Source organism: Daphnia pulicaria, chromosome 2, assembly GCF_021234035.1.
Source record: "Daphnia pulicaria isolate SC F1-1A chromosome 2, SC_F0-13Bv2, whole genome shotgun sequence".
In the NCBI taxonomy this organism is placed as follows: domain Eukaryota; kingdom Metazoa; phylum Arthropoda; class Branchiopoda; order Diplostraca; family Daphniidae; genus Daphnia; species Daphnia pulicaria.
Window position 1 is genome coordinate 4,691,686 of NC_060914.1, and position 69,016 is coordinate 4,760,701.

Consider the following 69,016-nt stretch of genomic DNA (forward strand, 5'->3'; position numbering starts at 1 on the left):
AAGTTTTGGGAAGATCAGTGAAAAATGTGGGAGAAAACTGACACACCTGACGAAAACATTTTTGTCCAGCTTAGGGTATAGACCCAGAAGGTAGTGGGGAACGCCAGTCTAAGGGATAAAAAGAGAAAGAGGATTTGAATGAAGAAACTATACAAACAATTACACCACAGACATCAAAGATTTTTGTGGCGAAAAAATCATTTGGGAAAAGAAAGTGTGACATTCTAAAAAGCGAAAAGACTGCGAAAAAAATGTGGAGTAGAGTTTGTTTTTCTTGAAGGCAATTTTATGCTATATTTTTGTTTTTTCGTCAATGTATTTCAGACTCATTTCAACAGCCGTCAAATTAATGACAAGCCTGGTGACCAGACATTCGGCAGCAAAGTAATTGAAAATGAAAGCCAATCATTCAATAAGGAAGAGAACTCGGGATCACTCGGTAGAATCGACCACAACGGAATTATAAATTGCTGTTTTCAGTTCAACACTAAGTCTATTAGAATAATCTTTTATGTTATTGTAATTGTGTAGTCACCTGCAAATATTTTGATTTCTAGGGAAGTGAGGACAACCAAATCAATAAAATAATATCGTCTCCCAAAGTCCAAACATTGTTCTCGTCTTCTTCTGACTTTTTTTCTCCTAGTAACGAAGACGGCAATGATGGCCCTCTCCATCTTTCGTATGGAAATGCTGCTGTTTAAACATTATTGGAATCGGATCTTTGGCGGCTCTGAAAGCCGAAATGAATAAAAAAAGTCATCTGACGAAGTAAAAGACCTCAAAGACAAGGTCTGAGCTTTGAAAGAGGAAAACAGCTGACTTCAATGCAAACGTAGAACAACGTGCATTTCTTTTTTTAATTGTTGATTTTTCCTGATTTCAATAAGTTTTTTTTTTATTTTCAGAGTTCAGTGAGGTAAGACATGGGTTGACGAGCTCATAGTCAATCATAAAGCCAATAAGTAGCTATTTTCGTGATCTGTCGTTAGTTGCAATGTCAACGTGTTAACAAGCTCAGATAGAGCCAGATAGAGCAAAATTCCAGAGAAAAATATTTATGAGCCACTTGGCGATTGCAGTGTCAACAACGAGCTCTGGCCTAGATAGAACTAGATTCCAGAGTAAAATCGATGAGCCACTTGGCGATTGTAGTGAAGCGGAAGTATACATCTTATCTTCACGAACATCCTATGTTAACTGTCTGATACTTCTCTCTGGGATCCAAAGTTATTTAAAGTTTTGCAATGTACAACCGATGGATGTATCCACTTTGAGCGGCTATAAAGAGATGGTCCATCGAATACCCAAAGCTGACTAAAAATGGACGGACTAAGTTTAGATGGCCGGACGTTCCATGCACGTTTTATGGAATCGGCGTGCGGCAATCATCAATGTCGACAGACACTGAATCGTCAGAAAAACTAGGATATGAGACAATAATTTTCTGCTGAATAACCGAGTTGGAAACGACAGCGTCAGTCCTAGTGCTGAATTCAATAAAAAGCCTGGGATATAAAGTCTTAATGCGGCCTTAATAAAGACATTTTGCATCTCAAACTTGTGTCTCCTTCTAAAAACAAATAGAAATTTCAAGAAAAACCGCCAACACCAATCGTGGCAGAGGCCGCATGCCGACGACAACGGCTAATAAAAGGCACCGGCCAACAACCACCGGGAGACGAATCTGCAGAGCTACTACGCACACGGCTAATTGAGGCAAACAGAACCGGGCTTCCACCGAGCTCGAGCTCTAGCTCTAACTCACGTATCTCTAAGCAAGTAGGAGTCCGCCAAGTAACTCCTCAAGTCACCCTCCCAGGCCAGAAGTCATATAGGTGACTCCCAACTACTGCTCTCACAGAACGGCCAAGATTTGGGATCCCCGATACTTCCAACACCCAATATAGAGGGTATGGAAAGGCAGGTTAACCAGTCATTGGTGGACACGATTAAATAAAAAATAGTCTGAAAACTCAATCTTCGTATCACCCAGTGTTTTTAACACATGAACGACACAGAAAGGCAATTGAGAACCAGGAATGATATCGTGCGAGAGCAGTCGCTTTCATTAGTAATGCACACAAACACTTTACTACTCGTCTAATAAAGCTTAACTTATTTGCGGACGTCACACGCGTAAAAAAAGTGACCGAGTTTCTTATGTTTATCGGCCATCTTGTTGTCGTCACTAGCGTGGGAGTCCTTTCTTGTTTGGTCTTGACCAAGAATATTTCTTTCGTGAATGAATATCAAGAAAGATGATAGCTAACTTCACATTTTATTATTTTGCATTTGGTTCTCATTTTGAAACAGTTTTTTTTTTTAATTGCAGTTATCATTTGAGGAACGCCACTTTGGGCTCTTTCATTGGTCCCATTAGTATTCTACTTAAATAAAAGGACAGGAAAGTACCCCAAAACCAATCTGATCTAACGAAGACTACCTGGTGCCATCCACTGATGTGCTTATGCCAACATAACAACACTTCGTGCATTCGGCATACATATTCCATAAATAAATTGCTGAATCCTTACATATTTGTTAGGACTTATTTTCACACAAGACACTGGAGCGAGACCTAGAGAAAACAGACAAGCCAGGTCTCAGAGACTGGCGGACACACGACAGAACAATCACCGTATGACGGTCCACCACCATCATACGCTAGTGCCATGAATGATGATATGAATATAATTGAAAGGAAGATCTGTAGAACAGCATGAAGAGCTCTACGGCGGAGTCAAATCATTAAGGTACCTAATGCATCAATTTATATATTGGTATCCTTAAACTTGCACGAATTCCTTCAAAATATTATCGTTCCTGGATACAAATGAAGTTAAAGACCTCGAAGAAAGTATGCATCCAAATTACTGGTGTTATTCATTCACTCATTTTATTTTATGTATTTCATCTGACAGAAATGGCGATAAATGAAAAACTATATGCTTCGGTGGAAAATGCTGACAAGATGAATGGCTGGTTTGCACAATGGACCAGATGTATTCAACAAAAATGTAGGCCAATTTATACAAATTTCAGCTTTGTCCATGAATTAACTCCTTTTAATCGGTTTCCGGAACTAAACCGAAAACTAATACACCCCTCTTTTACTCTATCTCTTTCTTTAGTGGAGATCCTGGACTGTACCTACGACAATCCGGCCGCGCAGTGGGCTGCAGCCATTGAGCTCGTGAAAGAACCGTCCAAAGTGTTTGTGGAATCTCGAGACACAAAAGCGTGCTGGGATTTTCTAGCTAGATTGTTCGAACTCCCATTTTGGATCTACTCAAACTCACGGCCCCGTACTCTCTGCTAGTGTGACCGAGTAGAGAGACGGCAGCCGCCAAGAGTAAGCAAATCCAGGTTTTACCACCAGACCTCCAGGAGGAGCTGAGAAAGAACGAAGAGATCTTGCGACACCACGCAAATCTCGTGTAGTTGCATAAGGCGACTGCCAAGCAGGCAGCCAAACGGAAGCTGTTGGTATTCCAGCAGGCCTAGTTCGCTGTCAAAGAGGCTAAGCTTTTGAAACCTCCCAAAGGGCAGCAACTCGCAGCTCCGGTGGGCATAAGTTGCCTGTTGAAGGTTGCAGAAGAGAGTTGTCGACGATATCAGGCAACACAGTTGTGCCAGTGGAGAATTTCCCGTTCTCCCCGGACGTTTCAAGGCCACGCAGACGGTCGCTGAGCAGAGCCGTACCGCCGGCCCAAGACCTAGTCACCAGTCTTTGGGTGCCCGATCAAGGTACCATCCGTCAACGGCCGCCAACTGGAGGCACTGATCCGGATAAACCACCGTTCACTATAGACGGAAAATCCCTCCACCCAGTAGTGGAGAGGTGCAACTTAGGTAAAATAAAATTTCCGTCTAGCTCTTTTTTTCAGATCTAGCGATGCAGTTATACACTGCCTCGCCATCGTATAACACCTACCAAGCCACACCCGTTCTGGTAGTAGGCAAAGGTAATTAAAGAGTATACACCGTCTACCAGTAAAGATATTAACAAACTCTTATTTTTCTCAGGAAAAACTCAAAAAAATCAGTCAGCAGCCTAAACCCGCTGTAGAGAGCGAGACTGACACTGAGGATTTGATCTTTGAGATCATCAGGCTCAATACTCCAAGAAAGATCAAAAAGGAGAAAAGAGCAGCCTGGTCTCTCTTGACGTCAAAAACAGTCTTGACATCCATGGCAAAGCATACTGATTGGTTGTTGCATAGTCATGTGACCCGTTTACGATTTTATGTTTATACCGGCAGCCATTTCGTTTGCTCAAATAGGTCAGTTTTGTTTATGGTTTTCTCAAATATTTATTGATTTTTAGCTTTAGATATTATTTTGATTGAATTAAGCTTCTAAAATAACCCACAATTTGTCCAATTTAGAAACCATTTCTTTAATTTTCTCTAGATTGAATTCCAAGTGAGCTGACAAATTCAACAATTTTGTTTTGTTAAATTTACTGAAATAATTATATTGGTCCATATATTGTAGATTCTAGGTAAGTTTATTGAGGCCTACTTTTTTAATTAGTTAAGCTTTTAATTAATTATTGGCTTTTTATTTAAATAGGTTTATTTCGGCAACGGTTATTTTAGGCAACTGCTTCATGGGCTTTCGAAGAAAATCCTGACCGTCCCAACACCGGGCTGACTTTTCTTCAAGAGTGGACCACGTCACCTCATCTGCTGGATTTACTCGGCCAGGAATGAAGCGCCACAACTCTGGTTTCGTGAAGATTTGTGCCTCACCCACATGATGACTCATGAGTGTTTCATGATAATTTGCTATGTTGTTACGAATCCAATTCCTAGTTGTGCTACTACCCGTCCCTTCTCTGCCCCACGGACATCGACGCACCTCCCACTTCCCAGGCCGGTCTGTCGCCTGTAGTGTGGCATTTAGCTCCAGCTTCGGGACTGAAAGTGTTTGCTTTAGCGCGAGTTTAGTTACTGCATGTACTTGCCGGTAATGCCGGACCACAACACTTCCGTCCACTCCACGCTAATTTGTGAACATGACTTATCATCTAATAAAGCGCTAATTATTGTTGATTCAACACTTATTATCAGTTGATAAAAAAAAAATGTTTATTGGGGAACTAGTTATACTCATCAGCGGGTCGTCAATTCTATATCTATCATAGTTTTACTATTGTTGCTTGGGAATCTGTTGTACAAGAAGGCAATGTATTTTTCAATAAAAGATACAACACTAAAACTGATTAAGCATGGTCTAAAGCTACAGGATCAATGTAGAAGGTACTGTATTGACAGTAGCTGTTACTAGGAAATGTGAAGATACCTATATAATACTAACTGAAACGTAGAAATCATGGAAGAAACTGGTGCTGCATAGTGAAGAAACTACTGTCTTCGTTATGGCTAAAATTCAGGCTGATGGAGGATAGAAATTAGTAACGATGTGAGAGATTCATCTGTTTAAAAATATAAACAATTATTTTAACAACATTAACATTGATGAGGAGAAGTGTATTGAAATTGATATTATCTTTTAATACAATTCAATTGTATCCAATAACTCTAAAGCTTTTAATTTAATGAAGTTACATTTCTCACAACACTCCATAAATACATTTTTCTTGATAACAAAAACTAAATTGGACCACCAGGATGCAGTTCATAGTATGAGCTTCATTTTAAACTTTACGGTGAATTTAGCGCAAGCATTGGATTGGGCAACGAACGGCCATAAGTAATGTTCCATACGTGATGTTTTATTTGTATTGGTGACACAATGAACTCGTTGTGTCAACCTTTTCATGGGGAAATTTCATTGGGTTATTTCAGAAGTTCTTATACAGGACTATTAAGATACCATTCATAAGTAAAAACTCTGATACAACGGGGCACATTTAAAATTGTATTTAGAGTATAATAAGTCCCTAAAATTGGCCAGAATGTCAATAGCAATTCAGAAAGGGGGATAATGTGCAGTTTCTTGTGTTTTCATGTTTTTTATAGGAATAAAACATTGTAAAAAGTTCAAATTTTACCTCGATGAACTAATGACATTTACCCGAGTCCAAGGGTGAACAAAGGATGGGACACACTCTAAGTCTTGCTGGCAGGAGATTCAGAAAATTAAAATTTAAAATTTAAACTGTTTCAGGACACAGAAAAAGAAAGAAAACGTGTCTAAAGTAGTTAAACGCTTAGACAGTTTAAGCTACAGTTAAGATTTTCACGTGGACATTTCTTTTTAACTTTTTATTGGCTATGAAAAAAAATTTGTCTGTCTTCAATTTCTTACAAATATGCACGTGAAGAACAGAAGTGCGTAATAAGGTGTGATAAATTGATGTAGACAACCGATTACTTAATTTTTTGGTTTTTTGGTTCTCGACAATTATCATAATCTTGGGGATTCATCTTATACCGTAAGCATTCATCTACTGAAGCCTTTCACCGACAAAAGACATTTGAACGACGTAAATTGTACATATTGTGGGGTACCCATTCTGTGAGTTTAGCTCTAAATAATTTTTTTGTGTTCATTGTTATTCCATGTACAACTCAATTATAATAACCAACACAGCATAGATAGAAGCAAAAAAGAAAATATTTTCTCTCTTTAAAGGTAAATTGCGAAAAATTCACTATCTAGATGTAACCAATTTAAGCCTCATACCAGATTCTGTAGCTGCTCTAGTCATCTACACAATTTTTTATTGGACGTGGATGGGGACGACGACGAAGAGGAATATAATAACGACAACTACGACAAAACAATGAACGTAGAAACAACAATTCAAAAGAAGACATAGATAACGGTGATACCAGCCTTTGAAAAAAGAAAAAGAGGTTAGCTTATTCTTTATGGGATTTATAAATTAAATTTCATTGAACTTGAAACAGCAAGCTAAAAACCAAAGACGAGTTATGCATTTTCTTTGTTTAATGGTCTAGGAACAAATAAATAAGGAAACAAAACTTTTTTTCAAATGACAATTTGTCGTTAGAATTTTGAACAAGACATCACCATCATTTTAAGACATCAATTAAAATAATGTTGAAATCTAAATTCTAATGATTGTGATGACCTCTTATGTATCATCTTACACGTCCTGTTCTCCTATCGCTCTCCGGAGCGTTTGTTTCCCGCTAGGAATATATATTTCCCTTCAGTCCACTTCTCTATTGTACTGGTCGTCTCTTGACCAACTTCCGTAAATACATTTATTCAATCAGTCAACATCCTTACAATGATCTTAACATTCTTTATCGGCTACTAGTCTCTTCATCAAATTAAGTTTCATTTCACCTTTTTGATAAAATCCATTCAGTATATCCAGCATTTGGTTGTTCACCTGCGATTGCTCCGCTTCCGCCTCCATCATCATCCCTAAAATTCCTGCATTGAAAATTTGCTTTCGCTTCTAATTGAGGAACTAAGATCGGACTAAAATCGAAATAATAAGATAACACAAAAAGTTTATCAGAAATACGAGAAAATGGACATTTTTGTTGCACTTTCTCAACGACGTCTTATGCGATTGAAACCGGATAAACCTGCTTCGACAATATTCTCCAGATTAACTGCAACATCTTTTTGTAAAATTTCGAGCATAAACTGGAAATAGGGCCGACGGGAAGCTCCACCACTTCCAGATTGTTGTTGTCTCATCTTGATAGTCTTGTACGTTGTTGGGAACCACCCAACCACCTATAGTCCGGGGGCTTAACTCCTTGATAGTAGTATTCTGGCTTGTCTATTGACCTTGAGACCTCAAGTAGTTTCTCTTTTATAACGCAAGCAGTATGACGTAAATCTCGCTCAACTTCAGCAGATTTTATTATGTCATAACTCAGTAAGAATATTTACACAGGTTTCATAAAAAGCTAAAAACCTCTTACCCAGTTTCGTGGTCTATCATCGTCTCATGGGCATCAAAATTATTTAACCTGGGATTATAAAGAAAACAAAAGACACACAATTCCGTAAAAATCTTGAAAAATCTCTGGATGGCCTAACTAATGACGATTTTTTTAAGGAAGTAGGTTTTTGTATTTCTTTTTTTTTTTTAATTGTGTTTTAAGTTTTCGACAAACCGATCCCTCTCCGAAGATGTTGACCATTTCTTACAAATTGTTCTATTTGTCCGTGTGGCGCCACAAATTCAATAAAAAATCAGGGTAATAATCAATCATCAGACCAAATGTGACACTTCTTCTATAGTTCGGTAGTTCAACATTTTATTCGGCATATATTTAAATGCCAGGAGGGACTTATAGCACAAAAATACCCCGGTTGGGTGCTTTGGGATAAGCAATGAGAGTTTTTTTATGTTGAATATTCTCGCTTCAGCCAGCTTCCAATATTGTTGCTTGATGCCTTGTCACTGAAAATGGAAAAATAACGCCCACCATCCACCTCTAAGCGAATGATGACCGCTATGACCAAGCTATACAATTCATCACAAGACGCTGCGCCAGAAGAAGCAAATACTAAAAAAAATTTGATCCATTTGTCTAAACTTGGTCTAACCATGATAATTAGGCGTTTCATCTGACAAAATAGGGTTTTTGCCTATGTTAGCTTCGGTTCTTATTTTTAATGTAAGTCGTGAGGATCGATTTTCTCCCAGCTGTGAAGCGGATCCCCGCTTCAATTTACAAATTTATCAAAAACTAGCAACTCCGTGTTGGGAGGGAGATGTCTTCAAAAATGTATCTTCCGTCAAGATCTTTCTCTAAACGACTTTTTTTTATAACTGCTAATTCAGGAATATAGTACCCAAAACGGGGGCTATGCTAACGCTACGCTTACGCTAAAAAGACTTAAAAGGGTGATACCACTTTTAAGTGGAAAGAGTTGCAGTTTCCTGAGGTATTCATGGCTTTTGGCTTGCAACGCTTTTGACACGTCACAGCAGGAATTCCAGGATCCTCTCAGCTTCACATCTCTTCCCGACTGTATTTTTCAGTTGTCATTTTCTAACGATTGTTCTCAGGATAATCATGGTCTGTTAAGGGGGGAAATAAATTCCTAATTTAGTAAGCAAGTTACAATTTGCAAGAGAACAATTTTTATTAGAATATGTATATAAGAAGAAAACAAGTAATTTTTTCTGATAATTTTATTTGTAATTTGTAAATTAAAGTAAATTCATTCTGAATATTTTCACTTTGAAGGCATTGTAAAATTTTTACGAGCAATCCAGCAACGTAATTTCAAATCTCCGCCAAAAGGAAGAATATTTTGTGGCTTTGAAAACTTCTCTGGAATAAGAAAGGGTTAAAGTTTTTGTAACAAGTATTATTAAGTAACTTTAATTTTTGTATTTAAGATTTGAACAGCAAATCGAAGATGAGAATGAGAGAGCAGCGGGATGGAGTCCGTTACTTTAGGGTACGCTGTATTTCCTCATTTTTATTATTTCCATGGCTGCTTCAAGAAACGATGCTTGGTTTTTCTTCTTCAGTCTTACGAGCTTACTTGAAGAGGAAGGAAACAAATCTAAAGAAACTGAAAACAAACGACGGAGGACATTTTCTGTTGCCGCTGCAACTTTATCTCGACTAACAAATGTCTCCCTGGTGGAGGTATAAATCATTTGGGAAAACTGGAAAAGTGTATCTTTTTGTTATTAAAATAATTTTTTTGCTGTGTTACTTTTAATAAATGTAATTAAAACAAAGTAAAGAAGGATAAAGGGGCTTCAAAATAAGACTAAGTGGGGATTTTCGGGTTTTTTTGTTCTTATGTAGTATTAATGTTTAGTTTTTGAATTCCACCATCAGCGCCGTGTTAAACACGGCGAAACAATTTCGTAAAAAAATGTGTATTTCTAATAAATTCATAAAATATAGTAAATGTCAATCAAATAAATTCAAATTTAAAATACATATTTTTTGATAAATAAACTATGATTACATGTATTGAATATTAATAATCGTTATAATTAGACCCCTGAATCTCAATTACAAATTTTCATTTACATATTTTTAAATGATCCAACCGGCCGATTTTGTTTGCCTTCATTAGTAATAAAATAAAAAGTAATAAGAAATAGTGTTCATGAAAAAAATTTTTAATTACAATTTGTTCTAGATATACCCCCTTTTTTAGCTAAAATGACTGGACTATAGGTTTGGGAACGGGGTTTGGCAACTTCACTCCGCACCGGATACCATCTTTCTCGTTGGCAAATCGCCATTACTTTTCCTGCCAGCGTCTAGGCTCAGAATATTTCTCGTCACAGAGATTTCTGATATTTTCCCCTTCCCATTTTTTTTTTGTAATCGTTGTGTTTAACATTTTAATTATAAGAAAAATTTCTAGTTATTTCTGCTAGTCAAAGACAAACTTGTCTTTGACTTGATGGCAAGATATTCCACTGGACGTGGCCACGCACCCATCATCTGAACGTGAATCCGCCTCTCCTGTCGTCTACGTTCTAGACGATCCAGCAGTGTTTACTCAATCTTGTAATGGCTTTTCATCTGTGTGAAACGCGTCTGTCACGAACCAGTTCTCCCCTAAGCGATAGCCAAAAATTTGCTGTGTCACGCAATAAGTTTCTGCAATGTAAAGAGCAGCTTTCGACGTCTTTAAAAGCCATAATTTGGCATTAGTAGAAGTTCCGGCTAATGGGTACATGTCCATTAAGAACAATAACTGTTTTCTTGAGAATATTTGTTTTCCCTTTAGAAATTATTGTAAATTCAGTTCGCATCAACTACCTATGTGTTGACCTTGTATTCTAGCTAATTAAAAGCAAAAAAGTTAAGGTGGTGGGCGTATACCCTGGCAAGCTTCAGATCTTTTTTAGCTTTCAAGCAAGAATGTCGTCCGACAACTCGTCTTACTCTAGTTCATCCAGCTCTAGCTCATCTTCCTCTAGTGGCAAATCTAGTTCTAGTAGTTCTTCTCTTCTTAACTACTCTACTCATAAGTTCAATCTTTCCAAGGCTAAATCAACAGGATTGTTCCAATGGATCGTCACAGGCATCAACGAAGACAAAATCAAGAAGTGTAGAGAAATCTACAAACCAACACTGAAGAGTATCCTAGCGCCATAGCCAGTATCCTAACGAATCCTACGTTAGACGAATCAATCTACCTCCGCCTGAAGGCTTCCAAGGGTTCGAACGCCACCAAGGCCAACATTGATCCGACCAAAAAAGCTCACAAAAAGCAGTCGTTTAAAGTTTTGGACCTAGTCAAGCCGCTTCTATTTCTTTCCAATCGGTCAAAACTCAAGAGAAAATCTGAGAGCGACGTGGCCATCAAGTTGCTCTCAGACTCTGGTCTACACTCTTCCGTGACATCACAAAATCACGACGCCATAACATTCTTTCACAAGTTTATCCCGAGTACATAGGACTGCTGGAACGCGATGATATGTGGTCAGGCGTCGAGGACCTGTTTGGACGAAAATTCCTGAGACACCTCGTCGAAGAGGCGAAATCCCAGGCCACTTTGGAAGGAATTGCCAAGAAAAACAAGAAATCAAGTTCAACCAAAGACCAGCCAGCAGGTCCCTCAGGCCAGTTCAACAAGTCCAATAATCACTCCAACCCCGGATCACGCGATGGGTATGTCTCAATATCCCCTTATTCTTTTGGTGGACGCATCTCGCGTTTTGTTGATGTTTGGCGGACTATCACGGGTGATCCGTGGATTCTAGAGACTGTTCAAAATGGCCTTAGTTTGGATTTTATCTCGCCCGCAACGCAACGGCGAATTCCCCGTAACGCCGTAATGAATTCTGAACAAATTGGTATTTGTGCTGAAGAAATTACATCTCTACTAGAAAAGGGGGCGATAACGCAAGTGTACAATTACTTCTTTGTTAGCGGTTTCTTTTTGGTCCCAAAAGCGTCAGGGGGGTGGCGTCCTATCATCAACTTAAAGGCCTTAAATCTTTTCATTCAAAACCGGCATTTGAAAATGGAGAGCGTCAGCACCTTGCGATATACTATTAGAAAAGGGGACTGGTTAGCTAAAGTGGATTTGAAGGACGCGTATTTTTCCGTTGCACTTAATCAATCACAAAGAAACAAATTTTGTTTCAAATGGGGAGAAAAGATTTGTCAATATGTGTCAATGCCCTTTTGCCTCGGGCCAGCCCCCAGAGTTTTTACAAAACTTCTGAAACCGATTGTCGGTTTCCTTCTGCAGCGAGGACTTCGTTTAGTCGTGTATTTAGACGACATTTTGATAATAGGACACTCAAGGGAAGAGGCACAAGAAGCTGTCAAACAAGTTGTATGGTTGCTTGAATCACTAGGCTTCGTAATTCAAGAAGAAAAATCCGTAAGAGAGCCGTCGCAGTCACTCGAGTATATCGGTCTGATGATCGATACGATTTCTATGTCGTGTATCCTCCATCAAAAGAAAAAAGAAATACTTGTGGAACAATGCAGCAGAGCTTTAAAGTCCAAAACTATAACGCTCAGGGAGCTGGCGTCGATCCTGAGCATTTTTAACTGGGCAGCCCAGTCAGTCAACTATTCCCCAGCAAATTACCGAGACTTGCAAGCAATTTACATCCAACAATCAAAATTAGCGCATGGGGATCTCTCATTGGTCGTCACTCTCTCTTCAGAGGCGAAATCCAACTTGTCATGGTGGATAAAGCGTGCTAATTTCTCAGAAGGTCGGAAGATAACATTTCCCACCCCCTCATCCATCATTATTTTTTCCGATGCGTCGTTATCTGGCTGGGGAACAGTAAGCGACAGGATCAAGACAGGGGGACCATGGACTAAAACAGAAACTCAGCTTCATATTAATGAACTCGAGTTGATGGCTGCTTTTAACGGTCTGGAGTTTTTTGCAGCAACGGCACATCAAACTTCATTCGAGATCAACATCGATAACACCACGGCCGTCGCGTATATAAACAAGAAAGGGGTACGAAATCTAGCCCATTTTGCTCAGTCGCTTTAGAAATTAGCTCTTGGTGTGAGAAACGAGCGATCGATCTTCATGCAATTTATTTGCCTGGTGAATCCAATTTTATCGCCGACGCAGAATCACGCAATCCACTTTCGACGGGAGATTGGAAGATCTCGACCTCAGCGTTCGAAAAGATTCAACAACTATGGAACGTGAAAGTCGATCTGTTCGCCAGCTCATGGAACACACAACTCCCGATTTTTGTCAGTTGGTTTTCCCAGCCCGGCGCGTGGATGACAGACGCGTTCACACTGAACTGGAGGTTCATCCGGAGTTTCGCTTTCCCCCCCCCTTTCAACCTCATCTCGCAGTTTCTTTCGAAGCTGATCCAGGACCAAGCAACAACGGTAATGGTCACACCGCTCTGGCCCACGCAGTCATGGTTCCCGATCCTGTTGGAACTGTCGATAGACATACCCCGCTTGTTCCATCCGGAACAGGATTTGTTGACATCCTTGCTGGGGGAATTCCATCAACTAACGGCCAATCATTCCATCCGGTTAATCACCTGGAGGCTATCGGGAGTTGTCTCGATAGCCAAGGCTTTCCGCCAGAAGTTGTCCAGCTTCTCCTTCCGCAACGAGATAAAACACCAACGCTGCATACCAGTCGGCGTGGAATGGTTGGAGTAATTGGTGCCAAACAAAGACAACCGATCCCGTGTCTGGTGGTGTGAAATGGTGGTGTGAAATGGTGTGAAAAATCCCCTGGTCACTCAGTTGATGAAGGGAATATACAACGCGAAGCCCCCAACTCCTAAATATAGCAGCACATGGGACCCGAATACAGTTCTCTCCAACTTTGACGTGACAGCAGGACGGTCCCTTAAACTCTTGCAACTGGCCCGCAAGGTAGTCCCCTTTCTGGCCCTTACAATTTATTAGGATGTTCCGAAATCGCTTCCATACAAGCAGAAACGAGTTCAAGTTTTCAGGATGTTAAGTTTCTTTTAATCTCGGAACTCTCCGAAAATCCCAGCGTGGCGGCCCACTTACGCGTTTCTCCTTAGACGAATGGGAGCAGAATAGGGCAATTTGTCTGCTCACTTGCCTTTGGACGTACGTAGAAAAAACCAGCAGCCTGAGGTCTCCCCATAACGCACAACATCTTTTTATCGGGTCAACAAAGCCTCACAACCCAGTGACAGGGTCCGACAGTAGGGCGATGGATTAAAGACCAGTTAAAGGAGGCAGGCGTGGACACATCTGTTTTTTCTGCACACTTTACCAGAGGAGCGGCGGCATCCAAAGCCGCTTCGGCCGGAGTTTCGATCCAAACAATCTTGAAACAAGGCCACTGGGCCAACGAATCAACCTTTGTTAAATTCTACCGCCGTGATACAGCAATTGATCAGAATTATTGGGAATGAAGATGAGCATCAACTAACTATATTCCCTCCCACCCTGCCCTAAGTTGTCTCTGGAAAAGTGTTTTCATAAAATCACCAACTTCTCTTTTCTATCTTATAGATTTCGGTAACAGAAGTGGGCCTAACTGGAAAAACAATTGGGAGAAGAATAGCGGTGGGCGATTCAACAAAAATTTAAATGTTTTGATGTAACCTGTACCCTCTTTCAAAAGATCTGAGGCTTGCCAGAGTATACGCCCACCACCTTAACTTTTTTGCTTATAATTAGCTAGAATACAAGGTCAACACATAGTTAGTTGATGCTCATCTTCATTCCCAATAATTACAATTGTCCATCGCAAGCTTCGCTTGCTCGAACAATTTACAATTGTTTGTTCTATGCTCTGTCCCGCCAATTTTACGGAAATATGGAATATCACTTTTTCATAAGACAAACCGTGCCAGACCATTTGGAGTTCAACTCAAACTTCTTTTAAGAGTTTCACATTACCAAGCACTTCTTTACCAATTAAGGTATTTTGCCTTGCGTGTTTTTTTACAAACTAATACTTGACAAATGATTGCAATTTCTTTTTTTTTTAAGTTAGAGAACTTTGAAAGGAATGCACCTACGGTGAACATTTTGTTCTTGCTGCGTTTTCTAAAGAGTTCAAAGTTAGTTCCATTATCTTTCCTTTCTAAAGAGTTCAAATTCAGCACCATTTCTTTCCTTTTTGCGAGAGTTTAACCATTTTTTTTTATTTCAACAAAATGTTTTTTTTGTGAGCCCCTTTTGGTCGTTCAATAATTAAAGCGTTAATATTCTTGGCAGGTAACTGTGAAGATTCTTTAACCCAATGGAAGTCACATAGTTGTTGAGTATCAAGGAATTCTTCTTCCCGCTGTTCAAGTAGCATACAACAGTTAAAATCATTATTACAGTGTAGCTGCTATTGGGGGAGGAGTTAATCCAGGTTAAGATCACTTGTCAAATTCTGTTGAAAAAGTAGCTGACGACGTTGGACCGAGGAGGAAGTCATGGCGGTGTAAGCTATCAAATCGTTATGGAATGTCAGGTAACACATTTGAAGTTGAATTTTGAAAGTGAACGCGATTTCTGAAGCCCTGTTGTTGTTAGCCCTTTGGCATCTACCTTTTCTACAACCGTTTATGTTTTGAGCCCTAATTTCTTGAGCTCTTTAATAAGTTATTTCGTCAGCTTCTTTGTCTGTATCACCTTTATGAGCCTTCTGGAATTGAGTCCGTTGCTGAACCTTTTTTTTACTTTTTGAGTCTTTACCTTTTTTAACTCTTTCTGTGAACCAAGAAGTTTTGTATCTACTTTACTCTTGCTCCAAGTTATTGCAAGTAAAGTTATTGTCGTTGCTCAAGCAACAATAAATATTTTGTGCAACGGAGACTAATCGACACGAGTTTCTCAACTAATCGACTCTCTTACCAAGCGCGTCTGCTGCTACAAAGTGTATTCCAACGACTGCTGCTTTGCCGCGATGGATACAAATGTTAAACAAGATGTAGAACAGCTCTACAGTAGTCCTACTCTGAATATATCATTAGTCGATTATTGAATGTTGGGGATTAAAAGAAAACATTTACCACCAGTATGGTTCGGTTTGGCACATTTCCGCTGCAATTTTTCAATGAATACTGCTAAAGGATTATCAACACAATGGCAGTGAATATTCCCGCTACTATCTACCCAATAGTATGGGAATGCTTTCTGTTCAGGGTTGTGACGGAGGTAATTATTATGCTTGGCATTTTTTCCCAAAGATAAATATCCAGGTTTTTGGTTGTTTCTATTTTCTTGAAGAATTTTTTCCTGTCTTTTCTCCTTATGATTCTTTTCAAAATTTTTAGGACAATTTTCTTTTTCCATTGGAAGGAATTTTTGTTGTCGTGTCTTTTCTTCGAGTTTTCTTATCTTATCTTTTCCTTCGTATAGTTGCCTTCGTATTTTACCATGGTGGCAAAACCAATAAATTAAATGGTTTTCTATGAAGTTTTGTGGGCAGAACTTTACATCAGCAACTTAAGTAAGCTTTATTTCTGAGATATTTCCTTGTAAGGTAGATAGAATCGTAACAAATTTGACACGTAATGCCCACGGGTAGGTCAAAGAAATCACAAACGATAAAAGCTTTCATATTAGCTTGTGTAGGAATGGCGGAATGAAGATCTTTAGGTAGTGGTTGAAGATCATTACCTGATAGGTCATCTGTAATGGAGAATATTTCAGATGTAAAAGAAAAATCTCATGGCTATCGGTAAGCACACTATTTTAATATGTAGTTTCACACATTGAAACAATTGATCACATTTTTTCTTGTTCACACGGATTAAAAACCGATGTTACCCTTAACCATGTTGAGAACCTCGTTGTAGATGACGTAATTTTGAAGTTTTTTCATCAATGAAGATGTCTTTTTCTTCTGGGTTTCAAGTGTTTTTATGCCATTTTTGTTGTGGTCACACAACACAAAATTTTGATGTAAAAAGTGTCTTTGCTCAGTGTTCCCTCTAGCTTCCTAGGTATATTTAAAGTCTCAACGAACTGTGGCTATGATTATTTTAATTTCATTTTATAAACTCTATACTTAATCATAGACATGTGTATCGTAGAAACCTGTATTGTTGACTACAAATACAATTCTCATACCGTTTTTTGTCGCTTTCCGCTTTATTTTTTTTCGCTCACCCTTCATTCACCTTTAATAATTGCTGACTTTTATATCAACAAAAGAGTAAAAAGCACGAATCTTTATTAATAAATTGTCATTTAATATTTTGTCCAGTTGCCGTCGTTTTCTACGATTAGACGAAGCCTGGAAATCATAGAATAAGGAAGTTTTCCCAATTAATTTGCATTTGGTCGGTACCCATCCCAAATTGAATGAACCCTATCAAAAATTTCATCCGAATTACGAGGTCGGAAAAATTCGCAATCCTTGACCATACCACCCCAAACTTTCTCTATTGCGAAAATATCCACTCCCTTAGCTGGTCTGTAAAGCAGATCAAAGTCGGATCAAAATAAGGATTATCATCAAACACAAACTTGATAATATTGGTTTCAGGAATGGGCGTTCTATCCTGAACAAATGGAACGTACATCCTCGGGAATCTAAATCTGTACGGAGGGAAGCAGGGAATTTTTAAGGATTTCCAAATATATTTTGGATGTAATTTTTTTTTATATACGGACAAAATCACTACCAACACTTCCGGAAAACCAAGCCTAGACAGGGACAGATTTCCTTCCGCTACGGTCATTAAACTTTACGTGGTTTTATTAAAGCGGGTCCCATTATGCCGGTACTCAAACACTCGGCCGCACTAATACGATCTAATATTTAATTTATTGTTAGATGCAGTTTACCGGTATTATAAGAATCACACTTAAGATAAACCGAATGTTTTTTCGTTGCTAAAAATCTAATTTTCCCAGAACGCTTGGGTTTTGTTCATGAAGTGTAACTCAAATTCAAAGCGCAAATTTGCGTGCACAGACGTCAAAATCTATTTTCACATAGAAGTCAAAAACAATTTTCGTGCAGCTCGCCACGGGTTAATTCATTTCCGTTTAAGAATAAGGATGGTGGTTTTTAAGATTCACAGCCACATTAACGACATCTAGAAATATTGAGTTTCTTTATATTAGTGAGATTACTTTTCTTACCCTTACCTTTAATTTCTTGTGCTGTTGTGATTAGCTTAATTTCCATCGCTAGGACTATATTATCTTCATCTTCCGTGCCTACCCGAACTAACTTGCCTAACCTTTACGTCACCTGTTTCACGATACCATGTTTGCCAAAACTCACGGTCACAAATTACCCTAATCGGCCACTAATAAATCCAACCGACATCCTATCGTTGGAATATGCAATGATAGCCCCACGTTCTTTTTCGTTTAAATTTTTTCTGTCGTTGATCAGCACGAAACAAAGCGACTTAAAACTGATTTTCTCGCACTAAATGAATTCTAATTGCAGACAGCCGCATAATTTCCCCCGAAGTTTTGTGTGATCATTTCTGGGTCACGCGTTTAATCAGACTTGAATAAGAAAATCATTACCCTTCCTATAACCATTTCCATAATTTTAGGAGGGATAGTATGAGCAATTATAAGTAACCTTGGGGCTTCTTGTTACCGCTTGGCTTTTAAGGCAACTAGAACCCAGCATTAACATTAGATATAAAACGACTAGCTCTGAATCCTGTGAATATCTGTGCTAGTTACTGGGTGCGTTTCCCATGACTACTTCAAGAAAATTTACTTAACATTAACCAGTATTTCACTGTGCTAGAGAGTGTGGTCGTGACCAAAGGAACTATCGTTTACTCCTTTATTCCCGTTTATTCATCGCAAACGGTAAAAGGAATGGATTCCTGCCAATTAGGGGAGACTGGAGTATACTGGGACACCGGGTCAAAAGGGACAGTAAGGGGAAAAATAGTAGATGTTAATAAAATTAAAAAAAACTTTTAGTATGTTATTAAAATACGTATAATCTACTTTGGCATGACATTTGGCTGAGTTTTGTCAATAACTGTATGAGTAATTGACAAAACTAAAAAAAAACGGTTTTTTTAAGTTATTTTGGTCTCCGCCATTTTATGTTTATAGAAACAAATAAACGCTTATGGCATGTAAATGTAATATGTAAATGAAGCTAAATCATTTCTTGATCGTTAGAAACAATAATTTTAGATCAATTAGTTTAGACAGTATTAACTTTTAAAAAAAAAAGAGTCTTAATCCGGAAATCGGGACAGCTGTTTTTGACTAATTTGGGACAGTTACGGGCCAATCAGCGTACAGCATTTTAAAGAGGCTTGATTTCCTGACCTGGCAACGCAGGATATCCTACTCCTCAATAAGGGTTTTTGTATGTATAAGAAAAAAGGTTCATTAACACAATAATCAAATTGAAATATTTATAAACTCAAAGAGTCTATGCAGTGGGACACTTTTTCAATTTTTTGTCAATTTTCTTAATGAATTTTAAGGCGAAAACAGAGGACATCCCTCACCACCCACCCCGGTGTCCTCACTTACCCCAAAAATTAGGCTCCTCTCACAAATCTGAGTAAACTTTAAAGGTCTTTTATGGGGAAATGGTTTATTATTAAATTATATAAAAAATATGGGGGGTACATTACAATATGGAATACATAAAAACAAAATTTTAAAGAAATTAAATGATTAGTTTGGGAGATATAGGGGGAAAACGAAAACCGTCCCGTCTTACTCCAGTATCCCCTACATGCCCAGCATTTAGTGGCCCGACAAGAAGTTCGGACATAATATACCCGTGACTTTAATTTGATGACAATTCATTCACGAATTCAACAAGGCAGGTCCATTTATCGATAATTTAAATGAATTTTGGGGGAAATGGAACATCAACGGAAATCGTTTATAGGAAAAGAACTTTATGTCCTGTCTTCCAACGTTGCATTTTTACGGGCGAATTTTTCAAATATAGAAGAACAATACAATGCTTTGTAAAGTCCAGTTTTCATTTTGTTTATTTATTTATCTGTTAACGATTGTGGCACTGCGGGAGGTACGTCGATTGTTAGAGTTTAGAAAAGCATTAACAATTATTTTGGGAAGTGTATGGTATAGTGGCTAGCCTCTGCCGGCCTCTGCGAAAAATATAGCATGAAGTTAGCTATAAACTAAGTAGGAAAACGACTGGTGTTATGTGTGGTTATAGCTGAATTTTAGCGAGCTAGTTTTGCCCCCACTAACTTACTTTTTGCTTAGTGGTACTAAGTGTTCGAATATTTAGCTAGTTTTATTGATTTACCTTGAAAATAAATTTAAAGCTAACTTAATGATATCATAATAATAGTATACTGAGCATGTTAATCTTTGACCTGTGTAAGCTTTTTTGAGATAAGAAACAAGTTACAAAAAAGAGATAAATTTTCAATAGACCTCTTGCACCGTGCGGATAGCAGGATTCTTGTAGTCCGACAACGCTGCAATCCGCCATATTGAGAAAACCACACCCTTTTTTAACACTGTCTCTTATGGAAGTATTTTTTCAAAGTGTTTTTTCTCTTAACTGGATAACAACTTCGACCAAAGAAAAGTATTGAAAAATACTATATCATTCAGGGAATCCGTAGCATGTAAGTTTTCCACTATTGAAGTAGTGGAAGTCATATTAATTAAATGTTTTGTACAGGGCATATGGGCATTGTTTACATACTATGTAAGACCCAAACATGTATTGTTTACTTATAATTTTTAACATTTTCCCACTGAGACACTTGGTAATTCATTTTTCTTAATTATTTAGATTGTCATGTGTGACGAGGTATTGGTGCGGCTGTGCTAGAATTTACGATACTTCACGGACATTTTTGCGACGGCCTGGCAGCCGTCGAAGCGAAAAAACATTGCTTTGCTTGTTTCTGCTATGTTCTGCACGAACATCGTCTTTACGTATGTCTCTTGGAATAGGGGTAGATACATGAAATTTAGATCTGTCACCGGGTTTTTTACCACCAACTTGATTGCTTCATTCTTCAAAGAATCCACGTGAACCGGTAGTAGTAGCTAGACTAGCTAGAGGAGGTGGAACATTTTTTTTCTCTGGGCTCATCCGCCGGTGACACAATTTTTGGCTTTAAAGCCTTTCCTTTACTTCGTTCAAGAGTTATGATTTTTTTTATTTCGTTATTATTCCCCATGTCTTTGGTACACGCTCTCCCTCTCCAAGCGAAGGGAGGGTGGGAGAGGGAGGGAGGTAGTGTGCGCCCGCACCAAAGGAATAGGGAAAAAAATTAAAATTAAAAAATTCGCAACTCTCGAACGGGTTGTGGAACAATAAGTTTCATTCTTTGAATATGTGTTCTTCATACTCATATCTATAACTGGTACAAATTTGGTGCATCCGAAAGACCAGATCGGATCTGCTGATCATGAAATAAAAAATGTTTGAACGAAGATTACTACAAGAAGACAAAACATTTTTGCTATAGGTAATAAATACACAATCAAAAAGAGAAAAAATGATTTTTCTTATCGTCATTTTTTCATAATATTTAACATCATACAAGTGACCCGTGCAGTAATTTAAATTATAAAACGCGCCAAACATTTATATAAAAAGTGCAAAACTTTAACATTTTGTAAAAGGCTTAGTATAAAAAAATCCTTTGGGACATTGTTTCTTCATGACATGAAGAATACGCGATAAAAAAATGGAAAAACCAAATTTTTTTTGCGACGAAAAAATTCGAAACTCGGCGGAATGACCCTGTTTCAAGCTCTTATTTTGATAAAACTCTTATTTTCTGTCCTAATAAATGGTTATATTTCAATTAACTTAACTTTAACGGCAAGTTTGGGACTAATTTGGGGTTACAAAGTTAAAAATTAGTTTGATAAAGCTACTTTATTGGTAAAAACCATACTTTTGTCATAAAACTGTTTTTTTTTTATTTTCAAGCTTTAATGTTTCAGTAGTTTAAAACATCTGTAACAGGTCAAATAAAGTATAGTTTACCAAATATAAGTAGGCATTTCTATTTTGCAAAGTACTTAATTTTTTTAACTACTTTTTATCTACTTTATCTAGCTAGATATATTTGAGCCTAATCTAGCGCTACTATAAAGCTGCATGGTGCTAATCATTTATTTGAAATCAACTTGCCCACAATGTGCTTACGGTCAATTACGATCTACGGTCTTCTTAATCAACTACGGTCTTCTTCTTCAATTCCGGTCTTCTTCCTGTTTCTTCCTCAACTCCGGTAACCTTCTTCGACTCCGTTATATTTTTTTTCAACTCCGATCCTCTTTTTTTAACTCCGGTCTTCTTCTTCGACTACGGTCTTCTTCTTCAACTATACGGTATTTTTCTTCGACTTCGGTTTTCTTCTTTAACTCTGGTGTTCTTCTTCAATTTTTGTCTTCTTCATCATTTCCGGTCCTGTTCATAAGCTCTCGTCCTCTTCTTTCACTCCATTTTTCTTCCTCAACTCCGGTCATCTTCTTCAACTCCGGTAATCTTCTTCGACTCCGGTCTTCTTCTTCAACTCAGGTTATCTTGTTCGACTACTGTCTTCTTCTTCAGCTGCAATTTTTTTCTTTAACTATGGTCTTCTTCTTCAATTACGGTCTTCTTCATCAGCTCCGGTACTCTTCATAAACTCTCGTCCTCTTCCTTAACTCCGTTTTTTTTTCCTCAACTCCGGTAATCTTATTCAACTCCGGTAATCTTTTTCGACTACGGTCTTCTTCTTCAACTCCGTTCCTCTTCTTTAACTCCAGTCCTCTTCTTTAACTCCGTTCTTCTTTTTTATCTCCGGTTTTCTCCTTCAACTATGGTCTTCTTAATTAAAGGCCTCTTTTTCAAGTAAGATTTTATTTTTCAACTACAGTCTTTATCAGAATCCGATCCTGTTCATCAACTACGGTCTTCTTCTTCATGAAAGCAAAAACTAGCCACGAATTCTTGGAAGAAATGCTCCCTTCATTTTTTTTAATTTTTTATTCTTTAAAGTTTAAACTTTTACAAAACTTCGTTTATCACACAAAAATTCATGGTCCATAATGGACCATGAATTTCATATGGACCGTCCATTAACCATTCCATACGCAAACGTAAACAATGACAAGCAATAAAACAATCTATCTTTTACGTGTAGCTAATTTAAGTTATTGAAAATTTCATTAAAATCGATATTTTCCAAATCTATTAGAACATTCATTCCTATCAAATTACTTTGGTCTTTTTCTTTATTAGATTCTTTCAAAACAATTATTTCATAGATACGTTTATTTATAGTTACATTACATCGACCTTTATAAGCAATTTTTTTAAAGGTTGGATCCATAACTGGAATAGGCCTAAATGATTTTCTTAATTTTGGTTTCCCTATTCTGTCCCACGTTTCCTTTGTGATAACTGATGTTGTTGTCCCAGTATCGATTTCGGCTTTAACTGTGTATCCATTAATATTTAAGTTCAAGGTTGGAATTTCAGGAAAATCTTGTCCTAATTGTTCCAGTTTTTCTTGCTGAATGTTTTCAATGTTTTTAGATAGAACTTTTTTGTTCCAATCAACGTTGTGAATAGCTGATAGCCAAGTTCGTCCAACAATATTCATTACAAAATTACCCGAAACATACAATGGTAAAAGGTAGCTCATGTTTTCATAGACAACGCTGGCCATGAATATACCCTTTAACTTCGCAGACCGACCACTCATCGACCTAAACGAGTAACCTTTTACTTGAGTTAATGGTGGCTTTCCGATCCGCTTCCATTCTTCCTTTGTAATAAATGATACGGGACTCCCCGAGTCAATTAGCATTTTAACTGATTTTCCTCTAACGATAAACTCGTCAGACGGTGGATTGTGTAGGCAGTTTGTTGTTTTTTCTTCCAGGAAAATATTTTTCAAAATATTTTTTATTATGTTACTCGTTTTGTCTGTTTGCGGTTTTTTATCGTTGCCCGTATGATGTATTGACTGTGTTATTGTGTCAGACAAGATTTGGCGAGCCTTTAGTTTGCGCTCTTGTCTTTTAAGCTCGGCCGGACTGGGAACGACTTCTGGCAAATCACCGACCTTCATATCCAGCTCGAGATATGCTTCGCCCACTGGATTGTTGGACTCGTCGTTCAGTTGCATCTTCAACGCACTGACATGGCCATTTTCGTCGTGCATCAAATCAGACACGGCCATTTTAACGAAGCCGACCGTGGACTTCTTCAATCCGAATAACGACGACTTTTTGACTTTGAGAGTCATTAGACACGATTCAGGATGTTGAGTCTTGATGGTAAAGTTTTTGTTCCATTCCGGCTGGCTGCCGCGGATCGTTTTGGATTTGAATTTCTTTGTCTGGTAACAGATTTTGCCGCGCATTTCCTCGATCCGCACGGACACGTAATATTTGTCGGAATCTTTCGCTTCCGGAAAGTTGGCGCCTCTCACCACTTTCATTTCGACACGTTTTGGCGTGTTGACGACTTGAATCGGATTTTCATTCCCCGTTGGCAAGTCCTCATCTTCCTCCTCCTCCTCGTCCCCTTCGCCCCCTTCGCCCCCCTCGTTCTCTTTCTCCTCCTCTTCTTTCACCTCCTCCTCGCCCCCCTCGTCCTTCTCCTTCTCTATTTCCTCCTCTTCTTTCACTTCCTTCTCCTCCTCCTGATTCTTCTCCATTTGCTCGTCTGGTGTCATCAATTTACTCAATCCGGTGGGCTCGTCATCGATTTCTTCTTTTAGCAAAGGAGATTGACGATTGACTGAATCCTCATCTGTTAATTGGTGTCCATCAGCAGTGCTCTTGGTTTGAGCCTCGTCTGCTGCTGGCTGTTCCTCAACTCGTTCACTTTCCTCAGGTACAATCATCTCTTCGTCCGGTACCATCAACTTGCTCAATGCTGAGACCTCGTCAATGATGTCTCGTTCGGTTGGCGGCCGAGACTCTCGATTGACTCTCCTCATCTCATCATCCTTTGATTGTTTATCATCAGTGATCTTAGACTGAGCATCTGCTAGTGGGTCTTCCTCAACTCGTTCACTTTCCTCAGGTATAATCGTTTCTTTGGCGATTTCATCCAGTTGAGTTTCCCCCAGCACCGGATCTTCGTTAGTCACGTTTCCGGTGCTGTCGACAATGATCTCAGGCAAAATCGACAGACTCTCCGGCTCTCTCTCGTCCAACATTTCGAGTGGTTCGTTAGACGGAGGTATTATTACTTCGGTATTACAGTCAGTATTACAGTCTACTGGTATATCAGTTGGAATATCTACAGGTTCAGAAACTGGTGGCTCTGGATTGTCGTCAAATGATAAGCTATCGATGGTGAGAATAGCTTCCTGCGTTTGATTATTCTTGAGCTCCGGGTTGTTTTGGCCCGTCTCAAGTTGCTGTTCTAATTCAAGTTGGATCTTTTTGGGTTTTTCAACTTTTGTGTCGAATTGTACCGACTTTTTCTCTTCCGTTTCAAGTTGTTCTTTGAATGGAGATACTTCAGCCGGAATAGTGTCTTTGGGTTCTAAAACTGGCTCTGTTGCTACCAGTTTATTATCTTTCGCCGTCAGATCATCGTCAGGTAAACTATCAATGGTAAGAATAGCTTCCTGCGGTTGATATTTATGCAATTCTGGGATCAAGCTACGAAGTAGACTGTAGCTGGTGATAATCTCTGTCCAAAATTCACCCCAGCGAAGGCAGCCGATTAAAAAGAGCACTTTTGGTATGCCGAGCTGACTAATCGCAAAGAGCAGCGCAAGAACAATGTAAAACATTTGGGTATACATGTCTAGGCTTGAGGAATCAGAGATTCAAACGATATAAATTCAGGCAGACCGTCGCCCCCCTATATACCTTCGGATCAGATTATTGACGCGGCAACGATTGCAAAGTCACTTTTTGTTAGTTTTTCGTAATTTAAAAAAAAAAACAAATCTGCTTATTTTCATTGAATTATAATTCATTTAAATATTTCCAACATTGTTCAAGAAGAAAATTCATGGAATTCGATTATCTTATTTTATTAATTCGATTGGAATGAATTTCATGGGTCAAGGCTCGGGTGGAAGCAGAGGTTGCGAAATCTTAGTTTAAAAAACGGTTCATAGATGGCTTCTCGAAAAAGAAGTAGTTAATCAGAAATCGGCCAGAAATTATTCGAAAAATCTTAACTTTCATTAAAATTAATTCAATCTTGCCAAATTTTGTTATTTTAATTGAATTCTAATTCATTTATATATTTCCAACATTATTCAAATAGAAATTTCATTTAATTCGATTAAGGCTACTATCTTATTTTTGTTAAGTCGATTTGTATGTAGATGATTGGTTAAGCCTCGGGTAATTACAGAGGTTGCGAAATCGAGATTGCGAAAATATTTCAAAACGAGTAACCTGAGCCCCGTTCAAATCCGGGGAATTTTGGTCTAGCGTAAAGTCGGACTGTTTTGCTATTCGCTTTTCTTTAGCTTAATCATCTGCCCGTTAAAGATTTTTTCGTGAGAAATCTGCCCAGTGACTATCTTACTTGAAGATTTCGTCATCACGGCGAGACATCTGGTGATGATGCTGGTTGTTGCGTCATCAAAGATTGCGTCATCACGGCGACGACATCTGGTGTCGGGCATGTTTGGGCATGATTCCATTTTGGGGGAGGAGCCTGTGTTGACACATTATCCGTGACAGACACAGGCTCCTCCCACAAAAGCTTGTTCTTTTATTATATATGGATAGAACAGAACTTCTGCACACGCGGCTGGCTATAGTTGCTATGGTTACTCACTTTGTCAAAAGCCATGTGTTTTGACTGCTCTGTTTGTACATATTGTTTTCGGTGGCTGCGCTGACTTACATATACATGTGTAAGTATACACTATACACACTGCGTCTGGAGCCCTATAGACCTCGTACGTGCTGTTGAGGAGTTAAAAACGTAGTCTAGACGAGTCTAGATTGTGGAAAGCGCCTGAACGGCGAAATTCTTGACGGGAATTTCGTTCCGGTGGTTGGTTGGCCGGAAGTTCGTCGTCATTCCCCGATTTTCACGAATCTCAACCGTCTCAAGGACAAAGGATTTGCATGTGCATTTACCGAAGAGACCCCTTTCCTTTCGGAAATTTACGTTTCTCCTTCGATCAGATCTTTGCGTGAATTAATGGCTTGTCACACGTCCGTCTCCCGTTCCGCATTCGTGTGAACAACTTAAGAACATTAGTCGGATGGGGAAATTAAAACAAGATAAATATATGACGCAATATAATCTTTATAGAGAGGAAAAGGGACCCAAAACATTGTCGTAGTGAAATGAAAGAGAGATAGAGAACAACGGCAGAATAACCCGTGTATACAAATCCCGACCGCGCCGACTCCGCTCTAACCGGAAAGAAAAATAACAGGAACGAAGGAATAAACAAAACAAAACTACCAATCCTAGATAGAGCAGACACCGTAGAAGAAGACCAGACATTCACTTCGACAACTTTTGGGACGTCTGGTCACCGTTTCTTGATTACGTTTGTCAAATTATCACCAGTGTGACAATTTTCATTTATAGGAGGCCAACAGTTTTGCTTGACTTTGAATCGGTTGAATCACTCTGAAATATCGTGTTAAGGGGAAACGATAAAGAAAAGCCGTTCTACACTCCTTCCACGTACCAAAAAAGAGAACTGAGTGGGTGGGGAAAAACCGCAAATCGGTCGTGGGAGAAAAAGAGAAAGTCTGAGCCCGTCATTGGCGTCGTTTATCGCTGCCAGCCAAGCGAGCCCAAAAATGAGCCGGCCTCTGACGGCCAACTCTCGCAACGAAGCCGAAATGATGTCGAAAGCCAAACGCCAACAAACCATGGCGCAGGATCCACTTGGTATGCAATCGCTCTCGTTTCAGTGTAAATCTTCGTTGGATTTTTTATTTTATTTTAATCATTCTTCGTCGCTAATTTAATCATCTTTTATTATTGTGTGTGCATGTGTTATTTTCTCCCATTTTTAAATGATCAGAAAAGCTGCGTTGTCAACTGCTGGCTCGCGGAGCCACCGGAATTCTCGGATTTGGCAAGTAATACTTGAAGAATATTCATAATCTGAATTGTCTATAACATTATCTACCCTAAGGCATTTGTCTGCGTTTGTCTTAATTAATGTCAATTTTTCCTGACAATATTTCAACAGCAATTCTTTTAAGTTTCCTTTATAGTTATATTAAGTAAGTTATAGTGTGACGGTCTTATTGTAGATATTGGCCTACACTGAAGACTCGAGAGATATCGGGTATACTTGTTTAGTTGTTTGACGTTTCGCCCACCTCCTTGTGTAGCTTTCTCCCTCCCCCCCAACAAAAAATTGTAAAATTGCCACGTTCAATCCAGTTAATGGCTCGCGACCAATTCCGGCGTTGGAAAATACAGATATACAGTAATACGCAATCAACATAGACGTGTGCTGTGATGTCATTCGACCCTGGCAGCGGCCCTTTCCCGGTATGCGTGTATATTCGCGGCTGCTGCTGTACAGCAACGTCAGTTGGTTTGAGACTATATTCGCTGTAAATAATACCTCCATTTTGGATGATGCCACATGCCAAACCCTTTTGAGCGTTAGGAGCTAGAAGAAAAAGAAGGAGGAAGTGGGGGTGGAAACTAGTTAGAAATTTGCACATGTCATTCTAACCTGAGGGGAGCAAAAAAATTAAAAAAAAAAAAAGACAAAGTGATTCTTTCAAGAATATTTTAGATTCAAAATGAAAAACTGTGTAGGCTCTCTAGGTGCGTGCATGTAGCCTGCATGTCGTCAATCATGATTCGGAGTTCCATTTTTCACGGTTCGCGACACCGACCATCCAACAATAAAACAACGACCCCGCTTCTATCAAACAAATCATAAAAGACTGTCAAAACTTTCCTTCTCTTTCTCACACAGTTTTATTCGCGTCTCTTTATATTCTCATTTTCATTCGATTCGTTTATAATATCCCTGTGGATTCTCCAATTTTTTTTTTACTCTCCATTTGTGGGATCCCATTTAAATTTCTTTTTTGTCGGCGTTGCTAACGCAGTTTTGGCAGAAAAGCAAGTCTATAAGGCCTGGTAACTCTTTCAAATCGATCGAAGGAACTGGGCCGGGATCCCTTGTAATATCCTTTTCCATCCGCACGCACACTCAGACACTCTTACCGATCGATCGCGAACGTCAAAAAAATTTAAAAAAAGACTGCTTGCTGAGGCAGGAAAGAGACAAGGGTCGGGGATGATGGCCAGACGAGAACTGAGTGAGGCCATCATCATGTAACGGTCAGGATATACTACCCACTTATTATTTTCCACTATAGTCTATACGATATATATACTACGTTTAAATAGTCGTGTAGGCTACAACTACAGCAACAGTAGAACTTATCTATCTATCCGTCACTTCCTTCCGGACAGTGAGTGATGAGCACTGACGTAAAGATCGATTTATATATCCTTTATCGCTAGAGAGAATAATCTGGAAGTATATACGGACGACGTACCCCTCCCCCAAAAAATAAAATAAGATTTAAAAAAAAAGTCTAACTTTCATTGGATTATCAGCAACCCTCAGAAAATAGGTACGAATAGACTGGAATGTTTTTACATTTGTCATTCTTATCACGTTTGATATGGAGGTGTAATTAACTGTAGCCTATTAGGTGGAATACCAGGTTGGAAATTCATTACATTTCTAACCGATTTTAATTTGTTGAATTAAGGGTTTTTCGTCGCATGGATGACGATGGAAATCGCTCGCTGAGCTTTGAAGAATTCAGTAAAGGAATTGATGAAAGTGGTGTCAAGGTATTTGATTATTTTTTTTCTTAATTGAAGAAAGGGTATTAATTATTTCATTTACTTTCACTGTCTTGAAAGACTGAAGATGGATGTCGCGCACTCTTCGATGCTTTCGACAAGGATGGTTCTGGATCTGTTTGCATCAATGAGTTTCTAAAAGCTATACGGGTCCGTTTGTTAACTTTGTTTAATTTTTAAAAATATCCTGTGTAAGCTAAGGATCTATTTTTCCTATTTTTCGATATCTCACTTTTTTTAGCCACCCATGTCGGAAGGGCGCAAACGAGTCATTGCTGAAGCTTTCAAGAAGCTTGACCGAACTGGAGACGCTATTGTTACTCTCGAAGATTTAAATGGCGTCTACAATGTAAAACACAATCCGAGATATTTGAGGTCAGTTATAACTTACTGGAAATTTTATCGAGCAAAATTTTAATCTTTATTTGCATTTCTTCCACTGTTTTCAATTTAGCGGAGAGGATACTGAAGAGCAAATTCTCAAAAAGTTCCTTGCCAATTTCGAAGCAAATGGTTCAATCGATGGAATGGTAATTGATTAAATCACACATCGTGCAGTATGTTGACAGTTGACTAAATGCTTAATTTTAACTTTTTAAAATAAGGTGACGTACGACGAATTTCTAGACTATTACGCCGGAGTCAGCTCGTCGATTGATCACGACGCCTACTTTGATCTGATGATGAGACAGGCGTGGAAAATCTAATGGATTTTCATTCCGTAATTAATTCATTTTGTGTTCCGCGTGGTGGAGTACGAGCGCAAATCTTCTGATGAGCGAGGATCTTTTATACGGCTGCCGAGATGACCTATCCCATATCGCCTGCGTCATGCTGCTCTTTCTTCTCAAATATACATTTCCCTTCTTCCAAAATTGTAATTCTATTTTCAGGTTTTGTTTCATCCGTTGGAGATGTTCTTTGTTTCTTTCCAATCCATTTTTGACCTTATCCATTTCTTGCGAAATTGATACCCCTCCCTATTGCCCTCTTTCTCTTCGTTCCTTGCCGTAGGTTTTTATTACAACATCTATTTAGGGCTAATTGAATTGTCCAAATGCCTTGTGCTAAATTGAACATAATGTTACATTTAAATGGTGACTTCAAAATAAATTTGACAGTAACATAAGATTCTGAGTTGTAATTAATTATGGATGTACTATATGTATACGTATATGATATTGTCACGGGTAAGGAGGTTAACACGCTCGGTTGGAAAGAGCGACCAGAAGCTGTTTGATAAAAGTGAAACAAACAGACTGGAGGTCGCGACTCCACCACCGACACACACACCAACACAGTAAAAGAGTCTAATCAACACACAGACAAGAACAGTGAACAACTCAACACTACAGAAAAGTCCAAGAGAAAGTCCAACACCGAGAGACATGCTAACCCTTTTTGTATCCTCAGTCAACGTCGTCTCGTCCCCAAGAACTATTATTGTTAAGCGTCGGGAAATCGTCAACAGAATCGAATGGGAAACGTCGATTCTGGGAACTAATCGGTCGAAACGTGACATTTTCCCCGCCCACGTAAATGATCGTCCCGATCATGGCATTACTTCCATAACGGCATCAACGATGGCTCTCAGATGGCTATCTATCAGGGTAGAATAAATAATTAATAACCAACATGTTTTTAAGTTTCGACGTTATCCAGGTTAAGGTGAATCCATCCACGAAGCTCTTAATCTAAACTTGGTTAAAAACACACGCGATTATAACACACTACAAAATACAATCACATAATGATTACTTTGCAACTCAAAGTCAGTCAACATTTTTTAAACTCTCGTCTGGATCATAACTTATCATAAATAACACAGGTGGTTTTTGGGAGCAAAACAAGGGAGTTGGGATTGGTTTGGGATTTTTCGCCTCTGTCAGTGTAATTCTCCAGGAGGTTCCGACCGTATTGTCTCCTCCGGATTTCCGGCAAAGTCCTCGACTTTCCTTACACTACCGACCGCTCTCGAGATTCCGGCAAAGTCCTCGACTTTCCTATCTCTGTAGGTATAGGTAAAATAGGGTCACAGGATGGAAAGGTAATTTTCACGAGAATTTCTACATTTGAACACATAAGTAGCATTCAACAGCTTTTAAACAATAGGGAAAAGACCGTGGTGTGAAAAATGGAAAACCGAACGTGTTCCTCTCTATACCCTGACTACAATAGGGAAAAGACCGTGATGTGAAAAGTGGAAAACCGAACGTGCTCCTCTCCCTACCCTGCATCTCCACCAAATGTCACGGGTAAGGAGGTTAACACGCTCGGTTGGAAAGAGCGACCAGAAGCTGTTTGATAAAAGTGAAACAAACAGACTGGAGGTCGCGACTCCACCACCGACACACACACCAACACAGTAAAAGAGTCTAATCAACACACAGACAAGAACAGTGAACAACTCAACACTACAGAAAAGTCCAAGAGAAAGTCCAACACCGAGAGACATGCTAACCCTTTTTGTATCCTCAGTCAACGTCGTCTCGTCCCCAAGAACTATTATTGTTAAGCGTCGGGAAATCGTCAACAGAATCGAATGGGAAACGTCGATTCTGGGAACTAATCGGTCGAAACGTGACAATATTATATACAGTCTAGAACCATTTCATCTGCAAGAGTGCTCTTGTGTTCACCAAAAAAGGATAGGTGCTTTGTCTATCATTTCGTTATTATAAATTACTGTAGGGGAGGCTGTTGGAAGCTACGACAGTGGGTGAACCGAGGCAGTGAGGGGTAAAATAAAAAATAGTAAATAATATATAAAAATTCCCCAAAAATTGTATTGTACGTAAAAATATAATAAGTTTTTACTCTAAAAAAATTAAAATAATATAATCAAAGAGTTTATTATCGCAAAATATTAATAAAAAAAAAAACGTTTAAAAAAATTCCGTTGTGTTATGAATTGTTCCCTACTATTTTAATAGGGATTCATTGAACTAAAAGTCAAAATGAAAAGATCCTTCATTTTTTTACATAAATCGTGTTTTTAAAAATGAGCATCGAACCAGGCGCGAAGTTGAATTCTTTTTCGACTAGTTAACATAGTACATTTTTAAAAACTATCTTTTCTGGATGTTTCAGAATTAAATAACTTAAATAAAGGTGTGACTTGCAAAGAAAATAATGCTATACCAAATTATTCTTTATGATATGACATAATAACAGCGAATATAAGAGTCCATTTGGTGGGAACCCAGCGGGGCATGTATACATCGCACATTCATCCATGCTTGGTCGCTCTGATGATACATTGGAATTTTCGGTGGGATTGTGGGTAGCGCCATTATTTTGTGTAACATTGTTTTCATGTTTCACCTCGAGCAACCACAAACAAACAAAAAATGTGCATTGAACCCACAGTTTTCAATGGACCTCTAGCTCTAGGAAATCATTTCGCGCTGTCCGGCGCTGTCCTTATAAATAGAAGCGCAGTATTGTACTATCGGCGTCATAAAGCAGACTGTATATTGCTTCACCTACACGCTGCAGTCTCCTTTTATGAGGTAAATTAATATTGTTATTTTTATGATTTTGTTACTTATTTTTGTGGCGGTAAGAAATCGCTGGGGCTTAATTTTTTCATAATTGTCTGATTATATAAATGCTTGTTTGATTGTTTTGTTTATTTTTTTTTTTGTTTTCTTTGGAAATTGGAAGCTATCGTCATGAAAAAAATCACTACGATATTGGTGGTGTCTGTTTTAGCAGTACTCAGTTCTTCATCTGAGAATTCATTTGTCACTCAGCAATGGAATGGGAATCCGGCAATGAGAAACAGAGCGTTTTATTACTTCCACCCAACTCATCTACCGGGGACGCAGTTTTATCCAAAAATCCCACTGGTCAACTACTATCCGTACTTTCCCATTGCTGAGCCAAATAAATTGATGCTGAATGAAGACAACCAAAGGAGTGATATCGCCAACTCTAGACCTACCACTCCACCGCCCCCTCTGTTAATTGATCAAAATCTTAGCGACGAAGAAGCAATGACGCAGCTGGAGATTTTGAAGGAAATCTACACACGAAACAACGAGAACGGAGTCGTCTTACCCAGTATTCTTCCGTCGTCTCGAGGATTCATTGCGCTAAAAACAACCGCTTTTATCAGTTTCTTAAACAGTTTTTCCTTAGCTGCAGCAACCAAGACCAAAACCAAAATTTTTGTTTATCCAACTTTTGGTTGAACCATATTTGTTTCTTCTTTTTTTAACATAAGTCTGATGCTTTAACGTGGTTAATATGGTGTATGGGTGTCTTTCGTGCAAAAGCTTATATCGTATCATGCTCGATGAATGATGATGAATATATTGGGTCCGATTGAATCTACAATGAATTATTGTTCAAATGAACGGAGGCCAACAGCTAACTTAAATTGTGGAATATCTCTTTTGAAATGAGAACAGAAGTTGACTTCAATTTTGGACCATTGTTATGATAATATCTCAACCGGCATTTACATCCATTATTACTCCTCATATTCCTCATACTCCTCATACTACACGTAATGCTCGGCGAAATATATATATATATATATTTCATTTGGTTGAAGCACTACGTTATTAGCCTTTAGTGAATGTTGTGATAGCAGAAAATTTTAATCCAATACGTTATGAAGGGATGGAAAAAAATGACGGTGTTTTCAAATCATTAATTTTTCTTAGACGCAGTAAAAAATAATCCTATTAACGCTGTACAACTTCTATACTGAACTCAATTAAATTTATGGCAAAAAATACACTGTGCAATGAAAGAGAATTTTGAAGTGGTTTACTCGTCTTGCTATCTTCTAGTTCAAAAATCGGTTTGATTGTCTGATGACGGAAAATATTACATTGTTTAACGGATGGCCGGAGGAGGCTTTCTTCATGATTTACTGTGAACCATTTCCTAGAGCGCCAATCGCCTTTACATTGTAACAGGTAGATCACTTTAACCTTGACAACAAAGGTGAAGCACCTTCAAATTTCCTTCCATTGTTTTGGCATCTAGCGCTAAACCACTATGAAATTAATTATGCGCAACAGAAAAAGCTTGAGAAAAAGTTAAAAGTCATATTGGGCATCGGAAAACCATTAAAATTTTGTAGAATTAAGCATTGATATATTTTTGAAAGCAAATATTTTTTTCTAGAAAAAATAACTGTATTCCTATAACAATATAACTGTTTGTATGCCTTACACTGCCTTACATGAAGATTTTTTCCTAGACCTACCCACAGGCATACAAATCTCTCAACACCCATGGCCTACCTAAATATTGTTTTTAATTATTACTAATTAAATTAAATTTTTAAATCAGACTTTTGAAGTAGGCAAATTCTTTTAATTTGACAACAATTTTATTATTTTCAAGATTTTTTTCTTTAAAGACATGACCATGCCATCTATGAACGGCAAAATAAACTATTAAAGTAGTTTCGACTTTTTCCAAAGTGGCACCACTGGAATTGCTTTCGTTTTTGCCGCCATTTAACAAAGCAGCACGCTCAAAAGTCTCTGCTAACCGAATCTATTGCTTGACAGGTTCCAGCCGGTTCATCATTAGTAAAGGACTTGATTGACTAACGATGGCAGATAAAGATGGAGGTATCTGTTGAAATCATTCTTTGTTATTGGATGACAGTGAAATTTAATCCAATCTTTTTTAGAGCCCTTTGATGAAGCAGTGGAAGAACGCGTCATCAACGAGGAATACAAAATTTGGAAGAAAAATACTCCATTTTTGTATGATTTGGTTATGACACATGCTCTGGAATGGCCTTCACTTACAGCTCAATGGCTTCCTGATGTTACAAGGTACATTACTGAGAACAAAGGTGTTTTATTGTTTCTTTCTAACTGTTGAATGTTTCTTTTCTCCGTTAGGCCTGAAGGCAAAGACTACTCAGTGCATCGTCTCATCCTTGGTACTCACACTAGCGATGAACAAAATCACCTCTTGATTGCATCTGTCCAGCTTCCTAATGAGGATGCTCAGTTTGATGCTTCACATTATGACAATGATAAAGGAGGTAGTCATTTAACTTGATCAAATCTGTTGCACTATTGTTTTAATGCTTCATCTCTATCAGAGTTTGGAGGCTTTGGATCAGTGAGTGGTAAGATTGAAATTGAGATCAAGATCAACCATGAAGGAGAAGTCAACAGGGCTCGCTACATGCCCCAGAATCCTTGTGTGATTGCCACTAAAACACCTTCATCTGACGTCTTGGTCTTTGACTACACAAAACATCCTTCTCGCCCTGATCCTAGTGGAGAGTGCCACCCTGATTTACGGTGAGTCATTTTTTATTCAAATGATTTCTTATGACCCAAACTTGTTACTCATAACTACATTATCTTTTTTTTAGTCTGAGAGGACACCAGAAGGAAGGTTACGGTTTGTCTTGGAATCCAAACCTTAATGGTCACTTGCTGTCAGCATCTGATGATCACACCATTTGCTTGTGGGATATTAACGCATCGCCGAGAGAGAATCGTGTTCTCGACGCCAAAACCGTATTCACTGGCCACACAGCAGTTGTAGAAGATGTCGCTTGGCACTTGCTTCACGAGTCCTTGTTTGGTTCCGTTGCCGATGATCAGAAGCTTATGATTTGGGATACTCGCAGCAATAACACCAGCCGGCCCTCCCATACCGTGGATGCTCATACGGCTGAAGTGAACTGTCTGTCATTCAATCCTTACTCCGAATTTATTTTAGCTACCGGATCTGCAGACAAAGTATTTATTTAATATTAAAATCTACTATTTATTCTACTCAACTAAACATGTCTCCAAATTGGATTTCTAGACTGTAGCTCTTTGGGATTTGAGAAATCTTAAACTCAAATTACATTCGTTCGAGTCGCACAAGGATGAAATCTTTCAAGTCCAATGGTCACCGCATAATGAGACTATTTTGGCTTCGTCTGGCACCGACCGACGCTTGCATGTCTGGGACTTGTCCAAAATTGGAGAAGAACAATCCACCGAAGATGCCGAAGATGGCCCTCCAGAATTGTTGGTAAGTTGAAATATTGATGTGATTGTTTGATTCGGATGCTGTTTAAATATTGAATTCTCAACAGTTCATTCACGGTGGTCATACGGCCAAGATCTCTGATTTCTCCTGGAACCCGAATGAGCCCTGGGTCATCTGCTCCGTCTCTGAGGATAACATCATGCAAGTTTGGCAAATGGCTGAAAATATTTACAACGACGAGGAGCCTGAGACGCCAGCCTCAGAACTGGAAACCCCTACTAATTAATGCATTTCCAGTGTATCGCTCTATACCCTATTTCTCATCGTTTGATTCTTTACTGTCCCACGTACACGCTCATCTTTTTTTTAACATTCAAATCTTCGAATTTGGCCCTTACATCGCTTGGAGATCCAAGTTTGTGTATTCAATAAATAGCTTTCCGCGATTTGGTTCAATTTGAATTATTCTAATTACTGCCGTTAATTAGGTTACTAGTCCATTTGCAGTCCATTAAGTGGGTTGTGATGAAATTTCAATAAATGGTTGAAAGACGCTCTTATTCAGAACAAAATTCGACTCTTGATCGCCTGGCCCTATGACGCAATCATTAGATTTCGAAAGCTAAATAACAGTAAATTGCCTAATTCCCGACTGTTCTAATTATTCGTGATTTTGAATTTGTACATGTTCCACTGTTTTCTTTGAACTCTGATTTGCAATCTGTGATGTTTGGATTTAGAAGCAAACAGCATATCCGTCTTGACCGTGAATCAACATTGTTCGGCTCACACTGGCCCGCCAGCAAGCAGCAGGCAAACATCTATCGTCTTCACCTGGGTGTGGGCATCATGCGGCAGTAAAAAAGTTCCTCTCCTACCCGTGAATAAGTGTAGAGGACCGATGTTATTTATTATTCAACCTTGAAAACGCAATTAAAGCGCTTGAGGTTGAGCATGACGAAGACTCCAGCAGCATCCTCAACACCGTGTTCGGCCAAGGTCCGTCTGGATGGTTGGACCCCGTATTGGGATTGAGAAAACGCCAACATTTGTTATGTTTATGGATCGCGAAATGTGAAAATCGATTCCACATTTTCATAATGTTTTTGTTTTTTTGTCAGTTGAAATATGCCTTGCAAAAACGTGACGCATCGGTTTTTCAAGGGCAGTTACTCAAAACAAAGGCGCGCAATATTTTTTTCCAATATCCGCAAACGACTGAAATAAAATTCATTGAAAATGCCGGCATCGTTAATCTCTTCTGATTCTCAATAAAAAAAAAATCGATTTCGTATTTTTTTGTTTCAATGAAACCTCATCATAAAATTATTTTTACGGATTGAAAAGCCACGGGTTTCTTAACTGTTAATAAAGGTATTTACCGAATTTTCCAGACAATACATTGTATAATTAATTTCGGTTTTAGTCTCTAACACGAAAATTGCGTTTCAAGTCGGTGCTGGGCCTATCGATGCTGGTTGTCAAGTCACTTTCCTGACTGAATGGATCCATTAATCACCTAATCAAAAGAGCGCTGGCCATCGTTGAGACTTGAGATATGCATTTTCGGTTGGAGGAAGCCAACATCAAAGAGATGGATGATGCTTATTTTCAATCGGGGTATACAAGTAAAATAACTCACGACAGAGCTGTTTACCCGATCTTTGGCCTTGCGGGACCTTGATCGAGCGCGTTGACGCGTGGTGTTACGTACGGCTCGCGGTGCTGTACTGGGACTTGGTCTCTTAACCCCAGGGTTTAATTTCCACTTTCAAGGTTGAATCATAATAAACACGAATTTCGTTTTTTTCCCTCCCCAAAAAGCTGCATGTGGCATTCATGGGTGCCCATTTCCAGCCGAATCAACCTTTCGCGCTCAGCGGGGAGGCAGCAGTAAGAGCTCAGCTCGACCTCCGAAGCGGGCGTGACGCGGCCACAAAGAACGAGACGGATTGCAGCAGCACGTTGAAAAATCTGTGAAGCAAGTGGCTGGACGATCGTGCCTTTCGATAGCATTCGAGAAGCAGGAATAAATATTTTTCTTCTTTTTCTTCCAGCATGCTGGAATTGATTATATCCAGCGCTATAAGAAACGAGAAGGGAAGGGTCTCGAAGAGTTGACCTGCGTGAAACAATTACGCCCCACTGAGGAGAGTCTACCACCACCACACTCGTATCTTCTCTATCCCCCCCTCCAAAAAACAAGCAGCGGGGTTCTTTGTTGGCACATCGGTTACTAACCCAGTGCTAGGAGCGTTCTTTTTTTGTTATCACGTTATACAAGGTGCGCAAGGCGTGAATTTCTTGTCTTAGTGTATAAAAGATACGCGCAGCTCGTCGTTGTGCATTAGACCGCCGGTGTTTGTCATCCGAAGAACACACGCCAGGACAAAAACATCAAACATCACAATGGCAAAGAACCTTAGTGCGCTGATGATGCTGGCTGCTGTACTGACAGTTGAAATTCCGTCCTTCGTTTTGGGCCAGATTGTCATTCCCGGTGATTGTCCCAAATACCCAACGCAGCCCAGCTTTAATCCAGCTCAGGTATAATATTAATTTTTTTTTATTTCTACCGTGTGTTGTGGTCGTTACGCAATTTTTACGTGCGCTAGTTTATTACTACTCGGTGGTACGAGATCAGCCGGTATCCGTCAACTTTCGAGGACGACACCAGGTGCTCGCTGATTGACATCAGACCGTCCAAACAGGGAGCTCTCAAGATGAGTTTCAAAGGAATTAGCAATATGTAAGTTTTGAGAATCGACTGAGACTGGCATCCCAAAATGATGTTCAACCGAAATATCTTATTTAACATTTTTGACAGAGACAACGCTGTTACGATTGCAGCGGGCAATGCTTACTTTGACTACGGAGAATTGAGCAAATTTCTAGTTCAGATGCCTATCGTCAGTTGGAACGGTAAGACAAAGAATTTCTGAAATTATTAATAAAGCATTTGTAGATTAATCAATTATAAACAAAAATCGTGCAGCAACCGTGGACATTCGATTCTGGATTATCGCTACTGACTACACTAATTATGCTCTAGCCTGGAGTTGCGATCCCCTTTGCACTGGATATCGGCGAGGTAATCCCCTCATTTTAAAATAGGCCTAATTAATTCAATGGCTAATTTTCTGAATCTATAATTCAATGCAGAGCAATTGTGGCTTTTGGGTAAGCAGAAAACGCTATCAGACACCGTCATGAATACAGTCACCTCCAGGTTCTTTACCAACGGGCCTTTTAAGGCGGGCAATCTGGTTCCGGTTGTTCAGAAAGACTGTCCATCCATTGTATAGAGTGAAGCAAAACGCGTCAAAATTTACTGAATGAGCAATTGACGATCAAAGAAAAGAATATTGCTGCTCGTCACGACATTCAAAACAATTCACAATCATTCACTTTTGTAACGAGTAATGACTTTTGACTTTATTCGATCACTTTTAACATTCTTTTATTACTTTGTGGTTGTGGAGGGTGACATTTCATAATTAAGCGTGTAAGGTGTTCTTTTCTCCTTTGTAGACGGTATACGATGCAACAAATACAGGATTTTTATAACGGTAATCAATTCATTTCGTTTTTTGTTCTTAATTACTTTTGTAAATATTGTGTAAACATAAATTAACGGAGGAAAACATGGCGCCCCTTTTCACTTATTACTGCGTCAACTGAACAAAGAGTCAAAGACGCATATATGTTGTATAGGGGAAAACCTTTTCCCCTAAATGTTTCCCCTAAAGGTATATAACGTGTGCTGGGAATTTCCACCAGAAACGTTTTATGGCACTGGTTTATGGCTGGCTGTCGCTCTATGGATATGCACCATACCCGAAGTTTTTTTTCTATCCACTACGATATCTCCTTAATACACGAAACCAATATATAGTATTACATTTTAAACGGTTTTCAAATGTCTGCGAAAAGAACCAGTATATATCACAGCAGCGACCTGAGATACAATGCTCGTAAACTTTCGTGATATGAACCGATTTCCGTTTCTCGGTAAAATCAATAACAGTCTGAACTTGAACGCGTACAAGGCTATCGTGATTTATTCAACAGACGCCGTTCATCAACTAGACAATTATAGGGTCCGTTAACGACCTTAATTTTCTAATGAAACAGCCGTCGAGCATCGACCGATTAACCTGGCAGTTAGTAAGGTTCAATGTATTGTGACATCAACAGCAGTGCAGCGCTTGTCGGCTTTGGGATGTCGTTTACTTCTTGCATAATATGTCTGCTTATGGTATTTTCCCGTTAAATGTCTGTCTTTATGACGCAATTAAAGCATTATATCATGAATAACTCATGGGAGATTTCAAGCCAGACAGGCAGACACCCAAATCACCAGAAAATTGAAGGAGAAATCATTTAATTACTAAATCACGCTACCACTGATTATTAACTGTGCTGTGACTCAGTCATATAATAATGAACACTATTTATTTAACTAAATTCTCATGTATACATTTTGTTGGAAAGGCTATAACAACAAACCAAAATCCTTGTGGATCCAGGTTTGAAAAGAAAATTGCATTTAAGTAAAAAATAAGAACATGAAACAAAATAGGGTAGAAAACAATTTTCTAAATTGATTTTTATCAATCAGGTTTTGCGGCCATTTACTAGAAAGAACAAGTCCAGAATAGGCGACTTTATAGGCTGAATGATGTTAGAAATGAATGCATAAATAATAAAAACATTATTCTAAGGAATATAACTAAAAAGCAAATGCAATTACTTTCGCTTCTAAAATAGAAAAAGAGAGTGAGACAAAGTCTTAACTGTCTAAAATATCTAACACAAGGCGAAACCACTTGGCATGCACGACAATTGCGCTGGCCCGCTCAGATTAATAGTTTTCTTGATCGTGGTCGTGGAAAAGGAGAAGGACGTCGACGTCGATGTAACAGTCACTAATAGACTCAAGGCACGATTTTGGCGTCCGCTGTTCTTGTCGATATTTACGAATTGACGCTGTTCCTCTTCGATATTTGTCTGAGAAGAAGTTATCTCCGGATTGACATTATTATATCCGTCCAATTCAGGTACGACACTGCTGGTCTCCAACCTAAAATTATGCGTTACAATGAACAAAGTTACAAAAAATTTAAAAATTAAATAATTGAAAACGTACGGTGACACGACGGATGGCAAAATCGAGTCGCCGATTTCGGCTGTGATTTGTCGCGGACTGGACTCGTCGATGTCACGTCTGCGACGGCCGCAAGCAGACGTCAACGTCACAAAGCCCGATGGTCCTGAAGAAGTGAAAAACATAGTCGCAGGAAGGCACGACTGTACCGTGGCAATCACGGCCGTCGACGTGATGGTAGAAAAAACGGTGCTCGTCAGCGTGGTGATGGTCAAAGGTTTGAAGTTGAAGAAAGAGTTGGGCAGGATACTGGTGATGAAAAACTTCTTTTGGGGTTTCTTCGTGTGGCCAAATGGGATCCTCGCCTGGATTTCGGGGATCGAAGAATCGATTTCGTCATCGCTATATCCTGTCTGTTAATTATCCCGAAAAAGAAGCAGGATATAACAGAAATTTAATTAGTACATTCTAAAGAGCAATACCCCAATGTTAAGCGTTGATTTGTCCGAAAATTGGCGGTTGGCTTGATCGTAATTATTATAGAAAAACAGGTGTGGTGAATAGTGGTAGAATGGTGACCACGCATATCCCTGTTGGTAGGTAGCTCCAACGAAGCAAACGAGAAGGATCAATGCCAATTTCATCTGCAAAAAAACAAAAAAAAAACAAACATAATTATATTATTGCGTTAACAATAATTTAGGATGAGGTAGAATTTGCACCTTGTTGACTGAATCGAAGCGCGAAGAAACTGTGAAGTTTGCCGCGGAAACAGCTTCTATTTATATTGGAACAGGGCGTCAAAGAAGATCTCCGACTCCCGAGTGGCTAATTTTTCCTGAATCTTCGGTGTCGCTTAAAGTCATGAAAATGAAATTGATGACTTGACTCATGACTTGATGACTTTGAAAACGTCGCATTATTTTCTTTGACCCAAACCATGGCGTTTCCGGTGATTGATTGACTCTTTTGAGAATGAATCTCCCTGGTTGGAGCAGTTAATCTTGTAACACTGTATGAGAGCGCCGGTTTTGACCGTTTCCTTCATCAAGTCCTACCAAATATCAGTCAAGATTGGTTTATTAGCCATCACGATAAATTTGAAACGGCTAGAACTTAATTACCCTCCCTGCCACAGACACGGACTACCTGCTGATTTATTTCGCAGATTGTGCTAGACCGACGAGAAGAGGTAAAACAGAACGCCAAAGTTGGAAGCGAGAAGAATTCGTCCCATCGTTTCCCATGTCGTACGGCCGGGGGTCAACGAACTATATGGTTATTTCCACAAGTTGTTACGCAATTCACCCTTGGCTAAACTCAATGTCTTTTTCATCGAAAAGATACGCAGTTTATCCCATTAAAAATTTTAGAAAGGTTTGTCAAGTTGGCCTTTTGGATTTTTATTGTTTTAAGATTTTCATTATTTAAAAAAAAATTCAGTTTGCGATTGCATTATCTACTACTCATTAGAATCGTCTTCTTTACGTCCATGTATATTTAGAATAGAGACTCAACGTGTGTGGATTCGATTGACAGACGTTGAATATTTTGTCTTGTTGGACATTCTCATCAGTCCGAGTTATCACTACTTTCAGACAAGATGCCATTTACCACTTTTATTCGGAGGAATATTGCCCAAGAGCCCCCTCAGATCGTAAGTAAATTCTTATTTTATGTTATTAAACAGCAGGCCTATGTATTTTGAGGTAGCTATTATTATAAATTGCGTTTAACGTTTTGTTCCTAATAGAAAAGCCCAGTTTCAAATCGAAACTTTGGATTGAGATGGGCAGCGATTGGAGGCATTGTTTTGGGTTTCTTAGGTGCCATGAAAATTACCGGAAATCTTAACAGAGAATTCTTCGCTGAACTTATAAAGATGGGTCCAGCAGGGAAAGCTCCTCCGCCATTGCACCAGCAACAGCAGACCGACGCGGATCCCTCAAAGAAAAGCGTATGCCCACTGATAATTTACGTTTACGGAATTGGTTTTTGATTATTTGATGGGTAATTTTTTTTAAATGTTTTTATTTACACAGCCGCTGCTACCGCCTGGAACTGAAGCCACTATCATAGTGAAATAATTTTGGAATTGCTTCGTGTGCGTCTCATTGTTAAATCGGACCGAAGCCACTATTATCAAAATGAAATTGAATAAGCTTCGCTTGCATCGTGTAATGTAATTGATAAATCAGAAATAATTTTCGAAAATAAAAAACGAATGGTGGAACATATTAATCAATTGCGAAATAATTTTATTAGTTATTACTTAGTTTTCAACGTTTAGCTTACTTTTATCTATGGGGGGGGGGCAGTTAGGTATTATGAAAATAAAACAGCCGTTTTTCCCGTTGTCTAATTTTATTAGTTTATTTCCCACCACATAGGGGAAAACACGGTACAATTGAGAAGTTGAGATTTTATTTCCATTTTCAGTCATTCATCTTGATTATAAGCCGTTAAGCAATAATTCTGTAGAATTATAAAAAAATGAAAGAATTTCATAAATATTCTTTCTGTGGGCAAATACGTAATCGTAACTCACTGCTCAGCTAAAATACACCCCATGACAAGTTTAGTGTCTTTTAATTGTCTCGCTATGTCCGAGCCTCTTGTTGTTGTAGTTTATTACCATCAAGCCTGCCACCGAGCCAATCACCACACCCATCATGGTCCGTTTGAAGCCCTTAGTTCGCATCACCTGCCCAAAATAATAAAACAAATTTTTCTTAGCTTTCCATAATCTTTAAACGCAGCAGAACAGAAATGAAAGAACTGCTTACCTTCATCATTTCCTCGGTGTATTTGTTGTTCGCGTACCAATGAGCCATTGTGAATTTCAAAATGTCTTGCCGCACCAAAGGCTGATAGTCGAATGGATATGGATGATTTTTTTAGTGCCGTCTGAGCCTGACGAACTTATCGACGAAATCATAACGCCCGTTTACTACTAAAATTGCGATGATCAGACGCCCAAAATTCCTTGCGACGATCGGACGATTATAGTAAGACGAAAACGTTTTCCCCTGTGGAACAGACAGCTGACAGCTCTTATCAAAGGGCATTTGACCTGATGACCTTCTTTTAGAGCTCTATATGTAAACCTAAACAAGATCGATGTGGTGGATAATTGGATGTTACTATATATAGACCATACGATATGTGATAAGAAAATTTAAAAATACCAATTGTTAATTGTTGATTCATTCAAATATTTATTAGCCTACCGCCACAGTCGCAAGCAATGTAATAAAATACATAAGTACAACATGAAACAATTTTGCGTGAAACTAATTCAATGCAAGTACAATTATTTGGTAAACAAACAAAATCTAAACCGAAACTGTATTTCGTTTTAGAATGTTCACATACACACGACAGGTTTTAAAAAAATTAAGCCATCTGAATTCAGCCTGAATTTTCACGATTCCTGAAGTCGACGATTGATAAATTGTTCTACTTCCGTCGGAATATTAAGCTGTAAAAAAGGCGAAAGAAAAATATTAGAACACTCAACACATTTTAGATTAGAGAATGAATAATGTTACATGATTTTTTAGGCAGAATCTCAAGCGGAGGCTCCATAACTGCCGATGATGGACGTTGCACATCGGATGGAATTTTCTTGAACCAGTCGATGAAGAATGCTTTGTTCAAATTGCCGGTGTACTTCAGAACGGCCATGAAACCCACTATGATACCTCCTATGGCCATCCACTTCAGCTTGGGTGATTTTAAGGGCATAGGAGATACTAATTTTTGCTAAGAATAATCGACATAATAGAGAAAATCGTTAGGTACATTGCTTTCAATCAACGGAAAACATTAATTGATTAAACGACTCGGAAGCCCGAGGCCGCTGAGAGCGCACGTAAGCAAATGCTATCAAGACCACGAATATGGTGATTATATACCTTTTTGATTGCTTCCTCTACCGAAGTAGTACTCCTCATCCCAGATAACATCATTTTTTTTACTTAAGGTTCGGCGTTTGGCGCTGGCACAAATAGACATCCGCAGTGGGTACGAGTTAATTTGATAGTAAAGGAGAACATTTGCAAAATATATTCCTTCTAGCATACCATTATCAACGTCTTTTTAACGTTTTTCCAAATCGCGCCACTAACGAAGAAAAAATCAGGAAAAAACCACCTACCGGTCACAAATGGAGCTATGTGCATAAATACAAAAACAAAAAAATACGAAACGAAACACGATCGTTCCGTGATTTGGACTAAAACTTGCTGATAAAAGCAATAATTCGTAAACTAAATGTAAAGTATGTGCTCAACCCTACATCTGCCATTTAAAATGAGTGCTAATCAGAAGAGATTAAAAGCAAACTCCGAGTAAACTCAAAAACAGCACCTTTTTTTGGTGCACTGCCGTAAAAAATGGCTGAGTGCATCTTATTTTTTAATTCTTCTCGGCCTATTTCTTTCTTGTTTGCAAGCTTACTAGACGGGGAAATACGCGGTATTTTTATTTTATGAGTTTTAAGTGAAAAATTCTAAACTATTGATCAATAAATTAGAACTTTTCATGTAAATTTATTCGAGATTTACGTCGATTGCATTAAGAAATAACACTTGTAAAAATATTTGGTCTTAAATGAAAATGAACTCACAACATCTTAATTAGGAACTTATAGCAATAGAAATGTCCCGGAAGAAATACTTGATCCGTCCCTTCCTGGATTCCTGGAACTTGATGGACGACGCGAAACGTCATAGACAAATTTTGCCGGGCATTAACGCTCGCAGATGGAAACTCAAACTACCCTTCCAAAATCCGCCCTGGCTACAAGTTCCATATTTCGGTAAAAATTTTTTTTAGTACAAGCGAGGTGCCGAGGCAGCAACGGCCATTCGGTTTCTCACTTGCAGTCAATGTATGATTTTTTGCATTATTAAAGGGTTTGTTTATTGAAAAAATAAAAATATAGCCACACATTTTCGCTTTATACAGAGATAAATAATTAGAAAAATGTGAGAACTTATCTGGGAAGTGCACGTTATTATCACAGACAAAATCACTGAATCACAGAAGTTTGGCATATCTGACCGAAAAAAAAAAAATGCTTCTCAAGAATCTCTTGAGGCGACACTTGACATCGATAAATATTTGGGCATAGATGAGTTGAAGAAATCAATGATTAAAATAAGACTAACATTCATATCTGAACTGATTCATCGTTTTAGTTATGTTAAAAAGTCAATTCAAGTCAAAATAGAAATTCGAGTCCAAATTAAAATAAAAGTGCAATTTATACAAAATGAGATCACATTAAATAGAAAAACTTTTGTTTTGATAAGCTGGCCATCTGCAAGTTGGACAATGATGATTGTCTCGCTGCAGCCAGACCATGATACAATTACGATGAAACTGATGACCGCACGGTAGACCGCAAACGTCAACAGCGACGCGGTATTTGTCCAAGCAAATAGCGCAATCCGCATCTGGGATCCAGTTCATGGTCGGCGGCTCTTCAGCACTGCCGCCTTCAAATCGCCAAACAGGGAGGAATTTCAGGTAATCCGTTGGCACGGTGGGCGTCAGCCACAAACTAGGTAATGCAAGGCGTTCAAGGAATGGTTCAACACTTTCGTCAAGTTCTAAATCCTGTAGACTGTGTGCTGGGTCAGAGAACAGGGGTCGAAAAAGACAGTCGATCAGTAGCGACCATCGAGATAATATTCTTCTTGGGACATTTGTGGTGCCATTGGTAACGTTAGTGGTAGTGTGGTTATCATTTCGGCTTTTCAGTCGGTGGACGATCCAGCTTACTGCAAGGTTGTAAACGAAAAAGGCCAATGCCAACAACATGTAGGACATCCACATTTGCTGCATCTGACTGATGACAGCTTAAGAAGCGGTCATCACTTATTGTTGACTTCAATGATGTCTGACAGTTATCTGTCATGTTATCTTCAAAATGGGAACAATTCTGTTTGCATGTGGCAGTATTCCATTCTCCTCGATAGAAAAAAAGCCCATAAGAGTATCCCTAAAAGATTGAAACAAGAATTCATTTTTGATGAAATTGAATTTGTTGTTGGTTTAAGTCTTACCTGTACAAATTTACTGTGAGGTTATATATCAACATATTCTATTGGGGAAGACTGATCGCTGTGTAGGAAGCTAAGGTCTCCCATGATCGAAGAATAAGTGCATTACTGGTAATTCTTGTTGTGATCCTTAAGGCAAGATTGAAGTACCTGAATTTGTTTGAAGAAGAAAGAGCAATGAAAGAATAAAGCCAAACATCATCATACAAATTGGAACAACATCCTTCAAGCTCTGAAGGCATTGTCATTTTGTCTCAGATTGACATAAACAAAACAAGTAACTAATGATTACAACTAAAAAACAAGGGTAGCAATCTGAAAACACTAATGCAAAATTATTACAATAATAATGGTGAATAAGACAAGGCTCATTCTCTGAGATATTCGTTTAACTGAAAAATAACAAAACCAACTGAAAAATTTTCAATAAAATGGCAGAGAAGTGATCTCAAAACGATGCTCAATACACGGTGGTGTAAATGATAAAGCTGATTCATCAAGAAAATATGAAAAAAATGCTTAATAAATAGCGATCTTTTACCGGATAAAAGGTCGGCATCTGACTGAATTCATCACAGACGACGTTATCACTGACAGGTGACAGTCACAGACGACATTTTTCATTCTTTTTCATGAACAGCTTAAGCAATTATGGCATTACTTAGTTGTGGAAAATTGCAGAAATCATTAATTAACGTTTCCAGAGATGTCCGAATCCGAATTCCGGACATTCGGACAGTCTCGCTTTTTTCCCGTTCCCGTGGGTACAGTAGGCCTAATATATAATATGATGCGTTCCAACCAGTAGGCCTACCCTTTTTTGCTCTACGCAATTATTTTTTGAGTATACCGCTATTTTCTATGATTATTGGACCGCTCTTAATTTGGTTCTACAAATTTCCAATTACTTTTAATGGTCTACGACCAACGCAACAGGAAAGACCAAATCGTATAGTCGGTCACTCTAGCTTGGAAATGAGTGCGAAAATAGAAAATTAAGATTAATAAAATTGCTTGATGGGGATTTATTAAAACGTCTTTAACATTTTTCAACAAATTGGAAAACTCCCCGTAGAACATACACAATTAGCCTATCGCATTTTTTAGCTAAAAATTCGGCTGGCATCAGGACACCGAAATTTTATTATTTTGAACTCTAACTTATTTAATGGTTTGTGAATTGTGATGTAGGGATACGGTAGTTAAGTTCACAAGAGTGAGAGAGCGATTCACTAAGGTTTTAAAATATGCGTTAGGCAGGTGTTAGGAATTTAGAATAGTCTACTAGGTCATCAGTCATCAAAATGAATATGCGGAAATTATCCTAAAAAGACGCAACTCGGTTTGGGTTAGAAGTGATATTTAACAAGGACTTCAGCAATATATTTATATCACACCAATAAGTTACACACTGGTGCATTTAAGCCATTTAGGAACTTAAGACAGAAATTTCACGTGAGTTTCAAGAATGAAGTTGGATTTAGATGATTTAATAACCGAGTCCAGTGCGTTTGTAGGGGAGTGCAGGGGCAACGGGAAGTTCGTATTCATGGACGGGAGCGACCGGGAGTTCGTAAACGTGAACGGGAGCGACGGGCAAGTGGTCGCCCTTGGGTTGGAATCCCGCCTCATCTGCCGCCCAAGTCAGAGTGAATTTCTGACCCTCGGGGGAGATCCAATAGGATGATCCCTTGTTGGTGTTGCCGAGGACTTCACCGTACGTTTCTTTGCCGTAAGAGTCGTAGGTGACTCCTTGCATCTTTTTCTGGACCTGGGATTCGTCACGAGTGGTACCGTCAGATCCAGCGTAGCTGTGCGACAAGATGAAATCGTAAGGCATCAATAAGGATCCAAGACATGCTGTGGATGTTAACTTTACCTCCAGTTGCTGCTGCCATCAAGATTGCGGACATCAGATTGGCTCACGATGGTGATTTCGGTAGCCTTGTATTCCACCGGTTTGTAACTACTGGAAGGAGCAGCGGCCGCGACAGCCAAAACAGCAGCGACAATAAACTTTGAAATGCATCATCATTTAAATATTATTCCAAGCAGAAGAAGTACAAATCAAAATCGTGAAATACCCAGAGAGTTTGTAATACCAGTTTGTTCATGATGTTGTCTGTTGGGTGCAATTGGGTGAGTTCAAGAACTGAAGTATGACTGGATATAGTTTAGTATAAAACCAGATTATATACTGGCCAGAAATAAGAGAGAGTGGTTTTCAGATACGTTTTCATACTCTCTTGCTTCTTCTATTGGTCATAAGTGTTTCGTAACAAGCTCAAAGCCAATTCACCCATACCCGCAAGCATTTCCCCGCAGCTTTGCCAGACAACGCCCTTGAGGGCCCTTTCAAAAAAAAAAAAAAAATTGCGATTTCACTTATCGCAAGGCTGTGATATTATTTTTGGGTTTCACGATTTATTTATCTAGAAACACGCATCCCTGATGTTTCCGGAATTACAAAATAATTTTTCGACGATTATCGTTTTATTGATGAGAAATAAAGAATCGCAATTTTCTGGAGAGAAACTATTTGATGAAATCAACTTTTGATTTTCAAATTTGTCGTTTGTTCATGCCTCCATGGTAAAGAGTCATTTTGAATGGCATCAACCCATTCCGAAATATATCCGTTTCGTGAAATAGAAATTGGCAAATTGTGTCGGATTGCGTCTTTTCAGCGCTATTCAATTTCTTACATTATTCAAAGCCGATCGGAAAAATAGGAAACGACTCAAACAAATGAAATATTTCGAAAAAAATATAATAAAACAAAAATGGTTTATATCGAATCACGTAAAGTGTTCCCGCTTCCCGGGTGTGTCTCCATTCTCCTTAAATAAAACCATTAAATTAATTTAAAATAAGTTGGACAGTAATTTAGTCTTATCACTATAGTCTCGGCTAGAAGTTCGTAAAAAGTGAAAGTAGAACTTAGGAAACTTGATTTAATCTTTGATGGTTTATATTTTTTTATACAATCACACTCAACGTTAACGCGAAGACAACATAAAATATGACATCATTTATGCATCCATTGGTCTAATAATTTAATAATTTAGTAATAACTGTTGCCGGAATAACCGAGTCCGGTGCGTTTGTATGGGAGAGCGGGAGCAACTGGGAGTTCGTATTCATGGACGGGAGCGACGGGGAGTTCGTAGACGTGAACGGGAGCGACGGGCAAGTGGTCGCCCTTGGGTTTGAATCCCTGCTCATCAGCGACCCAGGTCAAAGTGAATTTCTCGCCTTCGGGGGAAACCCAGTAAGAAGATCCCTTGTTGGTGTTACCCATCACATCCCCATCACATCCTCGTAAGTTGCTTTGCCGTAAGAGTCGTAGGCGACGCCTTGCATCTTCTTCTGCACCTGCGATTCCTCGCGGGTCGTGTAGTTAGACTGGGCGTAGCTGCACATATTAATCATTATCAAGAAATGATTAACCGATTGAATCCATCAAGGTTATAACTAGTAAATAAAGTAGAATTAACATTTCGTTGATTTTTATTACCTCCACTGGCTGCTGCCGTCGAGATTGCGCTCATCAGATTGGCTGGTGACGGTGATGCCGGCGTATTTGTTATCCTTGGCGTAGGCCGGAGCAGCGTAAGCCGGAGCAGAGTAGCTTGGGGCAACGTAAGCCGGAGCAGAGTAACTTGGGGCAGCGTAAGCTGGGGCTTTGTATTCCGGCTTGTAGCTGGAAGGGGCAAAGTCTGAGGCAATTAAAGCATAAATGAATTCGACGACTGTTGACTGATTAAATGCCTTGCGTGTCATCTCCTTACCAACTTCATGTTGAATTCGGTTGATTTGTAGAACAACTGATACTTTTCATCTTCCCTATCGGGGCTTTTATAGTTGAGTGAAGGGAAAAAAATTATTCGTTTGGGAGGGGTCTGGGTGTGTTCGAATTGGTTCCTTCTTTGCCAATTGGGTCAAGAACGGAAAAAGTTTTGATTTTACTTTTGCATTTTACTTTGGTGTCAGGTGCAAATGAAACCATCCTCTTTCCGTCAGTTCTCTCTCTAATTGAATTGAGGAAACATTTGTCGCTTGAGAAGGAATCATATTTTGCTAGGGATCTACTTGATCTCCTTGAAATTTGAAGGTTTTGGGGTAGGTTTATCAAAAACAAATATGTTATCCCTGCTTGCTAAAAAAAGTGAGTAGCAGACTGGCAACGCAAGATAATTTTGGTTTTTCACAGCGATTTCGTGGTTAGCTAAGTTAGCTGATTAACATCTGTTAATAGATGTTTTGATTACCTAATCGTGTTGATCTGTTTAAGGAACTTTTTGATTAGCGAATGCAATTGCTAATCTGTTGTAGGGGAGAGGGGGGCTAGTTGGCAGGTGCATTTTTTCTGAATTTTTTGAGCACACTACTGGTAAAATGAATGAATCCGATTCAGATTTCAATTCTCTATGAATTGTTCGTATTTGTTTACAATGTTCATTTACACGAAATTGTGAAATCGAGAAAAACTGCAAGAAAAAAAAAACTGTCAACTTGCCCCAACTACGGGGTAAGTTGGCTGCTGACGATTCTCCATTGCTCTAAAATATCTACGTCCAATTTTGAAAACTTGCAATTCACCCTCTGGTAAGTTATCAGTATGCCAACATGCCCCTCAAAATTTCTGACAACTTACCCCACAGGGTGCTTTTAAAATAAATAAATTGATAACTAAATAACTTTTTAATGTAGAACTGTCGTGCTTCTTTTAAAAATAAGAAAAACATCAATAGGGGATGGCGCAAAAAAAATAAAATAAAAATAAAACATATTAAAAATAAGAGAAAAAAAAATATCTCCCAATCATACTATAGCTGGGAAAAATTTACTTTACGAGTTATTTACGTTTAAAGTTTCCACTCCGTGGCCCGCCTCTAAAACGCAGGAAGTGGCCTATTTATCACGTGATTCTTGGTTTCATTCTTGAACAAACTTCATTTCTTGAAATTGTGATTTATTTTTCTTGTTCTATGGGAAATTTAAAAAATGGGAATCTGAAAAAATATTTAAGACGTTTAGTTTTTTATTTTATTGATACTTAAATCAATATTTTTGTAAAACCCAAATAACTATCTGATAGCAATTTTATTCTAGTTTAAGGTGTTGTATTTTGTTTTTGTTATGGGTTCCTAAGTATTTAATAATTTAGTTTATTTAATGTTGTTTGGGTTCGGGTTAAACGGGACATGGAAAACGGGGTAAAACAGGTATTGCCAGATTAACGTTATTTCCAGAAAAACGTCCCCTGGCAACAAAAACAAAGGAAAAATGATCGAAAAAACTTTTTTTATAGTATCTCCACTTCTACTTTATAAAATAAATAAAAATTCAGCACTTCTGAAAGGGAAATGAATTTCCTTTTCACCAGTGCATTATTTAATAAATATAATTCAGCCGTTGCAGAGAAAAACGATGTTCAATTTTACCCCTGGCTCTGTTCCGTTTAACCCAAAATTTTTTGTTTTTCGGCATTTTTTCATGTTGGCATTTCATCACATAACTCTTAAACGAATCAACGAAAAAAATTAAGAAAATTACCAAATGTAAATAAATGCCAGGGAATCACCCCTATACTTTAATTTTTTCAGAATTTTAATTTTTATATAAATGGCAGCGTAAAGAAAAAAAATGTCCCACATAGCCCCGGTCTCCCCTACATTTTTGCAAAATTCCCTTCTACTAACGAGCCCGGTGTATAGTTTACACCAATCAACAGTGTTCCATCAATATCACCATCCATTGGTAAAACAATATTTTCTTCTTCAATGAGGTTTAAAACAACAATGTCTCTGGCACAACATGTCCTCTCCGACTTAAGACAAGGTTTTGTCTGAAATTTTTTCATGTAACAGACAAACACATGTCTTAAGTTTTCCTTATTTTTATTACATTGCCTCCTTATATTTGTTATACATTTATTTTATCCCTTTTCAATTCACAGCATAAACGTCCAAACGTTTATATTCCCTTTTATAATTTTCTAAAAAATTTTCTGTTTTAATGGTATGGGTGACATAAAAAATTTCAGACAAAGACATGTCTTAAGTTTTCCTTATTTTTATTACATTGCCTCCTTATTTTTGTTATACATTTATTTTATCCCTTTTCAATTCACAGCATAAACGTCCAAACGTTTATATTCCCTTTCATAATTTTCTAAAAAATTTTCTGTATTAATAGTATGGGTGAAATAAAACATTTCGGACAAAGCCATGTCTTAAGTTTTCCTTATTTTTATTACATTGCCTCCTTATATTTGTTATACATTTATTTTATCCCTTTTCAATTCACAGCATAAACGTCCAAACGTTTATATTTCCTTTCATAATTTTATAAAAAAATTTCTGTTTTAATGGTATTTTTTTTTTTTTTTTTTTTTGTATTACCAGGCCTACTCAGACTTGAGTGTTGCCTGTGCTCATAAACTATACATGAATGTTATCACAACTAAAAGACAAATATGGAGACATAGGTTTTGTAAATATAATAAATTTGATATGTATAGGAGCAGGGGTTTGCTTTTGCATTAGGTTTCATCTTTTAATTTTACGAAGACGGATTTGAAAGGATAGTTGGAGGGTATGACTGAGTTTCAAGGCGGATAAGTAGGAAAGTGATAGTGTGGTGGATATATTAAAACAATTTGTAAGACGGATAAAAATTAAAAGATGTGCGCTATTACTATGGGTTTCACTCTTCTCTTTTGTGATCTAATCGCCGAGTTTCCTTGATGAAATTTAGAAGTGCTTTCCAGATGGCTGATGACGTTGCTACTGTTGTTAGTGGGGGTGGATAGTCCCTTATTTTTTTCAAGCAAGCTTCTTTGAATGTTTTCCTTTGCGCTGTGAACAGGCAGCACGTGAAAAGGAAGTGCTCGATGGATTCTTCTTCGGTGACACAGTCACACACTGGTGACTGAATTTTCTTGATTTTGAAGAGATGGCGGTTTAGTTGACAGTGACCTGTCAATAACTGAGTGATTTGGTGGCTGATGAAAACACCCTTCAGCAGATATGCATCGGCTGGGGAGGGGAAGAAACTCCTTGTGATGGCACCTTTATTAGTGTTTTCGGACCATTCCTTTTTCCATAGCTTCTGAATCTTGTTGCTGATTTTTTTTCTGAGAGTAGACAGCGAAACTTCCGTATTTGTAATCGCTAGACTGGTAGGGGTGGACTTAACGCTATTTATGTCGTTCAGTTCCAGAAAATCATTGCTCGACAGCCAGTGAAATGAGAATAAATCACCATTTGCAAGGATCATTTCTCTACTCTCGGACGCTGTTGGAGAAATTTTTTTGAACGTCAATGTTCTATTCAGAGCTGGTTTGGAACAGCTGACTATATTGCAGGTGGCGAAATGTGAACTGTTTGCTGCCGCATTCTGGATCGCGAGGTGTATTGCTCCTATCTCAGCTTGGGTTGAGGAGATGAACGATGGAAATAGTACTTCTTGGGTTTCTCTCACAGTTGGTGAACAAAGCGCACTCCGGGCCAGGATTCCCTTTTCGTGTGGTGCAGTTGCTACAAAAATTACTGCGCTGTTTGGTTTTGCCGCTAGCATTCGTATTCCTGCTGCTGTAGCGTTGCTGTATGTGAGGGGCGGGATCTCCCATGGTTGCTTTGTGGACGAACGGAAATTTCTGCTGACTTCAACTGATGATATGTTATTCATTTCACTTTCGGAGAGAGTTAGCCCAAGTTTTAATGGTATGGGTGACATAAAAAATTTCAGACACAGCCTTATCTTAAGTCGCAGAGCATATGTTGAGGGTTGCACATTTTGAGAATTTTTTTTCTTTTTATCTTAGCATTTTTTTAAAAAACTTAAACCTTAGCTTAAAGCAATTATCAAGTTTACTTCAAGATTCGAAAAAAACATTTTTTGAAAATTCTTCCCATTTTCATTGTTGGAGCTTGGATACGTTGCTTAAAAAGTCGGTAAATTTTTAATGTGTAGATATTCACACATGGCCTCTGGCGGTAAATTTGCAGGGTAGAGGTTGTGTTATATTGACTCCGGCGGTAAACTTGCAGGATAGAGGATATTAACGTTTTTCCTCCGGCGGTAAATTAGTAGCGTAGAATTGTTCACGCATTGGTTCCGGCTGTTTTTTTTTTCAATATGTATATTCTTTAATTTTACTGTTTAGTTTTGTGTAAAATTTTGAGCATCACACGTTACTTTATCGCTAAGCGTCGCCTGTCCACTGTTTCATAAGCTCGCTCCATTAAAATAATTACGTTAAATATTTCGCGCTAGATTTCTCGCTAATAAGCGTGCATGACGCTTATGATTTAATTAAGATTAACTTACGCACAATTTGCTATTTATTGTTATTTACTATTCTTTGCCATGAATTTTATCATAATATTAAAGAAAAAATTCAATTCTATTTAAAAAATTAATTCATATAGCTACTTAACGCGCATCGAATTAAAGTAAATACAACGGAAGCACATCCCGCAAAGTTTGGGCTGAAATTTATTGCGGTAATATTTCACCGTTTAATTCCGGGATTGCAGTACTGCCCCTTTGAGACTACATGAACCACATGTGTGTCGTTGCAAGCAAGCGGTAGTCTCACTAGTCTGGCCAGCACGGAATTTAAGGGTAAAATATTATTTTTAGCACTTGCTCGTTTCTTAAATTTTATGATGATATTTATCGTGCGCTATTAAGCTTATCACAAGCAAGTTATCCAGATCATTAGTGCAATGCGCGCTTATGAGCTAGATCTAGCACGATATTTTTGAATTAATTATTTGCGCGGAGTGAGCCGCCTAAAACAGTATAGACAGGTGGTTCTTCGCTCAGAAACGGACATTAGCGCTAAAAAAGTCAAATAATTCGTGCTAGATCTAGCGCTATGTCGCCTGTCCGCTATTTCAGGCTGCTGGCAAAGCGGAAATAACAGCATACACTTTTAAACGCGTGGTAGGCTTCTAATAATTTACTTGCGCTTCACTATATCACGCGATGCCGGATGCGCTATACTTTATCGAAAATCCATTTCGTCAGATTTATTACGAAACGCGAAAGCGATTAAATAAATATGTTATTGCGCTACCTAACGCGCATCACACTAAAATTTATTAAACAGGCGAGACAAGGAAAACGATTGTGGCGACAGCGGTCAGACGAGTAGCACACGCACCCGTCCGTTATTTAAGCGTAATCGTCGCCCATCCCGTTCTTGGCGGCTCACTGCACGAAAAATAACGAAGTCAATTATTTCGAGCAAGAATTAGGGCTATCTTTCTTAGCGCTCATGGCGCTAATGATTTATTTGTGCTTAACTTTTGCGGGATGCGCTAGACGTAGCGCTATCAAGTTCATTATATAATTTACGAAACCCGGATATCCAGGTAAAAAAATATTTAGCGCGAAATATAGATTAGTCAAATATTTAGCGCTAGATCTAGACTGCATTTTGCGCGATGTAAGCTCGCATTGCGCTTGTCATTTACTTGTGATAAACTTGTGCACGATAAGCGAAATTTAGCGCGGTTATTTTCATTATTTTATTAGCGAAACGCGCAAGCGCTAAATTAAATATTCTGCGCTACTTAAGGCTAACGCGCAACGCATTTAAGTAAATGCAACAAGCGCGCTTCTCGCAAATTTTGGTTTTAAATTATAATTTGTTTTATTTATTGAGTAGCGAGGTCTCTCGGCCGTAAAGAAAAGCCGTCAACGACGTGTAGCCGATCAACCGGGACAGATCGACCGTCGTGAAACCCATAATCGGACTAATCTGTGTACGTGTCGTCGCCAGCAAGTGAATTTTATGGTTAAAATATTAGCGGGATAAATTTCATATGAAAATTGATGAGAGAGCTCGTTTAGTGTGATGCGCGTTAAGTAGCACACAAAAGTTTTTTAATCGCGCGTAAGTTATTAAGAAGAAAAAAATTAGCGCAATGCGCGCATAGTAGCGCTATAGATCTAGCGCGATATTATTAAATTAATTATTTGTTTAGAGCGAGCCGCCCAAAACAGTAGACAGGCGGTACTTAGCGCTAAAATGGCGAACCGACCCGCAATAATCACTAAAAATAGACATGCGCGTGACTGTACATTTCTATACAGGCCAATAGATCAAATTTCAGGCGCTCTTTTAGCCTATGTGTATGCGTCTGCAAGATGCGCAAAATTTAGCGCCATTAATTTCAAGCCAAAATTTACGAGAAGTGCGCCCGTTCATTTTACTTAAATGCGATGTGCGTTAAGTGGCGCTAAGCGTTTTTTAAATTATATGTGAAATGTATTGTACAGAATTTAGCGCATCGCGCGTGCGTTAATCTCAAGCGCGCTTACATAGCGCTAGATCTAGCACGAAATATTTGACTTATCGATTTTTCGCTGAAAATATTTATTTTAGCTGGTTCTCCTCGTTTCGTAAATGCTATCAATGAACTTAATTGCGCTACGTTTAGCGCAATTCACAAAAGTTAAACAAAATTCAATCATTATCGCCACGCACGCTTAGATTAGTGCTAGATCTAGCACAAAATATTCAACGAAACTGTTTATTGCTGTGCGAGCCGCTTAAAACATGGTACAGATTTCGCTTAGCGCTAAAATAACGGACGGACCCGCAATAAGCACTAAAATAATGAACGATCGTGCGCTACTCGTCTGCCCCGTGACCGCAATCGTATTCGTTGTCGCGTCCGTTTAATTCAATCGTGCGTGAATATCCTATGTCAGGCAATGCGTGAACATCTCTACCCTACAAATTTACCGCCGGAGGCCAATTGAATCTAGCAAAGGTTTACAAGCAGCAGCTGACGGTGTAGTGGCTATGGCTCTGGTTTTAAGATGTCAAGTATGGTGGTTCAAGCCCACTCTCGGCTACATCGTTTATCGTGAATAACGGCGTTTCAGGGGATGGGTACGCGCAGCCAAGATGTGGTACCGACGATATATCGTAATAGAAAATTTTTCACGTAAAAAACACGGCGTTGACGCAAAACAATATATATATTTTTTAAATGATAAAATTTTTAATCTGTAATAGCATAATGGTTATAGCACTGGCTTAGTAATAAAGAGATTCATGGTTCAATTTCAGTTATAGTCTTACTTTTTATAAGGATAAATTTTTTTTTACGGATGCTTTTGTTAGCCATGACTCAGACAAGTCAAAATTTCGCGAAAAAAAAAATTTTTACACAAAACTAAACAGTAAAATTAAAGAATATACATATTGAAAAAAAACAGCCAGAAGCAATGCGTGAAAAATTCTACACTACTAATTTACCGCCGGAGGCAAAGCGTTAATATCCTCTATCCTGCAAATTTACCGCCGGAGTCAATATAACAAAACCTCTACCCTGCAAATTTTACCGCCGGAGGCATATTGTGAATATCTACACATTAAAAATTTACCGACTTTTTAAGCAACGTATCCAAGCTCCAACAATGAAAATGGGAAGAATTTTCAATAAATGTTTTTTTTCAAATCTTGAAGTAAACTTGATAATTGCTTTACGCAAAGGTTTAAGTTTTTTAAAGAAATGCTAAGATAAAAAGAAAAAAAAATTCTCAAAATGTGCAACCCTCAACATGCTCTGCGACTAAAGATAAGGCTGTGTCTGAAATTTTTTATGAAACCCATACCATTGAAACAGAATTTTTTTTATAAAATTATGAAAGGGAATATAAACGTTTGGACGTTTATGCTGTGAATTGAAAAGGGATAAAATAAATGTATAACAAATATAAGGAGGCAATGTAATAAAAATAAGGAAAACTTAAGACATGTCTTTGTCTGAAATTTTTTATGTCACCCATACGATTAAAACAGAATTTTTTTTAAATAAAATTATGAAAGGGAATATAAACGTTTGGACGTTTATGCTGTGAATTGAAAGGGGATAAAATAAATGTATAATAAATATAAGGAGGCAATGAAATAAAAATAAGGAAAACTTAAGACATGTGTTTGTCTGTTACATGAAAAAGTTTCAGACAAAGCCTTGTCTTAAGTCGGAGAGGACATGTTGCTCTGGCATTACCAACTTCTTCAATCACAGAAACATATGATTCCGAGATCATACTTAAGGAGTTTAGCTGAAAACTCCCTTCATAATTCTCTTCTTCACAAATCTAAAACAACTGTGAATTTTTGATTAGGTAGTGAAGTTCCAAATCGGAACCCCTATTTTAGAAATGGACATACTGTACATAAATTATAAAAAAGCATTAAATAAAAAAAAATTAAAATTTAATTAGACTGGGAAGAAAAGAGTCTAGATCAAGAGCACACAATAGCAGTTGGGATACCGGAAGGGACTCCAGTTCAAGCTGTCTGTTTCCACTTTTTTTTTTAGTTTTCCACTTCAAAATTTGTACTTTTTACTACACACTTGCACTGTCGCCCCCATAGGCTTTAAAAATTTCGACAAATTTTGAAGTGGAAAACTTTGAGGTATAGGGAAGGGTTCTCTGAATTCATTTTATTGTAAATCATTCTTTATATTCGTATAGAGTGAAGAATTGTGCTTCTTTTGGCACAAAGAAAAAAATTTTAGCTTTACTTTTAGTATTTTTTGTAAATTTTTGAAAACGCCGTATTTAACACGGCGCATATGGGGGGAAAACGGGTGTACCTAATAAACTGAACGATACCGTAGCGCCGTGGGGGTTAATCCTACGACAACTTCATGTGTGGAAAAAATGTAGATCATCATTAGATCTACTCAGGGCCAAAAGGAAAAAAATCTAGCCCAAGCGGTTCAAGAGTTATTGCATTTTTTCTAGGACACGTAGTGCCATAAGAATGCACTGAAAATAGGGGGGTGTACCTAATAGTTTGGTGGGTACTGTATATAAATACATATTTATGATTAATTATATAAATTTAGAAGGATTTTCATTGTGTGTTACGGTCTGATCAGCACATGCATAGAAATCAAAATTTAAATTCATCGTTGGAATGAATTCTCTGGTTTTGAGGGGAGTGGTTAGAAAAAAAGGGCGCTGACTACAAAAAATAATACTCCGTTTCAATAACGGATTAAAAATTCAACCAAATAGCGAGTCCAGTTAAAGCCATGTTAAAACACAACATTTGATCCATCTCAATCTAACGCTCTATAACCACTTCACCTACTGACACTTTGTAAGAAATCCAAATTGAGGTAATTATTGATCCTATAGTAAAAATATCTTCCTTTATTATTTCCTCTTAAAAATCGAGGATGCATATCAACAACAAAGGCTCAGTGAATAATAATCAGAAGGGGTGGATGTGTGCATGTCCCACAACTACACATGTAGCTAGTCATTTCACACCCTAGTCCCCCAGCGGTTGAAAAAGACAATATAGTATAGTTGTACAATATAGTATAATATAGTTGTCCGACTATGATAAGTATTACGTGGAAGGGAAACAAAATTTTGGGTGGTAGAAATCGACTAAATTTAGGGAGTAAATGTAGGGTAAAGAATTATTTGATAATACAAGAATAAAGTTTAGCTTATTGTTTTTACGGGGGAAAAATGAGAAGTTCGTCTGACTTTTGGGTAAAAATTTATCAAGAAAGGAAAAAGGGACATTTTAAGGGGGTACACAAACAAGGCAAATGGCGGCGGGATAATGGGAAAAGGGGAAATTTTGTACACCTGAATGCACATACACCGTTCAGTGTATAACATTCACCTAGATGCGTCACACATCAAACGATAGCCCACTTATCGATGATAATGCTCATTTTTTTAATTTGGGTAATTTTTAACGGCTGATCCAGAAATTTTAAAAAAAGGGGGACGTAGTGCCGTAAGAGGCCATAAGTCCTTGCCACAGAAAAAAACATTGAATTTTGTTTGAAAAATGTGATAAAACTCGCATAAAGAATTAGGAATTTAAAATTTCTTTATTTCTTATCATTGATTTAAATAAATTAATGAACTTTATCCATGCAATTAGAATAAGGTTAAATAAATTTTTATATTAGTGGTTCTTTGGACTTCACTTAATTTCACAAATCCAATAAATTCCATGCTATACGAAAATCGGGCAATGTTGCTTTCTGCGAATTTAAATTCGCTTCTTCGATCTTCCATCGCAGCATAGTTAAATTTTTTTGCATAGTTCGTAGGATCCTATGCTGGCATCATCCCGTTCTGGTCTTCGAGGTTCCCGTAAGAAATCAAAATAAAATAAATAAACAGTAAGTAAAATATGAAATATTAAGCAACAGATATAAAATTCAAATATTTGAATCGGATACGGTTTGGTAAATATTGGATGGTGAATGCCTTATCCGATCCTTCGCTTGGCTCGCGAGTTTTTCTCTCTAAGTTATCCGATTTCATAAAATAATTTTGGATTCTTATTGTTAACTCGATACCTTTGAGAGGAACAGCGTCATCTTATCGGATGCCGATGAATATACTTAGTAAGAACGGTTGCCAGGTATATGTTTTTCTATTCCTTGCCCTTTGCAGAGACCTACCGTATCTGCTTCGTCACGCAACGTTGTCAGATAAAATGGCTAAATAAAACCGACCCCGAAGAGCCCTATACATTCCTTCATGTCATGTTGAGGGTGCTTTTATGATATGTTTACATATGACAGTTGACTCACTTACCTCTACATTATAAAACAATTGCCTCAGTACAAATCATTTTCATTTTGATCACCATGTAGATCTAGTTCGAATATAAAAACACAAAATGGTGTTAAATGATACACACTAAGTAACTGTTGTCTATAAATGTAAATTTTGAAATCAATTTCAAAATATCTTTGTATAGACCTTATTTAGATCCAAAGGTATGGGTCAAGCCGACTCCTTAGCAGCGCGTTGCAGTGTGAAGGGGTGCCGTGAACAGGAGATTTTATTTTGGCTCGCCCCATGTGGCATGGTAATAGGCTTTTCGGGTTAATCGTGACCGAAGGAAGAAAAGGGAGGAAAGGAAAGTCTGGTCCCCTCTTTTTTTCATTTTTTCCTTTCCTCCCTTTTCTCCCTTTTTCCCTCGGTAAACGTAAATAAATGCTACAATAATATTTTTTTTTACCTTAATAATATTCTAATGGATTACTGCGACCGATTTCCTTGAACTTAAGTGCCTTACAATTCGTCAATTTCTTCTGGCAGAAAAAATTTGACAGTTTTTTTTGGCTGCAGGGTGATTCCATTCCAACTCGAATTTTTTCGTGGCGTTAAACCAAAATCATGATTTTCCCCTTTTTTACCGTTTCCTTTCACGGCAAGGAAAAACAAAATCAATGAAAAAACAGGAAAAAATTCGCTCTATCGAATGGTTTATTTAAAACTTTTATTTTGTTTTAATTTGTTACCATAAAGTTAAGTTAAATTTTAAAACTTTTAAAGGCCCTAGCAAAAATCTCGGACAAGGCAGAAGCTTAAAATTTAATACTTATATCGGGACCCATAGTCTGTATAAGCATAAACATTTTCAGCGTGGGCAAAGTATGCGTGAATTAGTTATAATTATTTGAAATTTTCAAGTTCGGCCGTATCCGTTAACACGGGAAAACCATTTCAGATCATGAGACTCCAGGATAACAGAAGCCGCGACCCCCATGGGACTTTGCGTCTTGGGAGATGATGCAAAAAAAGAGCGGGGACTTCCTACAAATTCTTAGAGCTCGTTATCTCATTTCACTCAATGTTACCATTCTACAAGGTTACCTAAAAGAAAAATGTCTTACGCTGAAGCGTTTTTACTCAGTAGTGTTGGAAAATTTACGAAAAAAGACTTTTTCAAGGAATATTATGCAAAGTGCACTGTGAAAAATTTAATCGTGTTAGACGAATTGCCTGTTGACGATCAGCGTGTTATTAAGTTGCGAGTTGGAAGTGATTACATCAAGTCAATTTGTTTGCACCATCAATGCGTTTATTTTACTTACTTTGTAAGCACGACATTTCAGACGAAGCATTGCTGTGATCCATTAAAGAAACACAGAAAACAAGTGTGCGGTCAGAAATTAATAAGTCTTAAACTCAGTGATTATGTGTTTGCGGCAACTAGTAACATTCGATTGATTCCTGGATTAAAACTGTGTAAGTGGTGTCTAGAATTTCTGGAATCCGAGGACTTCAATCAATCACATCAAACTACTCCAACTATAGAGGATTTAAATTCTAGTGGAGCGTTATATTTTGATAGCCCGAAGGAGAAAGTAATCACACCGAGGAGAGTTATTAGTGCTCTTTCGAATGCGTCGATTATAAGTCCCATTGTCGAGTTGGATAGAAGTGGTTCAGAGCGCCGTTTGAGAATCTGTAGTGATGTCCTTGACACAGTGAAGCGTAACATTCTTCAAAGTGAAGATTTGTCGTCTTTCAATGCTAATGATTACAGTGAATTATTGAATAGCGTGCGTGAAAAGGTATTATATATTTATATATAATTGAGAGTGAACTTGCAAGATTCTTATATTTTTCTCCCTAAGGCCAACTCAACAAATAATCGATCCAACCAACTTTCATTGTTAACCTTGGCTCCCAGCAGTTGGACACACGAGCAAATAAGCGCTTATTTTGGAGTTTCAAAATATCAAGCCGCTCAAGCAAATGATTTGAAAATACAAAGCGGTATTTTAGCGCATCCACCAAAAAAGAAGAATGGCCATTGTTTGAGCGACGGTAAAAATTTCAGTAACTCCCAAGTCGCACATATTTTGAAACTAATTTTCAAAATTATTCAATGCAGAGGAAAAATTGCGAATAATAGATTTCTATACTTCCGATGAGTACAGTCGCCAGCTCCCTGGCATGAAAAATGTCAAAAGTGTAAAGCAGCCCTGCGAAAAACGATTAAAAATCCAAAAGCGTCTGTTACTTATCAACATCAAAGAGCTGTACGCCGAGTACAAAAAAAAATATAGCTCCGTTGGCGCTGTTTGCAAGCTTTCCGTCTTCTTTGACCATAGACCTGCATACGTTATTAATGTTGGAGCTAGCGGTACACACTTCGTGTGTGTATGTCTTTACCACCAAAACGTAAAACTTATGTTGGATGCCGCAGGATTTATGAACGAAAGACACCATTTGATGGATAAATTAGTGTGCTCAGTTTACAACAAGGTAATATAAAATCGCTAGCTTCTCGGTTTAATTATACAAATTTGCTTTGCATAGACTTCGTTATTGATTGACTTCATATTTTATAGGAATGCATGATGACTAGATGCCCGTCTTGCCCAAAAGCTGATTCTCTCGAAACATATCTCGAAGGCATTATTAGCGATGAAACAGATGACACAATCACGTACAAAAAATGGGCGCAAACTGACGGAACTAAACTTGAGACGGTACAAACGTCTAGAGATGATTTTATTGATTCTCTTGTTATTGCCGTCGGCAACTTGACTACTCATCATTACGTTGCCCGTAATCAAAGTGCTCATTTTGTATTATGTAAAGAGCAGCTCGACTATGAAACTTGCCTTTTGGTTAGCGACTTCTCGGAAAATTTTTCTTTTATAATTCAAGATTCGATTCAAGGTTACTACTGGGCTAACGACCAGGCTACCCTCTTACCGTTTTTAGGATACATGAAAATGTTCGACGGGACTGACATTAGTGTCAGCATGGCCGTTATTAGTGATCACTTGACGCACGATACTCTTTCTGTCCATTCCTTTTTAAGGCCAGTCTTACAATTTTTGAAAACATTGAATCCGTCTCTGAAGAAAATCAAATATTTTACCGACGGCTCTGGCGCGCAGTACAAAAACAAAAAAATTTTCGCCAACCTGTGCGCGCATAATTTGGAATTCGATGGTCTCGATGCTGAGTGGCATTTTTTCGCCTCCTGTCATGGTAAAAGTGCATGCGATGGGATAGGGGGGACTTTAAAAAGATTAGCTAGATTGGCAAGTCTACAGCGCAATGTAAATAGTCAAATAACTACGCCGCAAGATCTTTTTGAATGGGCAACAGAAAACGTCAGCGGCATAAAATGTTTTTATGTTAACTCTCAATCAGTCATTTCAAATGAAAAATCAATTGAAAAAAGAATGAATGAAGCTATGGCTATCAAAGGCACTCGTTCATTCCACTGTTACGTACCAATCAATTCTTTTCAAATTAAAGCATCGTCCCTTTCTGGAGGCGATTCTGACTTCAAAGTGTTTAATGTTCATCCCGAGCCTAATCCTGTTTTTGATTTCGATTCCTGTAAAGTTGATGATTATGTTGCGTGTGTTTATGAAACTGATGGCCGCTGGTATCTCTAAAAAATTTCCAATATTGATGAAGTCAACAGAGAATTTCACGTCACGTTTTTTTCTCCCGACGGTCACACCGGATTTGCAAAAGGATATAAGATAACCAAAGAATCATCCTGGATTACTAACAAAAATATGTTATGCAAAATCATTTCTCTTAAAACCACTACTATTCGTAGTCGACTTTTTAAACTTGATCAAACTGAATTTAATGTGATTGAAAATAAATTTTATAGTCTTATGGCTGATGGCAATTAACACAATTTGTATCTTTTCAAATTATTTTTGTTTTTCTCTTGCTTGCCATGATGAAAAGAACACAACTGAGTAAAAACGCTTCAGCGTAAGACATTTTTCTTTTAGGTAACCTTGTAGAATGGCAACATTGAGTGAAATGAGATAACGAGCTCTAAGAATTTGTAGGAAGTCCCCGCTCTTTTTTTGCGTCATCTCCCAAGACGCAAAGTCCCATGGGGGTCGCGTCTTCTGTTATCCTGGAGTCTCATGATCTGAAATGGTTTTCCCGTGTTAACGGATACGGCCGAACTTGAAAATTTAAAATAATTATAACTAATTCACGCATACTTTGCCCACGCTGAAAATGTTTATGCTTATACAGACTATGGGTCCCGATATAAGTATTAAATTTTAAGCTTCTGCCTTGTCCGAGATTTTTGCTAGGGCCTTTAAAAGTTTTAAAATTTAACTTAACTTTATGGTAACAAATTAAAACAAAATAAAAGTTTTAAATAAACCATTCGATAGAGCGAATTTTTTCCTGTTTTTTCATTGATTTTGTTTTTCTTTTCCGTGAAAGGAAACGGTAAAAAAGGGGAAAATCGCGATTTTGGTTTAAAATTTTATTGCTGAACCAGAAACTTTGAATTTGATTTTCAGCTTTCGGTTTGTTTTTAAAAATCTGATATTTTACACAGTGCATGATTAATACATAAGGAACATACTGTAAAAAAATCAGACATTTCTATTGTTTTCCGCGACGAAAAAATTCGAGTTGGGATGGAATGACCCAATAGTTAGAACAATAATTATACTTTAAAAAAAGAAGGATCAAAATGATAGCAAACGCTGGTCTCCATGAATATAGCAAAAACGGTCTTTGTGTTTTTTAGCTTTGAAAAACGGTGGACGGTGGACGTCAGGACATGAAATTGATTGAATATAAACTTATTCCAGTGATATTCAATTTCCCCCCACAATTCATTAACGGTCCCGATAAATGGACCGAACTTGTTGAATTCGTGAATGAATTGGCGCCAAATAGAAGTCATGGGCATTATGTCCGGCATTTTGTGGGCTGAAATCCATTCCTTTAGCCTTGTTGAGGAATAAACTGGACTGTGGGAGAAGACGATAGTTCTTCCAGGAGCGGCCACACTTTCCAACACCGTGGTGTACTGGTCGATGTTGAGTGATCCAGCGACATAACGAATTGTCCTCGGGAAGTTGTATGACACGCAACCGGTAAATAGAACAGATCTTCACTGGGGACTTCGTAGCGGTAGCGTGTATAAGTCTCCCACGGGATTTAATCTAACAAATAAATAAAAATGATTATAGAAGTTACTTACAAAAAGGAACATAAAATAAATATTTAACTTACCCAAATCTCTGGTCACCAATAAAAATAAAATTTTTCCAAAAGGAAAAAGAAGATTAGCTGAATTGGGCAGCGTACAATTGTCTTTCTGTCATTTTGACGGACTTTGGAAGGAGAAATGATGAGCGAAGACGAGCTTCGGCGTTTAAGCCACAAATCTATGCAGGGTTCCCCTTCCTTTAACCGCAGCGTATGGGGGTTGGGGCTATATAAGGTTAAAATTAAACTTTATACAGGCTTTCACTTTCTTTTCTCCCCTATTTAAAAAATCTCTTAACTTTAAGTCTTAAGTTTAAATCTTTTTGTATCCAGTAAAGAATGGCTCCTTCTAAGTCATCCCTTAGCCCTGTTCAAATTAGAGTATTGAGATTTAAGGACCGAAACTCTACGTTTATGCCTATGGTATAAACAATTTGGATTATCAAATGAAGAGCTGGAATTAAATACTCCTTTTACTATAAGAACTAAGTTTAAGATTTCAAGTCTCAACCTACCATAATTTCAACTTTGTTAAAAAAAACACAACAGGAAAAATCTCTAACTCTGATCTTTATTTTAGTATGATTTTCCATTCGAAACGGGTTAAGATTGATGCAGAAATCCATCCTCACTATCTTGGCATAGTTCTGCGCTACTACTCCCCTCGAATTGCACGATTTTCTTGAATGGATTATTTCTTCGTCAACAACAGCACCACACTATTGCATATCTTGGCCCTGTTGGCTATTTTATCTTTGCCCCACTACCAATACTATGTCCCGACCCATTTCTTTTGATAACCACTGGCACTGTATTTATGCCGATTGACCTCAATTTTTGAATTTCATCCACATTCCACACTCCTCAATTCTTCACCAATATTGCACAAACAAATTGAATAAAGCCAGCTGATTCTAAAAAGAAAAATGTTTGTTGTTGTTGTTTTCCTTCTTTTTTCCTTGGACCATGAGTTTCCGAGTTAGCATAGACTTTGTCAAAATCGACCAAAACTTTTACAATCTTTCTTTCATCATTTTTAAAAACTACGGTTCTAGTAATGTCTGGTCTCACTTCTTTCACCGTGTTCACTAGAAAAATGATGTACAAGCACCGAAGAATTTGGGCCTGAACGGTCGCCATTTTCCCCATCCCTGTGCAGCTTTCCATCTGAGTGAAGTGTACTGCAGCTCTTGGTTGACTTGGTCGACTGTCCGGCAAAACGAGTGAAGGAAACGATTTTAAAATGTTACAATTCCGTGGTGACCCCGAAGAAATTTGGGGGAATCCTGAAAATAAGACTGGAATCTCGCTGCTCATCTCCAGCATTATCTTGATTCTGCCTCCACTACAGATTCAATGGAATTCGGCAGCGTAGTCACTACTTCTGGGA

The 69,016-nt window shown here is 38.2% G+C and overlaps 8 protein-coding genes and 4 long non-coding RNA genes across 12 annotated transcripts; 6 read left to right on the forward strand and 6 right to left on the reverse strand.

Annotated features, from left to right (window-relative positions):
• The first annotated feature begins 3,606 nt into the window (after nt 1-3,606).
• On the forward strand, nt 3,607-20,058 carry LOC124326892. Its single transcript, XR_006915938.1, has 3 exons — nt 3,607-3,855; nt 3,891-3,979; nt 20,048-20,058. It is a non-coding gene; the product is annotated as an uncharacterized LOC124326892 (long non-coding RNA).
• Nucleotides 20,059-27,315: 7,257 nt separating this feature from the next.
• LOC124325958 (calcyphosin-like protein) lies at nt 27,316-30,766 on the forward strand. The gene is made up of 7 exons (XM_046784537.1): nt 27,316-27,678; nt 27,815-27,872; nt 29,544-29,628; nt 29,701-29,790; nt 29,882-30,015; nt 30,095-30,170; nt 30,246-30,766. Exons 1-7 carry the CDS (start codon nt 27,588-27,590, stop codon nt 30,345-30,347), a joined length of 636 nt encoding a protein of 211 aa, XP_046640493.1. The 5' UTR covers nt 27,316-27,587; the 3' UTR covers nt 30,348-30,766.
• Nucleotides 30,767-33,069: 2,303 nt separating this feature from the next.
• On the forward strand, nt 33,070-33,974 carry LOC124327822. Its single transcript, XR_006916215.1, has 2 exons — nt 33,070-33,152; nt 33,307-33,974. It is a non-coding gene; the product is annotated as an uncharacterized LOC124327822 (long non-coding RNA).
• Nucleotides 33,975-35,119: 1,145 nt separating this feature from the next.
• On the forward strand, nt 35,120-37,061 carry LOC124325926 (chromatin assembly factor 1 p55 subunit). Its single transcript, XM_046784496.1, has 7 exons — nt 35,120-35,237; nt 35,300-35,447; nt 35,517-35,662; nt 35,723-35,927; nt 36,002-36,374; nt 36,445-36,657; nt 36,722-37,061. The coding sequence occupies exons 1-7, from the start codon at nt 35,219-35,221 to the stop codon at nt 36,899-36,901; spliced, it is 1,284 nt and encodes a 427-aa protein (XP_046640452.1). The 5' UTR covers nt 35,120-35,218; the 3' UTR covers nt 36,902-37,061.
• A 1,883-nt stretch (nt 37,062-38,944) lies between these two features.
• On the forward strand, nt 38,945-40,188 carry LOC124327652 (apolipoprotein D-like). The gene is made up of 5 exons (XM_046786648.1): nt 38,945-39,162; nt 39,231-39,364; nt 39,443-39,537; nt 39,611-39,706; nt 39,778-40,188. The coding sequence occupies exons 1-5, from the start codon at nt 39,025-39,027 to the stop codon at nt 39,918-39,920; spliced, it is 606 nt and encodes a 201-aa protein (XP_046642604.1). The 5' UTR covers nt 38,945-39,024; the 3' UTR covers nt 39,921-40,188.
• An 865-nt stretch (nt 40,189-41,053) lies between these two features.
• On the reverse strand, nt 41,054-42,472 carry LOC124327803. Its single transcript, XM_046786801.1, has 4 exons — nt 42,445-42,472; nt 42,205-42,366; nt 41,765-42,135; nt 41,054-41,698 (listed from the first exon to the last, which is right to left on the reverse strand). The coding sequence occupies exons 2-4, from the start codon at nt 42,364-42,366 to the stop codon at nt 41,425-41,427; spliced, it is 807 nt and encodes a 268-aa protein (XP_046642757.1). The 5' UTR covers nt 42,445-42,472; the 3' UTR covers nt 41,054-41,424.
• A 796-nt stretch (nt 42,473-43,268) lies between these two features.
• Nucleotides 43,269-43,946, forward strand: LOC124325931. Its single transcript, XM_046784505.1, has 3 exons — nt 43,269-43,379; nt 43,476-43,679; nt 43,765-43,946. The coding sequence occupies exons 1-3, from the start codon at nt 43,326-43,328 to the stop codon at nt 43,807-43,809; spliced, it is 303 nt and encodes a 100-aa protein (XP_046640461.1). The 5' UTR covers nt 43,269-43,325; the 3' UTR covers nt 43,810-43,946.
• Nucleotides 43,947-44,093: 147 nt separating this feature from the next.
• LOC124325932 lies at nt 44,094-44,646 on the reverse strand. Its single transcript, XR_006915457.1, has 3 exons — nt 44,509-44,646; nt 44,271-44,426; nt 44,094-44,197 (listed from the first exon to the last, which is right to left on the reverse strand). It is a non-coding gene; the product is annotated as an uncharacterized LOC124325932 (long non-coding RNA).
• Nucleotides 44,647-47,011: 2,365 nt separating this feature from the next.
• On the reverse strand, nt 47,012-47,575 carry LOC124326946 (E3 ubiquitin-protein ligase RNF103-like). The gene has a single exon (XM_046785660.1). It carries the CDS (start codon nt 47,573-47,575, stop codon nt 47,012-47,014), a length of 564 nt encoding a protein of 187 aa, XP_046641616.1.
• LOC124327814 lies at nt 47,573-48,518 on the reverse strand. The gene is made up of 3 exons (XR_006916213.1): nt 48,335-48,518; nt 47,797-47,943; nt 47,573-47,732 (listed from the first exon to the last, which is right to left on the reverse strand). It is a non-coding gene; the product is annotated as an uncharacterized LOC124327814 (long non-coding RNA).
• Nucleotides 48,519-49,154: 636 nt separating this feature from the next.
• On the reverse strand, nt 49,155-49,965 carry LOC124327841 (larval cuticle protein 65Ab1-like). The gene is made up of 3 exons (XM_046786860.1): nt 49,896-49,965; nt 49,673-49,809; nt 49,155-49,604 (listed from the first exon to the last, which is right to left on the reverse strand). Exons 1-3 carry the CDS (start codon nt 49,905-49,907, stop codon nt 49,283-49,285), a joined length of 471 nt encoding a protein of 156 aa, XP_046642816.1. The 5' UTR covers nt 49,908-49,965; the 3' UTR covers nt 49,155-49,282.
• A 781-nt stretch (nt 49,966-50,746) lies between these two features.
• Nucleotides 50,747-55,429, reverse strand: LOC124326948. Its single transcript, XM_046785661.1, has 4 exons — nt 55,351-55,429; nt 51,585-51,620; nt 51,311-51,512; nt 50,747-51,208 (listed from the first exon to the last, which is right to left on the reverse strand). Exons 1-4 carry the CDS (start codon nt 55,427-55,429, stop codon nt 51,094-51,096), a joined length of 432 nt encoding a protein of 143 aa, XP_046641617.1. The 3' UTR covers nt 50,747-51,093.
• Nucleotides 55,430-69,016: the final 13,587 nt, after the last annotated feature.

What these genes read in the sequence shown, in the direction of transcription:
- LOC124325958 (XM_046784537.1), top strand. Translation starts at nt 27,588, where the DNA reads ATGAGCCGGCCTCTGACGGCCAACTCTCGCAACGAAGCCGAAATGATG. An exon ending in CATGGCGCAGGATCCACTTG is followed by an intron (nt 27,679 to 27,814) that starts GTATGCAATCGC and finishes TTAAATGATCAG; the next exon opens with AAAAGCTGCGTTGTCAACTG. An exon ending in ATGGTTCAATCGATGGAATG is followed by an intron (nt 30,171 to 30,245) that starts GTAATTGATTAA and finishes TTTTAAAATAAG; the next exon opens with GTGACGTACGACGAATTTCT.
- LOC124325926 (XM_046784496.1), top strand. An exon ending in TTATGACAATGATAAAGGAG is followed by an intron (nt 35,663 to 35,722) that starts GTAGTCATTTAA and finishes CATCTCTATCAG; the next exon opens with AGTTTGGAGGCTTTGGATCA. An exon ending in GAGTGCCACCCTGATTTACG is followed by an intron (nt 35,928 to 36,001) that starts GTGAGTCATTTT and finishes TCTTTTTTTTAG; the next exon opens with TCTGAGAGGACACCAGAAGG.
- LOC124327652 (XM_046786648.1), top strand. Translation starts at nt 39,025, where the DNA reads ATGGCAAAGAACCTTAGTGCGCTGATGATGCTGGCTGCTGTACTGACA. An exon ending in TTCAAAGGAATTAGCAATAT is followed by an intron (nt 39,365 to 39,442) that starts GTAAGTTTTGAG and finishes CATTTTTGACAG; the next exon opens with AGACAACGCTGTTACGATTG. An exon ending in TTGCACTGGATATCGGCGAG is followed by an intron (nt 39,707 to 39,777) that starts GTAATCCCCTCA and finishes AATTCAATGCAG; the next exon opens with AGCAATTGTGGCTTTTGGGT.
- LOC124327803 (XM_046786801.1), bottom strand. Translation starts at nt 42,366, where the DNA reads ATGAAATTGGCATTGATCCTTCTCGTTTGCTTCGTTGGAGCTACCTAC. An exon ending in AATCAACGCTTAACATTGGG is followed by an intron (nt 42,136 to 42,204) that starts GTATTGCTCTTT and finishes GATAATTAACAG; the next exon opens with ACAGGATATAGCGATGACGA. An exon ending in TTGCCATCCGTCGTGTCACC is followed by an intron (nt 41,699 to 41,764) that starts GTACGTTTTCAA and finishes GCATAATTTTAG; the next exon opens with GTTGGAGACCAGCAGTGTCG.
- LOC124325931 (XM_046784505.1), top strand. Translation starts at nt 43,326, where the DNA reads ATGCCATTTACCACTTTTATTCGGAGGAATATTGCCCAAGAGCCCCCT. An exon ending in CCCAAGAGCCCCCTCAGATC is followed by an intron (nt 43,380 to 43,475) that starts GTAAGTAAATTC and finishes TGTTCCTAATAG; the next exon opens with AAAAGCCCAGTTTCAAATCG. An exon ending in CGGATCCCTCAAAGAAAAGC is followed by an intron (nt 43,680 to 43,764) that starts GTATGCCCACTG and finishes TTATTTACACAG; the next exon opens with CCGCTGCTACCGCCTGGAAC.
- LOC124326946 (XM_046785660.1), bottom strand. Translation starts at nt 47,575, where the DNA reads ATGCAGCAAATGTGGATGTCCTACATGTTGTTGGCATTGGCCTTTTTC.
- LOC124327841 (XM_046786860.1), bottom strand. An exon ending in GATGGCAGCAGCAACTGGAG is followed by an intron (nt 49,605 to 49,672) that starts GTAAAGTTAACA and finishes CTTGTCGCACAG; the next exon opens with CTACGCTGGATCTGACGGTA.
- LOC124326948 (XM_046785661.1), bottom strand. Translation starts at nt 55,429, where the DNA reads ATGGGAGATCCCGCCCCTCACATACAGCAACGCTACAGCAGCAGGAAT. An exon ending in CCGAATTCAACATGAAGTTG is followed by an intron (nt 51,513 to 51,584) that starts GTAAGGAGATGA and finishes TAATTGCCTCAG; the next exon opens with ACTTTGCCCCTTCCAGCTAC. An exon ending in GACGGCAGCAGCCAGTGGAG is followed by an intron (nt 51,209 to 51,310) that starts GTAATAAAAATC and finishes TAATATGTGCAG; the next exon opens with CTACGCCCAGTCTAACTACA.